Source organism: Dendrobium catenatum, unplaced genomic scaffold (genome assembly GCF_001605985.2).
Source record: "Dendrobium catenatum unplaced genomic scaffold, ASM160598v2 fragScaff_scaffold_1414, whole genome shotgun sequence".
NCBI classification, from domain to species: Eukaryota; Viridiplantae; Streptophyta; class Magnoliopsida; order Asparagales; family Orchidaceae; genus Dendrobium; species Dendrobium catenatum.
In genome coordinates, this window is record NW_021319876.1 from 366,366 (window position 1) to 438,454 (window position 72,089).

At 35.9% G+C, this 72,089-nt stretch overlaps 3 protein-coding genes across 9 annotated transcripts; 2 read left to right on the forward strand and 1 right to left on the reverse strand.

Moving 5' to 3' along the window:
- The first annotated feature begins 16,246 nt into the window (after positions 1–16,246).
- LOC110111421 (mediator of RNA polymerase II transcription subunit 33A) lies at positions 16,247–40,818 on the forward strand. Of its 4 annotated transcripts, none has more exons than XM_028699917.1 (12): positions 16,247–16,652; positions 16,719–16,829; positions 17,917–18,270; positions 18,647–18,963; positions 19,102–19,232; positions 19,305–19,659; positions 25,949–26,156; positions 26,294–26,408; positions 30,454–30,621; positions 31,252–31,924; positions 39,169–39,375; positions 39,505–40,818. In XM_028699917.1, the coding sequence occupies exons 1-12, from the start codon at positions 16,378–16,380 to the stop codon at positions 40,590–40,592; spliced, it is 4,002 nt and encodes a 1,333-aa protein (XP_028555750.1). In that variant the 5' UTR covers positions 16,247–16,377; the 3' UTR covers positions 40,593–40,818. The 4 variants fall into 4 exon arrangements, with proteins under 4 accessions (XP_028555750.1, XP_020698954.1, XP_028555751.1 ...); XM_020843295.2 differs by having other exon boundaries at positions 19,102–19,193; XM_028699918.1 differs by lacking the exon at positions 17,917–18,270.
- Positions 40,819–41,779: 961 nt separating this feature from the next.
- On the forward strand, positions 41,780–48,495 carry LOC110111422 (cation/H(+) antiporter 15). Of its 2 annotated transcripts, XM_028699920.1 has the most exons (4): positions 41,780–42,154; positions 42,548–43,552; positions 46,633–47,912; positions 48,370–48,495. In XM_028699920.1, exons 1-3 carry the CDS (start codon positions 41,906–41,908, stop codon positions 47,884–47,886), a joined length of 2,508 nt encoding a protein of 835 aa, XP_028555753.1. In that variant the 5' UTR covers positions 41,780–41,905; the 3' UTR covers positions 47,887–47,912; positions 48,370–48,495. The 2 variants fall into 2 exon arrangements, with proteins under 2 accessions (XP_028555753.1, XP_020698957.1); XM_020843298.2 differs by lacking the exon at positions 48,370–48,495 and having other exon boundaries at positions 46,633–47,996.
- A 5,559-nt stretch (positions 48,496–54,054) lies between these two features.
- Positions 54,055–57,442, reverse strand: LOC110111423 (zinc finger CCCH domain-containing protein 22). Of its 3 annotated transcripts, none has more exons than XM_020843301.2 (9): positions 56,451–57,441; positions 56,183–56,371; positions 55,926–56,105; positions 55,734–55,822; positions 55,456–55,638; positions 55,282–55,366; positions 54,912–55,154; positions 54,754–54,818; positions 54,055–54,657 (listed from the first exon to the last, which is right to left on the reverse strand). In XM_020843301.2, exons 1-8 carry the CDS (start codon positions 57,005–57,007, stop codon positions 54,785–54,787), a joined length of 1,560 nt encoding a protein of 519 aa, XP_020698960.2. In that variant the 5' UTR covers positions 57,008–57,441; the 3' UTR covers positions 54,055–54,657; positions 54,754–54,784. The 3 variants fall into 3 exon arrangements, with proteins under 3 accessions (XP_020698960.2, XP_020698959.2, XP_028555754.1); XM_020843300.2 differs by having other exon boundaries at positions 55,920–56,105; XM_028699921.1 differs by lacking the exon at positions 54,055–54,657 and having other exon boundaries at positions 54,753–54,818; positions 55,920–56,105; positions 56,451–57,442.
- Between the last annotated feature and the right edge of the window lie 14,647 nt (positions 57,443–72,089).

A 72,089-nucleotide genomic window follows, 5' to 3' on the forward strand; every position in this document is an offset into this window, starting at 1 on the left:
ATAGCTGGCAGGTCGGGCAGTTGCGGGCAATTACAGTTAAACGGGTTGGCGGATTGACCTTACAACCCGTCGGGTCCAACTTGGATTTTCCAGGGTCGGGTTTTTATGTCGTGTCAAATATTGACACCCCTAATGCGGGCTCATCATCATTATTATATACGGATGTCAAACGCCGTTCGGAGACCAATCAAAATGTGCCACGTCACCCCGAAGCGGGTCGGGTTCGGGTCTAGGATTTCGACCCGTTTGCCTATCCGGGTCGGGTTAGGGTCGACCCAATTGAACCCGAGTCAGTTCCGGGTTCGACCCGAACCCGACCCGTGACCCGAAATTGACACCCCTACTCGGTACCATGGCTCAGTACTGTTGACATGACACATTCTGATTGGTCTCCGTATAACGTTCTGCATCCAGTATCCGCACAAAATAATTTCTCCATCATATGAGTCTAAGAGGATAAATGAGCAGACATTATCTCCACCCATTCAAAAGTTCTTGGAAGGGCTCATTGATGGGTAAAACTAAAAAATATTTTACATTGAATAGAGTTCACATTAGTGTTATTGTTCAAATGTCAAAATTGTAAGCCTCTAACCTTTTATCGAAAGAAAGCTGCTAATCCAATAACAATCCTTCTTAAAGATCAACAAGTAGCTTCGCAAGAATAATTTTTGGAGAAATTATTTTTTGCGGACATCGGACTGTCCAGAGGTGAATTAGAGCGAGCCACATCACCTGATACCACATTCGATCTTTCAAGCAAATGAAGATTACTATCCTCCGACAAATGTTATAGTTAAATTGAACATTTCAATAAGACGGATTTTATGACACCAAAAAGTGATTTGATTTGTGCTTGAATTAACTAAGATCAAGCTCTTAAAGCGTAATTGAAAATTTTGAGACATTAATTTGGATGATAAAATTTTATAATTTTATTTTGATAAAAAATTCTGATTTATATTTATTTAATCTTAATATTTTAATGTGCTTTTATATTGTAAAATAAATATTTTAATTCATGAGAATTTTCTTAAGATCTGATTAAAGAACTATATGTCATTACTTTTATTTTAGTTCTTTTTAAATTTGAAAATTTTGAGATGATTCGTTTTATTTTAAAAAATAATAATTATATGTGTTTTTTTACACTCATATAAATAGTTCAAAATATTTTAAATATATTACTTTTCTTTTATATTGCATGCTATTTTACTAAATATTATTTTTTCAATATGCCAAATATTCATTTTTAACATAATCATGATTTTTTTTTTCAGAAAAAATTTATATCTACAAAACGTATGCTTCATTTGAAATAAAAAATAAGGCAAAATAAGTAATTATTTTCAAATTGAATATTTTTTTTATATATGAATTAAACACAATTGACTTTTTTTGCTCACCTTGTTCATCAAATTTGACCTTTTTAACATATTAATCTATCATTATGATATAATCTATTTAGATTAAAATGTTAGTATCACATGTCACCATATCTTGGTTTGTTGGAATATATTTTGTTCGTCAAATGATATGATCATCATCGTTCATATTCGATGACTATAAAGAATATTATCACATCTAAGAGTTAGTTTCAGACGGTTTTCTTATTATTTTTTAAAGTAAAATTTTAGTACAATATTTTTAAATTCAAAACTTTTTTATACTAAAAAGCTCTTTTATAAAACGGTAAGAAAACTGTTTCGAATGAAGCCTAAATTAGTTGGTTGGGTCAGCCTAAGAGAAACATGATTGAAATATAAGCCTAAATAGATTTGTTACTAATGTCAGAATTGAGCAATGTTTTAGTATAATTTTTTTTTTAAAACTTTGCACGAGAAGCTTTACTTTTCTCAAGCAAAACTAAAATTTATTTTTATTATACAGAACTAAATGAATGAAGTGAATTGAGTGATGTGTCCCACATAACAATTCATTCAATTTTGATAAAAGGAGCTTATTTTTTTAAGTAATTTAGATATGGGCTTGTTGGATTCAAATTATTCATGGATGACATCTTGATCTTACAATCTTACTAGTAATTCTAATCAAACATATAGAGCAAAAGAAGAGGAGAATGAAACTAACTACTTTTAGTGAATAGTGAAATAATATCATATTCAAAAGATATTTTTCAACCACTTATTTATAGGGATGAGAGGGTTACAAGAGATGCTATACTTAGATATATAATAAATAATACACAATTGGATGATTACATAGTGTTAGATACACCTGAAATAGTCCATAACGTGTGCACATTGATACTCATGTATAAATCAGTGCCACATTGTCTGTCCTTGATTATATTGATGCTGCCACCTTCAATGATAATACCTTTCTTCTCCAACATCCAGGAAGCAATACAATCATTTATCAACAAAACAACAAAAAGCTCAGTTTGAGTAACATCCCAATGCAAAACCTCTTTCATGTCGTAAACAATAACATCTCTTTATGGTCTCTAAAAGCCACCCCAACACTAGCACAACAAGAGGGACAAAGAGCTGCATCCATATACCTTAACTTAGATGATTGCCTTTGGTGAGTCCATTTGTGTTGGGGACTCTAGCATGATTAATGACGTCGTTATTGTAGTAACCTTTAAATTTTGAAAAAGCTGTTTTGACCTATAATAGTTAAAAATTATTTTACGAGTCATTATAAATTCAAATCACGAATCATCTTCATCATAACATATATATTATTGTTTTTTAATTACACTAATTTTTCTCTAATTTTTTTGTTACTGGTACAATTTCTTAAGAAATTGATATTTGTCAGTATATGTGGGATTTTGGGACCGTGAGATATCCGTTTTGCAATTCAATTTCACCATAATGTTCTAAACATGTTTAACTAATTTATAAATATTTTTTCATAACTTTTGAATCACCAAATTTGAAGATATAAAAGGATTTTGGACAAAAGTTGAACAATTATCATAATTATATAAATTTCCTTTGAATATTTTATTATAAAATATTATTTCCACTTAAAAAAAAACATTTTGAAAACCCATTCCCTTTTTGGATTTCGGTTAACAGAGGCCAATAGAGAAAAAGAGGAAAGATAAAAAAGTTAGATTTTGGAGATCTTAATTAGAGTTGTTTTTGTCAATCGTCACAATTGAGAAATTTGTTCTTCATGAGATATGCCACACTATTTCTTTCTTAATTATTAAAAAAATATGAAGTTTTTAGCAAATTTTTTGATTAAATTTCTATTTTTGTTATAGAAAAATAAGGATAACTTTGTACTAAAAAAACTTATACTGTGTACTTTTTTATATGTTATAGGGATTAAGATTATAAATATTTTAAGTATTTTATAAAAATTTTATATCTTATATTTTGAAATTTGTGCTGCTTTTATCATATATGAAATAATATGGATAGTGAAAAATAGTATTATAGTACAATTAAAGGCTTAAAAAATATTTTACACAATCATTTGTAATTTTTTTATGTTTTAAAACTGTACAATTTTACTTAGTAGGAATTTTTGTTGTCTGCCGTTATAAAAAAATATACAATTATAATATGGGCTCAATTATACTTTAACTGCTACAATGTGATGCATTATTTTCTTATAAAATTGAAAATATTTTTTGTAAGGTATAAGGGGTCAAAATTATTTGAAATTTTATTTGTGTTAGAGTGTGTTTTGGTGTCTATAAAACATTTTGTAGTGGATATAAATTATTTCTGGCACCTACGAATATGCTCTAATGCTATAAACATAAAAAAAGAGTTATAAGAAGTCATAATCCTTTGAATTTTTTTTTTTGGTTCAAGAAAAGAAGAGAACTAATATCAAATTGATATAAATTATTCTGTGATATGAATTTCAGTTTACTATTTTATGATATAAATTTTAGTTTATTTAATTGCTCAAATTTATTATTTTAATATTTGGATAACTACTAAATTTTTATTATTGCATAGTACTTTATTAAATTACATTTAACTACTTTTAAATGTTCATAAAATTTTTAATAAAAGAATTTTGAAATTTAAATTGATATGTGTAATTTTTTTAGGTGTTGTAGCTCACCATAGTTTTATTTCTAGCTTTTAGGAACTGAAAAATGATTGGAGACGGATGATTAGCAGTTTAGGATTTGATCGGAGTTGATAAATATTTCATTTATTGATTTTTGTACAATAATGATTAATTTATTATTCAGTTCTGTAGCTTCTATTTATATCCATGAAATATAGTATGGTTATATTTTGATGAAATAAAAGAAATCTTATGGATTAATTTATTTTCAATACTTGGATATTTTAGTAGCCATGTAGTCAATTATTTATTTAAATAAAATATTAAAAGATAATCTGAAATATTTCTGATGTGAAACAATATCGGAATTGCACAGAGACATAATAAGACAACGGAGTAAGCAAGTCGATATAAAGATTAATGAGTCACAATTAATGATTTAATGAAATCTCAGTTGCAAAATTGCTTAGGCATTGTTACAAACTCATTAGGCACAACAATTTAAAACAATAACAAACAAGCGAGTAATGACGAATGCACTTTAACAATAATCCACGGGTTAATATTTAGAAAAGTCACATTGAGTTTCCCTCACTCAAGCTCTCTTGCGGTTAACAAAAGAAAGATATTAGCAACACTAATGTGATCACCACGAGGAAGAGGGAGCTTACAATACTGTCCACGGGAAAGCTATTCGGAGTGGGAGGAGTTGATGAACAGTGCAAGCGTGGCCACTCGGATGGACGGTAGTATTCGTCGATGGCTCTTGATGAAGTAGCCTGTACTTGTGGGCAGCAGGTCAGCGGTGGGAGAGCTCCCCAAGACGGCTGGTCAGCAATTTTAATGCTTGAGAAGATCTTGGACAGCACTATAAAACAATCAGGAAAGCTTGGACCTGCTGCTGTTTGACATTGGAAGCTATGGACCTCAATTTGGGCATGTGCTGGGTACCAAACAACAATGTACAATTGCTGGAACAGAGTTGCAGTCAACACGAAATCAGCAGTTTTGAAGATACCCGGGAAAGGGAATTAAAGAGGGGAAGAGGCCGGTTAGAGCAAGGGGCACGGGAATATCCAATTTCAGATTTCCGGATGAGAGGAGTTAATGTGGCTAATCTGGAATTCTGCTACAGGTGTGCGGGATTGAGGAATTTTGGGAGGGAATCTGAAATTTTGATATTCAAAATAATTCCAAATATAGTGTGGAGGGGGACGGCTGCTAGGGAAATTAGTGGAGACATTAATTAAGGATTAATGGCTAGATTGGAGAGATAAAAACCCAATGAATGGGGGCCGGCCAAATAGAGAGAGGGAAGAGGGAAATTATGATTAATTAAGTGGGGCCCACACATTATTTAAAGCATTAAAGAAAATCTGAATTAAAATTCAGATTTTATTTCAAAGAGGGGTTTCCAAAATTAAGTTATAGTATTGGGAAAGCTTTTTGAATGTCAAATTTGAATTGAAATTCATTTAAGGAACTTTCCTAATTTCTTGGACTTAATTTAAGAAAGCAATTAATGCCTCTTTGAAATTTGAATTTCAAATGCTTTGGCTTGGGGGAAAGATGAGCCGGCAGGTGGAGGGTTGGAGGCCGGCGGCTAGATGGCCGGCCGGCGGGACTAGGGTGGTCGGCGGGTAGGGGCTCCAATGATGGCGAAGCTAGTGAGAGGTTTGGCTCTTTTCAACTATTGGTCGTTGCTTGCGGGAGATTGTGGTGGAGAAGAAGAATGTTGCATGAAGAGGGGAGAAAGGGGATGAACAAGAATATACGAGAAAGATAGAGATAACTAACGAACTCATAAAGAGATCGTAAGAACCGCGAACCTTGGACTCTTCCAAAGATTGACGGGTATTGCAAGTTACCCTCCTCGGGCTTCTCCTCTCATGAACTCACTAAGAGGTCAACATGAACTCACTAAGAGATCAACAAGAACATAAAATTTCATTATCAATAATTCATCATCCTCCTACATAAGAAAATGACCATATATATAGGCCTCAAAATGACAAAGAAAAATAAAAGACTAAAATGCCCGTTGAGCTACAATAGCGACCAAATACCCATAAGGGCAAAAATGGAAAAATTAAAAAATAAAATAAACTATTACATAAAAAGACTCAAAATAAAACTCCTGATCGTGGCCGTCGATCTTCGACGTCTCCGATGGTACATGTGTCGAAATCGCTGACGATGTCCTCATCATTCTCCCTAGGTGGGAGAAAACTCGACCCCGTCGAGTAATCATCTGTAGAGCTCTCGTACCACTCTAGTAAGCCGGGGTCCACTCATCTGCAGCTCCTCCGGATCAAACCACATGTCCTCCGTCTCCGATTTCCCTTTCCAATGAACTATGTACCTTTGGCACCCACCTTCTTTAGTGGATATGATCAAGTATTGCTTCAATCTTTCTGTATGGGGTAAATATGGCAAATTGGGGAGTGGGGGTAGGCTGGGGTTCTCACTGGGAAGGTTCACACAAGGCTCATTATATAGTGGATTGGTAGGGCTAAACTCTGGTACCTCGAAGGCTTCAAGATCTTCAATATTAAACGTAGGATTAATGTTGAAACCCTCAGAAAGGTCTAGCACATAGGCATTACTGTTTATCTTTGAAATTATTTTAAAAGGTTCTGCACTTCGAGCATGTAACTTAATGGTTCCTTGAGGAAACCGTTCTGGACGAATCCACGCCATTACAAAATCACCAACTTTGAATTCTTTAAATATTTTATCATGACCAACATTAAGCTTATAATTAACATTTCTTAACTCAATTTTCTTATTAATCTCATTGTGCAATTCCTGAAGGAGAGATGCAAATGCTGATGCGACAAACCTAATGTGCATGATGAATGACAAGACTTGGGGCTTACACCAAAGCTTTAAACAGAGACAAACTCGACGGGAAACGAACATGCAAACACACAGACTCACAAGCACATATAGATAAGCATAACGATGGGTTAAACATAAAATGTGGGGACTTAAAGTTTTCAAATTTAAGGGAATTGGTTTAGGGGGAGCAATAAAGACATCCCTAGCTACTAAGGCACATCCAGAAAATGTTTCAGATAGGGTCGAAGTTAGTCTCCTAGGGGTAGCGGTGTAATCTATCAAATTCATCCAACGAGGAGAGGGGCGGTCCTTAATAGGGGAGGACAAGACTATAGAGGACATGATGGGGGAGTCATGGATATGATAAAAAGATGGGTCCTGACTCACTACTATAAGGGGATAGTCCAAAGAGTCATCAACAGGTATGAGACTCAAGAAATGGGGTAAGGTATTCCTATCAGAAGTGGGCACAACAGTTAGAGTGGTGACATTAAAGCATGGCCTAAGATTCTCTCTAATGTTGTTGTCGGTACGAGGAATGGAGAGATAAGTCCAATCAAGAAAGACACACTTGTTAAAATATAACTCTAGATGAGTCACTCCTAAACTAGACTCCAATAAAACAAAAGGTGATTCATTACTCAAATTCAGCTCAAAAACTTTCAGACCCAAATCAGTATCATCCGAACTCATAGTGCTATGCTCAATAGAATCAGGATAAATGGGTTTAGGGTCAATTAAATCGGGAATTAAATCAGGTAGTAAGTGTCGTTGAACCACTTCTGACTCGAGACTATTACCATCAAGATTCTCCAAAGTCAACTCAGTAGGTAATACGACTAAATCAGGATCTTCCGAATTTAAATACAATGTGTCCAAGGCCAGATTGGCTTCTTCCAAGATCATATTCCTATCGTCCCGGCATACTTTGTCCAAAGACTTATCCTCGAGGAAACTAGGATCGGGGTGGGTGAAGGTGTCGACGTTTACAGGTTCTAACTTTCCTAGCTCAGGGTTTAAGTCATTCAGGGAGTCTGATTCAATTTCTTTTGCTCCATCCTCAAAGAAGTTTTTGTTATCCTTAATATCATTAGCATCCACGAAATGGATGCACTCAGTTTTAGGTTTAGGGGACCTTTCCTTTTTAAAGCATTTCTCTATTAAAATTATGCTTGCAGGGTCAAGGATTGGGGAGGCTAAAGGTTGATTGGGATGGCTAGTAGTAGGTCCAAGTGGGGAGTCATAAGTGATTGGTCCAACAGAAAACCCAGTAGAGGGTCGGCCATTAAGGTTAGGTGAAAACCTATAGGGTGGGGCAGCGACCCGAATGTTACTAATGGGTGGGTTGTCTTGACAAAAGAGGTAGGGTGACGCCCTAGATGACGATCACTAGTAGAGGGTCGGTATTTCATATTAAGTTCTCGTCTCATGTCTTTCCAAGTAAGGTACTCACCGCGAGACTCTCTATGATCTTCCAATTTTATCTAAAATTGAAGAGCTTGACCTTTAAGGTGAGACTTAGCGATGCTAATCTGGTGGGACTCAGGGACATGACATGATTCAAAATATTTCTCTAGTTGTCTAACCCATTCCCTAAGGTAGTGAGGGTCCGAAGAACCATCAAAGCTAGGCAGACGATATGGTGACTTTAAGTGAGGTCGAGGAGGCCTAGGCTCAGGTCTCGGGTGATAAGCTGAGCGGGGCATGTAATTGGAGTGGGGATAGTCAATGGGTTTCTCCTTCATAATTCTAGTTATATTGCCCACTAGGTTAACGATGTCATCTAAACTCTTTTGGAGTCTTATCGGGTCCATTGAGAAGCGTCAAGTGACACTCAAAGATGATTGGGATTGAGGGACGTCATTTGGACACTAAGTTAGGCTCACTACAAGGTGCAGAAAATGTTCGGACAGCAACCTACACTAGTGGGTTAAGTAACCTAGGCACCTAGGGAGGTTGTTAGGTTGAGGACAACAACTACACACTTGTTTAGAGGCACCTTAAGGCTAGTAAAGGGTGCAGGAATTTTCTGGACAGCAAGGTTCAGTCATTGCCTAAGTTGTCTAGGTGTTTGGAAGGTTCCGAGGGAGTGGACAGCACCCAAACAAAGACTAAAAGTTCACTAAACGAAGGCTAAAAGCTGCTGGAACAGTGAGGACAGCAGTCAAACTCAAGGGTGTGGTTGCCCTAAGCAAATAGAAACAAAGTAAGTCAAAAGGCTGCACTCACACTCTAGCTAGGATGACTTAAATTCCAATGAATGAGTGCAGGAAATGCAATTACAGCAGGGAAGACAGTGAGTAAATTGAACTACGCAATGATATGCATGCAATTTTAAAGCTAGAATGAGCGGTTAGACCCTATGATGTTTTTCTAACATGCCCTGCATGCCTACCATTCTCTGATACCAAATATGATGTGAAACAATATCAGAATTGCACGGAGACATAATAAGACAACGGAGTAAGCAAGTCGATATAAAGATTAACGAGTCACAATTAACGATTTAATGAAATCTCAGTTGCAAAATTGCTTAGGCATTGTTACAATCTCATTAGGCACAACAATTAAAAACAATAACAAACATGCGAATAATGACGAATGCACTTTAAGAATAATCCGCGGGTTAATATTTAGAAAAGTCACCTTGAGTTTCCCTCACTCAAGCTCTCTTGCGGTTAACAAAAGAAAGATATTAGCAACACTAATGTGATCACCACGAGGAAGAGGGAGCTTACAATACTGTCCACGGGAAAGCTATTCGGAGTGGGAGGAGTTGATGAACAGTGCAAGCGTGGCCACTCGGATGGACGGTAGTATTCGTCGATGGCTCTTGATGAAGCAACCTGGACTTGTGGGCAGCAGGTCAGCGGTGGGAGAGCTCCCCAAGACGGCTGGTCAGAAGTTTTAATGCTTGAGAAGATCTTGGACAGCACTATAAAACAATCAGGAAAGCTTAGACCTGCTGTTGTTTGACGTTGGAAGCTATGGACCTCAATTTGGGCATGTGCTGGGTACCAAACATCAATGTACAATTGCTGGAACAGAGTTGCAGTCAACACGAAATCAGCAATTTTGAAGATACACGGGAAAGGGAATTAAAGAGGGGAAGAGGCCGGTTAGAGCAAGGGGCACGAGAATATCCAATTTCAGATTTCCGGATGAGAGGAGTTAATGTGGCTAATCTGGAATTCTGCTACAAGTGTGCGGGATTGAGGAATTTTGGGAACGAATCTGAAATTTTGATATTCAAAATAATTCCAAATATAGTGTGGAGGGGGACGGCTGCTAGGGAAATTAGTGGAGACATTAATTAAGAATTAATGGCTAGATTGGAGAGAGAAATACCCAATGAATGGGGGCCGGCCAAATAGAGAGAGGGAAGAGGGAAATTATGATTAATTAAGTGGGGCCCACACATTATTTAAAGCATTAAAGAAAATCTGAATTAAAATTCAGATTTTATTTCAAAGAGGGGTTTCCAAAATTAAGTTATAGTGTTGGGAAAGCTTTTTGAATTTCAAATTTGAATTGAAATTCATTTAAGGAACTTTCCTAATTTATTGGACTTAATTTAAGAAAGCAATTAATGCCTCTTTGAAATTTGAATTTCAAATGCTTTGGTTTGGGGGAAAGATGAGCCGGCGGGTGGAGGGTTGGAGGCCGACGGCTAGATGGCCGGCCGGCGGGACTAGGGTGGTTAACGGGTAGGGGCTCCAATGATGGCGAAGCTAGTGAGAGGTTTGACTCCTTTCAACTATTGGTCGTTGCTTGCGGGAGATTGTGGTGGAGAAGAAGAATGTTGCATGAAGAGGGGAGAAAGGAGATGAACAAGAATATACGAGAAAGATAGAGATAACTAACGAACTCACAAAGAGATCGTAAGAACCGCGAACCTCGGACTCTTCCAAAGATTGACGGGTATTGCAAGTTACCCTCCTCGAGCTTCTCCTCTCATGAACTCACTAAGAGATCAACATGAACTCATTAAGAGATCAACAAGAACATAAAATTTCATTATCAATAATTCATCATCCTCCTACATAAGAAAATGACCATATATATAGGCCTCAAAATGACAAAGAAAAATAAAAGACTAAAATGCCCCTTTGGCTACAATAGCGACCAAATACCCATAAGGGCAAAAATGGAAAAATTGAAAAAAAAATAAACTATTACATAAAAAGACTCAAAATAAAACTCCTGATCGTGGCCGTCGATCTCCGGCGTCTCCGATGGTACACGTGTCGAAATCGCTGACGATGTCCTCATCAATTTCAAAATTAAATTTTAGGATTTGACTATCGCTGCCCAATAATATATGAGCTATCTTGGTCGAATTGGGTTGTGACGAACTTTCGTGGTATCAGAGCAATACTTTAGATATGGATCATAAAATATAGCTATAGGAAATTAATTTGTTATTTAAGTGGGATAGTTTTGAGTTTGTCTGGATGTTCATTCTTATTTTTTTATGTACATATATTTGCAGTTGTGTGTTTTATGTGATATGAATCTATCGTACCATATATGATAGGCATGTAGAGTGTCAATTAGGTTACTCATGTATATAGTATGGCTCTAATAGTTAATTATGATACAATTTCACAATTTACTAGTTTGATAACCCATATGATGGGTAAGGCACAATGCTAAGTCCTCATATTAGATATGATGAGATAGATCAACATTTATAAATATTTATGAGATTGAAGCCTCCAAGATTCGAGGGTGATGTTAAGCCCAAGGAAGCAGAGGATTCGTTAAGCAATTTGGTGAAGACATTTGACGATCTGTAGTGTCCTCTTGATAGGAAAGTATCACTAGCTATTTTATGTTAGATATAGAGGCAAAGTGCTAGTGGATGGTCTAGTAGGAGGAAGCATTTTAGAGGATTGAATTCCCTGATTAGTTGGTAGGAGTTCTCATGTGTAGTTATATCACTTTCTGCAAAACATTAGATGTAGGAGACTTTTTTGAGATTAGTTCAGATGACTAGAACAATTATATAGTATGAGATAGAGTTTACTGCTTTAGCTAGATGTGCTCTGTAATTGGTTAGCACTTCTGCCGAGAAGTGCTACATATTTTTGAGAGGACTTCAAGATAGTATTAGATAGCCTATGGTACCATTTCACATTTCTGATTTCTCTGAACTTATGGAGAGAGCTCATCGATAGAGAACGATCTGATAGTTACTCAACAATGGTGGACTGCTAGTAGGAAAATGTTCAATGGTGAGGCATCCAACAATAAATTTTCTATGAAGAAGAGCAAATTTATACTTGGAGATTCTAGTAAAGGTGGGTAGTCAGTATCTACAGAGTCAATGGTAGTGACAGTGTAGCTAATTCTAGTTATGTTAATGGGGAACCTGTGTGCCAGAGTTATGATAGACGTTATTTTGGTCAATGCTATAGGATGATTAACAGTGCTTCAGATGCGATTAGATAGGGCACCAGGTAGCAGTGTCCATAAGTAGTATTCGTCTGACGTTCTGAGCCTAGATCCGAGAGCATTGTTAGATCAATAGGGAGATCGAGGGAAATTATGCTCCATACATTTTTTGAGGAACCATGTGGTAGAGCTGGTGGTTTTGATTATGTGGCAAGGAGGTCATCTAATAGTAGTTGAAGAGAAAGCCTAGTAGTTTCGTTGCTCTAGCTCCAGTTCAACCACATATATATAATTTGACTCAATAAGAGGCTTGAGATGCCCTAGATGTTGTGACGGGTACACCTTACATTTCTGATCCATTATGTCATATTTATTAGATTATGGAACTAGTCATTTATTTATTTTTGTGTATCTTTTTGATTTATAACACTTGCCTTTAATTTTACTATATGTTTCTCTTTCTATTATTTTATTGAAGGGAGATGGTATAATAGCCATTAAGGTTAACTTTTATGATATTAAGATTTTTTATATGAAGTTGAGGTCTAGTTTGATTTTATTACAACTTTTTTGCATTGGATATTATTTTGGGTATGAACTAATTGAGTTGATATGAGGCTCAAATTGATTACTTAGAAAAATGAGTTAATTATTTTTGGGCAATGTGTGAAGTTCTAATTCTGCTCCAGGATCGACCAGGACGATCTGAGATCGTCCAGGACGATCAGTTGAAATTTGCTCCAGAAATTGCCCAAATTGCTCCAGGTGATTTTTCTCCCAGGATCGGCCAGGCCGATAGGGCCATCGTCCCAGGCCGATCAGTTCAGTGCAAAAGACAGAGAGCAGGACTTTTTCAGAATTAATTATTGTCCTGAGGATCGTCCAGGGAATCGGCCAGGACGATGGGTTTTTGGTCTGATCGTCCAGGACGATCGAGGCATCGTCCCGGGACGATCAGTGGATGGCACAAGTCAGAGAGCAAGGGGTTTTTGAAAATTAATTATCGTCCTGCGAAATCATCCCAAGACGATGTGAAATTGGTCTGATCGTCTCGGTTTTCAGGTTCTGGGAAAGGGAAGAAGGTCTTGGACTAGAGTTCAGAGTCTGATCAGTTATAGGTATTTTGTACTTTTTGATTTTTGTACAGTCATGGCTTTTCTTCTTTGTTCTTTCTGTCAGCCATGTACTGTATTTGTAGATGATTGTTTTGAGGAAAAGGAAAAGAAAAATATAGATGATTTGTTCCGTTGCATTTGATGTTTCATAGTAGCTATGTGCATCTGTTTTGAGTTGAAAGATTTGGAAGAATCAGTTCCGAAGCAAATTCCAAAGCCAGATCCTGGTCTGTTCGTTAAGCTGGTCGCGGCCCGGTGCGGGCGGGATCCTTCCCGGTCGGGTCGGGTCGTGACACAATGTGAGTTATGCATTTCATGGGTTAGAGATATCCTAGCTTGTTTGATTTCTGCTGTGGAAGCAAATAGATTGTGGAATAAGGGGTGCATGATATTTCTAACATTAGTTTGGGATTGGAGTATAGATTATGGTCTTCTTTTTAATGTCCTGATAGTACAATAAAATTTTAATGTATTTTTTGAGGAGTTAAACAGTTTGCCTCCGAATAGAGATATAAAGTTTTGCATTGAGGTAATTTTGGGTATAACCCCAATATCTAAAGCTACGTATAAAATGACAACAAAGGAGTTTCAAGAGTTGAAGATTTAACTTCATGAGTTGGTTAACATGAGATTTGTTCATCTTAATGTGTTTGCGTGGGGCGCACATATTTTATTTGTGAAGAAAAAGGATGATAGATGCGCATGTGTATTGACTACAAGGAGTAAGTTACTATCAAGAATAAGTATTCTTTACCACAAATTGAAGATATATTTGATTAGCTTGCTGGATCTTCTGTAATTTTAAAAATTGATCTGTAATCTGTATACTATCAAGTGAAGGTGAGAGAGACTGATGTGATGACTTTATTCAATACGAGGTACAAACATTATTCTTATTCATGCCCTTTTTTAGGTGACGAATGCACCTGCCTTCTTTATGGATTTGATGAACAAAGTGTTTAAGTATTATATGGATCAATTTCACTAGAGGAAAATCATCTATCACTGGCCGCATTTTTCGGTGGCAATTGATCATTTTTCGGCAGCTTTTCGGCGAAAAATTTTTCGCTGGTAAAACGCGGCAGAAAGTTTTTTCAAGGGGCTAACCGACAGTATTAGGCCGCCAGGAAATAAAAAAAAAGTAATTAAAAGAATGAAACAACTGACTGCCCGAACACTGCCCTCCCACTGCCCTACGGGGGCTGCCTCGAGCGATGCCCACCCACGCAGCCCCATTGCCTGCCCGGCTGCCTTGCCCCGCTGCGCGCCGCCCTCCAGCGTTGATCGTTGCCCGCGCGCGCTAACTGTTGCCTGTGCGCGCTGCCTGCTTAGCTGCCTGCTACCCGCCCGCTCTGCTTGCTGTGGGATTCGAACTGGGTTTGGAAATTTTTTTCAAAGTCTCAACCTGTTTGTTGAAGAGGCAAATGTTTAAAGATGTTATTTTTTTCTAAATTATAATTAAATGAAAATCAACATTAAAAATTAATTTAAATAAAATATTAAAGTTAATAAATAAAATTAAATAAATTAACAATTACGTGAACTAAGTTATTAAATTAATAAGTAATTAAAATAAGTTATTAAATTATTAATTAATAAATGTCAAATTTATGATTTTTCAAAAATTATTAAAATCTGTTAGAAAATGCCGCTGTAAATTTTGCAATCGGAAATATTTCACCCTGATCCGCAGAAAAACAGCCAGAAAATAGGCCACCGAGATAAGCTGCTGATAATGAGCGATTTTCCTGCAGTGTTTGTAATTATTTTCATGAAAGATATTTTGATTTATTCTGTTTTTGAGAAAGATCATATGAGACATCTGAATAATATTTTGAATACTTTGAGGCAACATTAACTATATGTCAAATTATCCAAATGCGAGTTCTTATTGAGGAATATTTTACACATGGTGAGTAGTACAGGTATTTCAGTTGATCCCCGAAAAATTCAGACAATTACTTATTAATTGAGGCCTACTATTGTGTTTGAGTTATGCTTTTTTTGGGTATGATTTTATATTACTGGAAGTTTATGAATGCATTTTCTCAGATTTCTGCATCTCTAATGAGACTGACTTAGAAGTCTGTAGTTTTTGTCTGAATATCAGAGTGTGAAGCTAGTTTTTAGAAACAAAATAATTGTTTAACTTCTGCTCTAATTTTAGCTCTTCGCATCTCTAATGAGACTGACTTAGAAGTTTGTAGTTTTTGTCTGAATATCAGAGTGTGAAGCTAGTTTTTAGAAACAAAATAATTGTTTAACTTCTGCTCTAATTTTAGCTCTTCATTCTAATATAGAAGGATTTCAAATATTCAGAGATGTTTTACTAAAAGGTTTAGAGTATGTTCTGATGTAGCGTAATAGAGTTATAACTTATGATTTCAGATAGTTGAAGCAATATTAGAGAAACTATTCGTCACATTATCTAAAATTTGTTCATGTGATTTTTGCTTTAAAGATTTGGAGACACTATTTATATGGTGTTAGATGTAAAATTTTCAACAGTCACCAGTGTTTAAAATTTATATTCATTTAGAAGGATCTGAACTAGAGGCTAAGGATATGACTTGTGCTGATCAAAAACTATGATCTAACCATTCTTATGTTATGGTGTTAGACGAATGCATCTATCGACTTATCTTATTTGAAGTGAGCTTGACTAGTCTTATTGTGCACACAAATTAGGATTTATAGGAATATTATTAATAATTATAATAATATCAAATAGATGAACTTAATTATTTTAATTAAATCTTAAAAAAAAAATAAAATTTTAGTAAAAATTGTAGCTATGCTGTAATTAACCTAAATATTTTTCCTCAACCACACGGCCACCCTAATCAATTACAAAATAAGATTCCGGCCGGCCGGCCCCCACCAAAGCACAATTTCTGCTGCCAGGAAAATCAAACACTTCTAAGCATTCGCCCGCTCATATTCTCCTCTTTCTGATAGCCTTGTCGGTCATCTTGGTCTGCAGAAGAATAACATCGAATATCTCGCCGACGCTTCCATGGACCCCGCCGGTGCCACGTCCGGCGACCTCGAAAGTCGCTTCATGGCGGCTTTCAAGGCGTCAGAGGAGCGAGGTGACGTACCCCTTGCTCGCGCGATGGAGGTCGCGCGCTGTGTTGGCGCCGGCGAGGGACCGAACTCTGAGCTAGGGCAGATCATTGTATCCGCCCTTTGCTTCGAGAACAACACGCCGTCGCTCTGGAAACTTCTCGACCAGGCCATCGCCGTTCGGCTTCTGTCGCCTCTCCACATCATCGCGCTCCTCACGGCCAGGTGCGGACGCGAATCTACTGCTTTAATATGTTTCGTCCAATTGCAGTGATTGTGTTGTTGATGTAGGGTTATTCCGCACCGTCGGGCGCAGCCGGAGGCGTACAGGCTTTACTTGGAACTCCTTAGTCGTTATGGCGTGGCGTTGTCGTTGCGGGACTTCGGGTCTTCGAGGGATAAGTGCGTGTTTTGCTCCTTTGTTTAATCTATTTTACATTTTGTTTGAAGGATTTAGGGGGATTCGGAGCGACTTCTTTCTTCTTCAGTAAAAGGACTGGTAGTCACCATGGCCTTAGAGGTAGGTTTGAATGATGATTCTGCTAGTGATCAGGAAACCAGTTGGGGGTTAGAGATACGTTTTTTATTTGTTTGGAAAGTTGTGTGCCGAAGCACAAACAAACACACGCTTGTAGCCGTATAGGCCAAAGCCTTCAACCAACTAGGCTAGAGGCGGGTGGCGGAGTTTTTTTAATGGCTTGGTTTTGTTAGAGGCGGATTCTATGTACTTAATTAGCCTCCTGACGGGGCTCGAATTTGGAGAGTCAAATAAGAGAGCTCAAAATGAGAAGAAAATAAAGAAAACGGGGGAAAATTTCCTTTGTAAAGAGAACTTGGTTGAAACTGGAAAGAAAAGAATTCATGTTAATAATTTTTTTTAATAAAATTATTACCTCTGAGCCGCTTTTTTCCTTTTGCTTCCTCTTTTCTGTAGTTCATTGTTTTCATTATTCTCTTTGTTGTAGGGCTTGTCTGAGTCCAAAACCGAATACTCCCTGTGAAATGTTCTCTCACTCTGCCAACATTATAAAAACCAACTTCCCATTTTGATATAAATAAACGTGAGTAAGAACTTGTCCATAGAGTCATCTGATTACCTCATGACTATTTCTAGCATGTTTTTATGTATTATGTTCAGTTTCAGTTTCTATTAGGCATACTCTTTTAGAAGATTACTTAAATTCCTATATTAGTCAACCATTCTGATCGGTGGGCTCCTCATAGATTAGAAAACACAAAATGGAGCCAATTGTTGCTACAAGTCCAATGACGATCTTGCTGGAGCATATTGAATTTCATTGTTTCATCTAGCTTTTTTTTTGGGTTATCTTGAAGTTCGACAATCTATGTTCAACTTATCTACTGTATCAATGTGAGGTTTCCATAACTAATTGGAATCCGTTTTCTGAACCTTACTTTTCCACTGACCATTCATTCCTCTTTGGATCTGCAACTAACTTTAAGTTGGTTTTTTTTTTTTGGTTTGCAGGATAACAAAATCCATTGATGATGCCCTGCAACTTTCACATGCATATGGGATTGAAAAAATAGATTTTAGCTATATGATAGTGTTCTGTGTTTTAACCATAATCATTCGTTTGATGGATGGCATTCTAGAAGACTTTGGCATGCAGTTTGCATTTTCTGACAAAGATGCAAATAAAAGTGGTACTGAAACCTTCCAAGATATGGATATAGATCCTGTAGGAAATTCGATTGACAAGAGAAAAGGGCACCGTGAACAACTTCATAGATGTAATATACTTATGACGTTAGAAGTGGTGGAGAAAATTACTGCCGACAAGAAGAACAAAGCTTTCCTTCGTCATATTTATCTTAACATGTATGTTCTGTCAAATTTTTTTCAACTGATTTATTAGCAACTCCAATAAGGGTGGTCATTGGTAATTTTGCTTCTTTCATCTTATGTATGTTTAATCTTTCAGTTTTTGGTTTAAGTTACACAACATGGTGACATGAATTTTCCCTTTGTGTGTATTTATGCTCTATGTCTCCTATTTAAACAAGGTGATGTTATGCTCTACTGCATTAGTTATTGCCTTCTTGAGCATTATGTTAATGCTGAACTGCGAAAGTGAGGGTATAGGATCTAGTTGTAACTGTTTGAATGGATACATCTAGCATTTACATGTTGCTTTTGTGTTCCAATTGTTCAGATTTCCGTACTGTGTATGTTAATGTAAAATTATTGTGTTTAGGCCTGAGAAGTTCAACAGCCTCCTGGAAAGACTACAGCTGATTGAAGTTCACAAATCTACATTACAGTCCTTGATATCAGGGAACTATATTTGGGCTAAGTTGTTTGCAAATGTACATGAAGTATTGGATGGCGAATACAAATCAAATAGGTTTGGACTTCTTGGCGTACTAGTTGATGCTGGATTGAGTGGCCCCACTTTTAACTACTGTTTGGGAAATGATAGATCAGCTTGTTGGATCCCTTTTGATATTATTATGGAAAATGCAATGGATGGAAGCCATCTTTATGCTATTTCTTCTGTTGAGATTCTTACAGGTGCTTTCTATTCAAAAGATGCTTACTCTCACAATATTAGATTTACTTTCCATCACTTTTTTTTTTCTCTTGTACATGCTAATTACTTAACATCAAAGGCATCCTTTTTTTTACTTTACTTTGTATTATATGATGCAGAGTTAACCAATACACTGCAAGTATTTAATCAAGCAAGTTGGCAAGAAACTTTCATGGCTCTCTTTGTGTCTGCTCTGCGGCTTGTACAACGAGTTGAGATTATCTTTTGCTGCTTTTTTTTGGCGAAGCTTGTAGGAACTTGTTGACATTTTCCATTCAATACTCCCTGCATTTATATTTATTGTCAATACATATAATTCCAGGACCGTGAACCTTGGGAAGGGCCGATACCCCACCTTGACGCTCGATTATGCATGCTCTTATCCATTGTTCCCCTAACAATTGTTGCGGTTGTGAAAGAAGAAGTTCACAACCCTTATCCTAGGAGCAGTTATGAGTATGACTTGGGGACTAATAAGCTAACTCCTAGAAGGGATGGACTAATTTCTTCCCTTCAATTATTGGAGAGTTATACGGCACTTCTAACTCCACCTCCATCAGTTATCAATGCTGCAAACAACGCTGCTTCAAAAGCAGCAACATTCATTACAAATTTCAGGAATGGAAGTAGTAGTCTTGGCATCTCCGGACAAAAAAAGGCATCTTCTGTTAAAGCAGGTGACCATGCCTATAATTGATTTTGTTTCTATCTCAATGTTGTTAGTCTGTTCTTTGAATATCTACTTTGTATTGTTTATTCATGCAACACTGCCTTAAAAATTCGGCATGCACTTGGAGCCTTTTACATAGACATGCAATTATGATTTTTGAGATGATTTTGACTGAATAGAACTCTTAACAATATTATGTTTAGATCAAAAAAATATTTATAAGAACAATTTGCAAGTAAAAACATATTGAGTTCTGTTTTTCTGCATTTTGTAAAAGGTCCCCATTTCATTGTTCATGATCATGTGGCACATGCTTGACCTATTGAACTAGATTTTCTAGTTTCTTTAGAAGGTACTGGTGTGTTTCTTCATTTAGTTGAATTATAATTGCACACATGAAGGTAGATATTATAATGACCCAAATTTTAATTGATTAATGAATTGCTAAATACTTGATTTAAAATTGATTAGAACTTTGTATATAAATATGCCTAGGAGCGTTGTGGCACTATGGTGGCAAGCGCAGCGGCGCTTTCCTTTATTGACCTTTATGTGCAAATGTAGCAGTGTTGGAGATCTGGTCGTAACAACACTGGATGCTCGAGCGTTGTGGAGCTAGATCAGTGAAATTATTTTTTAAAAATATCTTAAACTACTATTGCATTTAAGTACCCAATACCATCCCTTAACCCATTCACCTCATCTATATAGTGTCCTTGGTTGGGGAAAAGGAGAGAAGGGAGAGAGAGAAGAGAGAAAAAGTCTATCTAAGGGACTGTCCTCCCAGTTAACAAAGTTGTTCTGATTGTGATAAGTAACCTTAACCTTGCTTCTGTTTTCGATAAGTTTGATTTCTAGGTTTTTCTTTCTCCATTCTAGCAAGCTTTGATATCATATTGAGATTTTACTGTTTAGTTTTGTGTATATAACATTTTATCAGAAATGATCTGAATAAGTGCACACCAGAGATGATTTAGGGCTCTTACATTTATTCTATTTGGCTTGATATGTCATGAATCTAATATAGTTCATCTAACATGACATCTAATATGACATGCATTCCAACATAAGTACACTAATAGGACATGCATACTAAATATATATGTTATAGTTCAAAGTACCAATATGATTTGCATATATTTTACATGATAAGTGCATAATATGTCATATGTGTATCAAAGAAAGGTTGGCTAGAGATATGCTGATTTCAGTTGGTCGGAGACTTGTTATCCTATACAGGTGGGTGGGCTGATGGGCTTTCTTTTAAATAAAAGTTTGTGGTGTAATTGTAAAAGATATGAAAATGGAGGCATAAAGAGATTAATTGATATATGAAACAATTGATGGGAAGTGATAACTTCTACGTGAGGCCTTTTGACTTATTGACTTATGATTGATGAGATTGATACATGATATGATTTATTCGTGTAAGTTCGTCCTACATCACATGATATGACTGATGCAGGGAAAACACCATATGAGCTAGATGTCTTGACTTGCATGAATATGATATGATTTCATATGATTAAACATAACATGACATGATATTCAAATAAGGTATCTGATAAAATTGATACAAGTACATGATATTGATACAAGAACTTGATGCATGGTACTCATACATAATGTGCATTACATGGTGTATATATGTATTGCATAACATACATGCACTGATATGATATGGCATGCATAGTAACAGATATATTGATGGATGATGTTACTTAATAGGCGTAGTGATATACATGACATTACATAAATAACATTTATGATATAAACGCATATTGACAACCGATTGTACATATGTATGACTATATTGATTCACATGACAACCCTTCTTTTAGAATTTTACATGACACTATAATAGGATTGAGTTAGAGATTGCTGATTCACCACATGGTTAATGTTCATATTACTTGTCACAAATCAGAGGTTTGAGAGGAAAAACTTAAACTTTATTATGCAATCTCCTCCCTATTTATAGATCTATACAAGATGTATTGATAAAGAAACAAATACCTCTAAATAATTACAGAATAATGAGTAATACAATCATTCCTAAATTAATAATCTAACTATGGAAGGAATTAATGTGATCCAGGCGGTCTTCCCACGGATTACTGTTCATAGCCGTGGGATCCTCTTTGGAATGTGAGGTTGAGATTTAACACTCCCCCTCAAGCTGGGGAATAGGGATCTGTAATTCCCACCTTGTCAATCATTCTGATAAAGGCAGAGTTGTCCAGTCCTTTGGTAAGGATGTCTGCAAGTTGATCCTTTGATGACACATAATCGATACATACTAGACCACTGTCTAGTTTTTCTTTAATAAAATGTTTGTCCACTTCTATGTGTTTGGTCCTATCATGCTGGACTGGATTGTGGGCTATACTGATTGCTGATTTATTGTCACAATGTATCTTCATGGGGTCATCCAACTTGATATTTAAATCTTCCAGAATTATTTTGATCCATAGTAACTCACATATTCCCAAGACCATAGATCTATATTCTGCTTCCGCACTAGATCTTGCCACCACATTTTATTTCTTGCTTCTCCATGTAACTAGGTTCCCTCCAAGAAATGTGCAGTATCCAGAGGTAGATCTTCTATCTACTGGTGATCCCGCATAGTCAGCATCCGTGTATACTTCTAGGGTTATTCAACGATCTCTCTTAAAGAGAATTCCTTTTCCTGGGTTTCCTTTAAGGTAGTGTAATATCCTGTCCACCGCTTGCATGTGAACCTGTTTTGGATTCTGCATAAACTGATTGACCATGCTTACGACAAATGTTATATCGGGTCTAGTGTGAGAAAGGTAGATCAGTTTCCCTACAAGTCTCTGGTAGGCTCCTTTATCTACATCTGGATCTTCTCTAGCTTCCCCAAATTTGAGATTAGGTTCTGCTGGTGTCGGTGCTGGTTTACAAGCTAGTTTACATGTTTCTTTTAGAAGATCTTTAATGTATTTTTATTGTGAGATGAAGATTCCTTTGCTGGAGTGAGCTACTTCAATTCCAAGAAAGTATTTTAGTCTACTAAGTTTTTTGATGTCAAATTCCTTAGTAAGACTTTTCCTCAACCTAACTTTCTCCTATTCGTTTTTTCCAGTTAAGATAATATTGTCCACATATACTAATAATATTGTGACTCCCCCTGATTCTGAGTGTTTAAAGAATAATGTATGATTCCCTTCACTTTGTTTATACCCATTAAGAAGCATGAATTTTGAGAATCTTCCAAACCAGGCCCTTGGTGATTGTTTGAGCCCATATAGAGCATTTTTTAATCTGCACACCTTGTTACATTCAGATTTTTTCTTAAACCATGGTGGTTTTTCCATAAATATCTCTTCCTCCAAATCCCCATGTAAGAATGCGTTTTTCACATCCAATTGTTCCAGATGCCAGTTGTACTTGGCTGCTAGTGAGAGTAGTATTCTGATGGTGTTCATCTTAGCTACAGGTGCAAATGTTTCTTGATAGTTAATGCCATATGTTTGAGTGTATCCTTTTGCCACTAGTCTTGCCTTATATCTTTCTAGTGTGCCATTAGCTTTGTACTTTACGGAGAATACCCATTTGCATCCAACTGGTTTTTTTCCCGTCGGTAAATTGGTGATCTCTCATGTATTGTTCTTCTCTAGAGCCTGCATTTCATCTATCATGGCATTTTTCCAAGTTTTATCAAATAAGGCCTCAGAAATATCTTTAGGAATTTTGATATCTTCTAGTGTAACCAAGAAATTTTTGTGTGAGGATGAGATGTTATTTAAGGATATAGAGTTGGTTATAGGGTATAAAGGAGGTGGTGAGCTTACCTTATTTCCAGGAGATGGTTCAGATTCTTGGATCTGCTTCGGAGTATAACCTGAACTTGTACGCCTGGAGTATACATTTCCAAATCTAATGATAGCTTTGTCTTCTATTTCCCTATCCTGATTTTCAGGTGGATTGGTTTGAGGTGGTGGAGGAAGGTCAAGAGGTGTTAGTTCATGTTCCTCGTCTTCCTCAATTTCAGTCTCCCCCTAAAGATGAGGCTTGAAAAAATAGAAATTTTGTTCATCAAAGGTAACGTCAACTGAGACGAGGGTTTTTCTTGTAGGAGGGTGATAATACTTGTAACCTTTTTGGGTAGCTGAATAGCCAATAAAGACGCATTTGAGTGCTTTTGAATCTAATTTTCCTCTATTTTGGCTATGAATATGGACGTAGGCGGTGCACCCAAAAATTCTTGGTGTAAAGTTATGATGGGTTCGAAATTCGGGGTAAAATGAGAACAAAATTTTCATTGGAGTTTTGAGCCCAAGGGCTGTTAAAGGTAGTCGGTTTATGAGATAAGTTGCAGTTAGGAGAGCTTCCCCCCAATAGGATTTGGATATGTTATAGTGGAATAGGAAAGCTCGAGTGGAGGCTAGAAGGTGACCATTTTTTTTTGCAACCCCATTTTGTTGTGGGGTGTGGACGCAGGAGAACTCGTGGATGATCCCTTCATTTTGGAAGTAGTAGGAAAGTGTTTGGTTGAAATAGTCTTTTTCATTATCGGAGCGAAATCTTCCTTCTTATTTTCACCCCGAATTGATTTTAATCATGATATGAAAAAAGGGAAGAATTGTGCTAACATCAAATTTATTTTTAAGGAGATAGTTCCAAGAGACTATAGTGCAATCATCAATGAATGATACAAACCATCGAGCACCAGATATATTGGGGATTTTTGAGGGTCCCCATATATCACTGTGAATAAGATAAAAATGAGTGTCACATCTCTCATTTTTGTTTGGGAAGGAAGTTCTTTTATGTTTGACTAACTCACAAGTTTCACAATGAAAATGTTTATTTTCTAATTTCGAAAAAATTTGTGGATACATATGTTTTAGGACATCGAAAGATGAGTGTCTTAACCTATAATGATGAAGACAAATAGTAGAATTTTTATCAACTAGGAATAATATAGAGCAACAATTTTTAGATTGGTTTAGTTCTTCCAAGTAGTACAATCCAGCTTTCTCCTTAGCAAGTTCAATCTTCTTCCCCGATCTCTGATCCTGAAATAAGCAATAGGTAGGATTAAATAAAGCTTGACAATTATGATCATTAGTAAGTTTTTTGTATTAAAATTAGATTTGTGAATAGTTGAGGTACGTGGAGCACATTTTTTAGGGTGAGGGAGGGAGATAATGTTATGTCTCCTTGGCCTGCTACCGTGGTAAGAGAACCATCAGCAGTGATGATTTTCTTGTTGCTTGGGCAAGGAGTATAGTTGATGAAGTGGTTATGTGAGTAGGTCATATGGTCTGTGGCTCTTGAGTCAATGATCCATAATTCCTTTAAATGATTTTTAGAGGCACTTAAACTAATAGAAATCAGAAACTTACCTGAGAGTGCAAGTGATGAAGATGCATTTAATTTTTCAAGGGATACTAGAAGTCGTTTCAGTTTATCAATATCTTCTTTATTAAGCTCTCCAAGGCCGAACTGTGTTTCTGGGTTGGGCTGACTTGCAATGTTGTTAGCATGCGATGTGCCTCTTGTTTCGGTTCTTTGATTCCACTCCTTATTGAGGAGTTTTTCATGTATTTTCCAGCACGTTTCCTTTGTGTGTCTTGATTTTTTTGCAATAACTGCACCAAAGAGAGTCCTTATCTTTGAATTTTGAAGAATCTTTACCCTTCTCCTTCCATGAAGATTCTTTGTTCATCACCATTGCTGAGCTCTCAACGACTTTTGGTTCTAGCATCACTCCTCGTCGGCTTTCTTCCGCGCGGATGAGAGAAATGGTTTCATTGAGTGATGATGTCTCATCTTTGCCAAGGATTTGGACTCTAACCTGGTCAAATTCTGTATTCAGCCATGCAATAAAATCATAAACTCTATCTTTTTCAATAAAGTTATTTAGGATTGCAGCATCTTCCGAACATATTATGCATCTATAGTGATCAAGTTCTTGCCACAGATTTTGTAGAATGGTGGCATATTCCTTCACTGTCTTACTCCCTTGTTTTGTGCTTCCAATTTTGACTTTAATTTCAAAGATTTGAGCCACATCACGAGCTTTAGAGAAGGTCTGTCTAGCAGCATCTCATATGTCTTTTGCAGTGGAAAGGAACATAAATGTATACAATATGCGTAAAAAAAATTGAACATTTAAATCTTAAATATTTATTTTTCTTACGAGGCACCTTTCTATGTTGTTGAAGAAGTTATTAATGCAGCTTTCCTCTTGATTTCATAATTCCCATCACAACTATTCTTGTATATTGATATTTTTTTTATGCGCTGAAATCTATTTTTGGCAGTTGGGAACATGCTTCACCTTATTGTTGAAGCATGTATTGCGAGGAAGTTGATTGATACGTCAGCTTACTTTTGGCCTGGGTATGTAGTTCCATATGCAACATCAAAAGATTCCATGCTAATTCAGGAATCTTCTTGGTCTACCTTCATGGAAGGTGGCCAACTGAATGGTTCGCTGGAAAAAATTCTTATCACGGTGCCTGCTTCAAGGTATTCAAATAACTTAAACTGTTTCCTGCTAGCTTAATAGTTAGAAGATTTAATTGTCATTGCATTAGTAGGGCCTTGAATTGCGTTAATTTTATTCTTCTAATCACGGGATTTATTAGTTTTTTGGTTGGATTTAGTGTTGCAGAGCTTGAGAAATTATATGATAAAGCACTAAATGGTTCTGAAGAAGAGCAGCGATCTGCTGCTAAGATTTTATGCGGCGCATCCCTCCTTCGAGGGTGGAATATTCAGGTAGTTGATTCATCTTGCAGATTTTTTGAACAAGTAGTGATCCTACTGGTCACTTTGTTACGTCATTTCACTGACTTTTCCATAGTCATACCTTCTGTTTCTTCACAAAGATGCCATTGAACCTCCTTGTGTGTACTTCCTTGACCTTGTGATTTGTGCATGCAACAATTGCAGGACTAAAGGTATATTACACATGGGTCTTCATATTTTGCATGTCCAAACGAGTACTTTTATATGTTTTGTCAACTAGTGACCGGTTAGCAAATTTAAGTATGTGGACCAACTATGAGTTCATTCGGCTGGACAAAGTACCATGCTGTACTCTACAACATGTGTTAACTCTGAGCACAAATGTCACGCCTGCCATTGGGCTTGGAACGTATTATAGATATTCAGTCGAAGGGCGCAAGTTGAACATCAATAAATAATTCTCAAAGATGAAAATATAAGATTTCAATAATATTTATCAACCAATATGATTATTAAAGCATCTAAATCCAGTAACACCTAATTTATCTGCAAAATATAAATAAAATTTAGCTACACTATTGATTATTGAATAAATTAGATAATTCTAACTTTAATCACCTCCAATGACATAACTGAACATAACCCTAGCAAGACGATGTACCTTGGTGTATGCTTTTTGCTGATGATATTCTTGTTGTTGATAAGACTAGAGAGGGGGTTGAAGATAAACTTGAATTATGGAGGTCAACCTTAGAGTCTAAAGGTTTTCGTTTGAGTAGATCTAAAATTGAATATATGGAGTCTAATTTTAGTAGCAATATACCTAGTGAAGGGATTGTGACTTTGGGCGATCAGGTCATTAATAAGAGTACACGTTTTAGATATCTTGGATCTATTTTTTAGAGTGATGGTGAAATAAATGGGGATATTATCAGTAGAATTTAAGTTGGATGGTTGAAGTAGAGGAATGCATCTGGCTTGTTGTACGATAGAAAAGTCCCCCTCAAACTTTAGGGAAAATTCTATAAGATTATGATGAAACCTGCGATGCTTTATGGTGTCGAATGTTGGCCGTTAAAAGGGAAGCATAGTACTAAGTTAAGTGTTGCAGAGATGATGATGCTTAGGTGGGTAAGTGGCTTTACCCTTAGAGATAGGATACGAAATGAGCATATACGTGAAAAGGTTGGAGTAGCTCCAGTGGAAGATAAGATTAGAGAGTCTCCTTAGATGGCTTGGTCACATTAAACGGAGGCCTTCCGATGACCAGGTTAGGAAAGTTGAGGTATTAGATTTGACTTATGTTAAGAAAAGGTAGAGGTAGGCCTAAAAAGGCTTGGTTAGAAAATATTAGAAATGATATTTCTTTATTAGATTTAAATGAGAATTTGATTTTTAACAGGACAATGGCGAAGAAGGATTCATGTAGCTGACCCCACTTAGTGGGACAAAGGCTTGATGTTGTTGTTGTTGAAAAATAGTGTAGTACAATAAAAACCTTAAAATATTATTTTACACAATCCTTGGTAATTTGGTTATTTTTTTGAAAATTCGCTTTTTTTGCCTAATAGGATTTTCTGCTGCATGCCATTAGAGAAAACTGTGTAATTTTGACACATGCTCAATTACGCTTTAACTGCTATAATATGATGAGAAATATGCATATGTGATTAACTAATATATGTTGGGAATCATAAGGGTCAGAATTCTTTGAGATTATGTCTGGGTTCAGGGAACATTCAGGTGTCTATGAGACATGTTCTAATGGTTGTAAGTCATATTCTGATGCCTACGAGCATGTGCTGGTACTATAAGCAAAAAAGAGAGTCATAAGTGGCTAAAATCCTTTTAGATTTTGTCTGGGTCTGAGAAATGTTATATGAACTGCTCTACAATATGCATTGCAATTTATTTATCTATTTAGTAATATTATTTAAATAATTGAATGACTGATATACTCTTATTATATGATATTTCTCACTAGTAGATTGTATTTAACTGTTTTTAAATATACAACAAAATTTAATAAAAGAATTTGAAAATTTAAATTTGTTTGTGTGGCCTGCTGAACTGTTGTAGCTCAATGTGGTTTGCTTGTTATTTTGATGATCTAGGAAAGGGAAGGAGACTATCGATTAGAACTTCAGGATTAGATATGAGGTTATATATTTTTCGTAGTTTTGATTTTATTTATGGTTATGGCTAGTTTATTATTCAGTCATGTAGCTTCTGCATGTAGCAATGTACTGTAGTGTAGATATATTTTGGTGAAATGAAAGAAATCTTGTGGATGAGTTTATTTTTAATATTTGGATGTTTTGGTAGCTTTGTAGTATGTAGTTTATTTAAAATGAATATTTGAAGAGAATTTGGGAACATTCTAAAATTAGATCTTAGGATTAGTTTATCACAGCTCAACATGATAGGACCTATCTTGGTCGGGTTGGGTTGTGACAAGATATAGTATCTTGGCAGAACTGAAAGGGCATTTGTTAAGAGCTCAATAAATAATGAAGAGGCAAGCAGAATAGCAGATGCACAAAGGAGAGACATTCAGTTTGAAGCAGGGGAAAGAACTTAAATATTCGACCCTACATACATAAAACATTGGCACAGAGAAGGAATGATAAGTGAACCCCCCGTTTTTTTGGTCCTCACGAGATAATGGAGCACATTAGTCTCATGGCATATCAATTACAGTTACCACCGTCGTCAGCCATCTAGCCGGTGTTTCATGTGTCCCAGTTGCAATGGATGATAGGAGAGCACAATACGTCTTCTTCACTTCCTCGACCTTGATGGACGACATGGAGGTGCTGTTGGAACCATTGGAGGTTGAAGGAGTGCGCCCAGGAGTAATTAGATGTTTCATGTGTCCGATTGGAGGTTGCCAGCCATCTTCCTGAGTACGAGACCACATGGATGTCTTATCGTATTATTCAACAACAATTCCCTTCATTTCATATTGAGGATAAGATGATACTTTGGGTGGGGGTATTGTTAAGCCGGTCCAGAAAGGTCCAGAAAGGACCGGCCATGGTTTTTTCCATGCCGAAATATGGTCTGGCCCAGGTAGATTCCTGATACATCAGGGTGAGGCCTAGGGTTTAATGCGAGGAGGTTGTGGCTAGGAGGGGGATTAATTAGGTGATGTTTCCTAATTGAAGAGGGCAGATTTGAGGTCTGATTAGTTAAGAAATGTTTCCTAATTGAAGAGGGCAGATTTGAGGTCTGATTAATTAAGAAATGTTTCATATTTGAAGAAGGCAGATGTGGGGGTTGATTTGAGAGGGAAATAATTAAGGAATAGGGTAGATTTGGGGGCTGATTTGTTAGGGAATTAGGGGATGGCTGTTTTTTATTGTTTGCTTTAAATAGCTGATTTATCCTAGGTTTTGGGTCATGTTTTTGTATGCAGAATTTTGTGAGTGTTTGCTGTTCACTGTTTTTGTGATAGATTCTAGTGGCGTGTAGGATTTTGGAGATAAGGTCCTCTTGAAAGAGGACCATTGTATCTTGATGTTTCATATTTATTTTCTTATCAATAAAATATGTTGGTTTGTTGAATTTTACGTTTATTTGCTGATTTTTGATGCTCAAATCCTATCAAAACCATCAATAGGTTGAAACTAACTAGTTTTACTTTCTTGAGATCAATTGATTAGCACATGTCCTTGGATTGTTAGTTGGCTGCCGAACTGGAACCTCACCTTCAACTCTAGTGAAGTCAAATTTTTTGACCAAAGTGCCATTTTTTCGTCTAAGAGCAGGACTAGAAATGAAATCATTAATAACTCATCCATGCAGTCCAGAAAAAAAATATTTTGCATTTAGTGCTAACAAAAGATTTTAAATATTTCGCACACCTATATTTCACCAGCCAAAATTTTCCTTAAGTTGTACTCACTAATCCATATAGGGTAAGCCTAAATGAACTGCTTGTAATTTACCGAAAGTTGTTTGTTTTCCTATGGTCTCTGCACTGTATTAATTCAGCAACTAAGATAATTTATATGTTGCATTTATGTGGTAATCCCATGGTGCATGTCCATCTAATTCCCTTTTGACTTTTCAGGAGCATGCGGTACGCCTGGTAGTGAAGCTGCTATCCCCTCCTATTCCTGCAGAATTTTCAGGATCCGGAAACAGCAGTCATTTGATAGGTTACATGCCCATGATAAGTGCCGTTCTTTTTGGAGTTTGCTCTGTTGAGGCAGTCCATATCATATCTTTGTATGGGATGGTAAGCATATGATGTTCTAGACACCTGTTTTTACTGCTATTTTCAGGTGTGATACTAAGCGCTACTATTGTTATAGCTGTAGTCCATGAACCGTGTACACTGTACGGCAACAACAACAACATCAAGCCTTTGTCCCACTACGTGGGGTCGGCTACATGAATCCTTTCTCCATTGTGTCTTGTTAAAAGTCAAATTCTTGTTTAAATCTAATAAGGAAAGATCATTTGTAATATTCTCTAAACAAGTCTTTTTAGGTCTACCTCTTCTTATCTTAACATAAGTCAAATTTAACACCTCTACTTTCCTAAGCGGGTCATCGGAAGGCCGCTGTTTTATGTGACCAAATCATTTAAGATGACTCTCTCTAATCTATCTTCCACTGGAGCTACACGATCCGTGTACACTGTATTGAGTAAAATTTACCTTCTCCTGGTACAAAGCAACGTGCATTGCCTAGATAATAAATAAATATATATATATACCCATTACTTTTGAACTCTAAATCTTGGATCCACTGTCTGCAATATGTGTAATGGTTGTAATCCTTGTTTCATGATTTTTTTGGTTGTTAGCGTCCTTTCTTTTTTTGACTTGCTGGTGCCTTTCACTGATTTCATGATGTTTTTTCAGGTTCCTGAAGTAGCTGCAGCTTTAATGCCCCTTTGTGAGGCATTTGGGACATTTCCACCACAATCCATTCACAGAACAAGCCATGTAGATGAGACATCAATCGATTCAGTATTTTCATGTGCCTTTCTCTTTCTTCTTCGCCTTTGGAAATTTTATAAACCTCCTCAGGAGCATTGTATAGCAGTTCGTGGTGGGACCATCAGGGTTGAGTCAACTTTAGACAGTCTCTTATTGATGCATAATCACCGAATTGCATTTCAAGACTCTGGTAGTATAGTTAAGTCCAATAGCTCAACTGATTCACCCAAAACATTATCAGGTGAACCTGTTTATGTTGACTCATTTCCGAAGTTACGAGCTTGGTACTTCCAAAACCAAGCATGTGTTGCATCAACTCTTTCTGGTTTGTGTAGTAAAAATCCAGTCCATCAAGTAGCAAACAAGATTTTAGATATGATATGTCGGAAAATGACTAAAGGTGGACCAGTTTCTGGTAATCTGTCATCAACTTCTAGTAGCAACATAAGTGAATCACCTGTAAATTGCGCGGAAGATGCTTGCCAGAGAATCTTTCTTCCTGCATGGGAGGTTCTAGAAGCTGTTCCTTTTGTTCTTGAGGCTTTTCTGACAGCATGTGCCTATGGCAGGCTTTCTTCTCGGGATCTAACTACAGGTTTGAGGCATTGACATCTTGTTTCACGGTGTTCTTATTTTTCTGTCCACTTATTGGTTTATAATTGACTTTGGCCATCTTAATTCAATTGTCGGCATCTCTTGGCAATGAGATTTCGGCACCTCTAATATACAAGAATATCAGAGAAAATACATATAATATTCTGTTTTATCTTGCAATTTCGTTGTTTTCCTTAACATCTGTTTTATTAAGGTTGGTCATTATGAAAATTGATGGTGAGTGTAGATTATGCTTGACATTCAAGCGTTTGATAGCCTTGTCTTTTAGAAAGAATGTGTTTCTTTGTTTTGGCCATCTGTGTTTACTTTTGATGCGTCCTAACTTGTGCATGTTGTAGGAACATAAGACACGTTTATGTGCCATTTAGGGAGTGAGGGTAGAGGCAGGAGAATTGTGTTGGTTTTGACTATTTGATTGTGCACGACAGTGGGTCACAGGTGCACAAGACACTCTTATGGGCCATTTAGGGCGTGAGGATAGGAGTAGGAAAATGGTATTTGTTTTGGCTATTTGATTGCACTGCATGGTAGATCACATTTGCAGTAGTTTGATTTGTCAGCTACTAAATATTGAAAGCCAAAGTGTCATTTGTTGGGACTATTTCAAATAACATTAGAGTATTAATAGAGATCTCCAAGATTTATATTTGTCAGAAACATTGATCAAATAAATTATTTGAGCAATCTTAGTTTTATTATACGGTGGGTTTTATTTTATAGTTTATTATTTTGGTTTATTTGAAGCATGCATTTGATGTGGTGGCCTATGCGAATGGGATATGTTATTTGTTTTTGAGTCCTTGGTTTGATTTGGTTTGATTGAATTGGTTGATCTATTGACGTTTTCCTTGTTCAATCCTTTGCTCTTGGGCTTGGTTATTTTATTGGTTAATCATTGATTTATTGTTTATATGGAAAAGTGGATTTTATTTTGTATGGCTAATGTGATATGATGTATGCCATCCTTCGATATATTTTGTTATAGTTTTGTTTTGGATGGCTTATGTGATATCCTATATCCCATTCTTCGAGATATCGCTCTTCGAAATCCCATAACAATTTTATTTCGGATAGCTCGCGTGATATGCTGTCACACTTGTGTTTCTAAAGAACCATAGGTTGCAGAGGAAAATAAAAGCTGGAAGAAGAAAGTTGCTACTGGGAAACATTGTTTAAAATTGCGTAATATGAGGCTCGTCTTGAGGCCCACCTCAGCGCAATTCTAGTGACCCGAGGCTTACGCCTCTAGTTTTTTTATGAGGCTTGTGCCTCAGCTTGGCTGATGCCTGCCTTGATGCACACCTCGTCTCGCTAACGGGAGGCTTACTCCTCATCCTATTTATATATATATATATATATATATTTAAAACTAACATAAATCACGCCTTCATGCACATTTGAGCGCAACAACTTCATGTTGATTGCCTTTACCTCCATCCCGCGGCGAAGGCCACAGCTGTCACCATCGTAGTCGTCATCGACAATCACTTGAAATCTGCACACTAGCACCCTAAAATTTTTGGAGCATTAATCTCATATTTATGTTGATGAAAATATTTCTAAAAGATGAATATGATTGAAATAAATTAAAAAGAAGTATATTGGGAGGCATTCAACTCTATCGAATGAGATAGGGGATAGACCAATTTGTTATGGTGACAACTCAGATAAAGACCACCTTAGGGATGACAGTCCAGATGATTCCTAAATTGTTTCTAACTATTTCAGCTTTCATTAGGAATTAATAAATGTCAATGAGTAGAGAATTGAGAAAGAAGAGATTTGATATTGTTTTGCTCTTTTAATATTTGGATTTTAATTCTATTTCACACAATTTATCAGTTTTCACTTTATATATTGTGCAATTTTTTATTTCATATGTATGCCAATTTGTTAATTCATAATTCAATAAAAAGTTAATATGTCATAATTTAACATATTATTTAGGTATTATATAAAAAATCACTTTTGACATTTATTATCACTTTATGAAATTTTTTTATTTTGAGGTTTACGCCTCGCGTCATTAATAAAAAATGTCTCAATACCCCATTTTGCAATTTTAAACATTGCTGGGAAGAAGAGAAAGTAAAAGCCACCAATTCACATTTTCATTAAAGTTTATGGTATTGTATATGTGATGTCTTCTTACAGCTTGCTATTATATAGAGAATACAAGTTGTTTCTCTGTGTGAGTTCGCAGGAGTGGAGTGCTTTACACGTATAAGGTATTGATGGTTTGAGCTTTTAGAGATTAATGGTATTTGATTACTCTTGCTCTAAAGATGGCTGCTCCATTTTTGCTGCTCTGTTAGGTGCCGTTAAGACCCCCTCACAAACTAACGGATTTGGTTAAATAGTCAGTTTGAGGCGTAGATGCTGGAAGTGCGTTGTGGAGAGTGGTTTGATGAGGATGTTAGCTACCTGATCTTGAGAGCTGATGGGTAAAACACATTGTTTTTGGATGTAATGTGGTCGCTGATGAAATGGTGATCAATTTCGATATGTTTGGTTCTGGCGTGAAACACTGGGTTGTTAGCTAATGCTATGGTCGAGATGTTGTCACTATGTTTGTATGTGGGAGACAAGGTCTGAACCTGAAAGTCTTTGAGTAGTTGGCGAAGCCAGTTGACATTTGCGGTAGTTGCTGCGAGGGACTTGTGCTCGACTTCGGTGAAGGATCAGGAAGTCGTTTGTTGCTTTTTAACTTGCCAGGGTATCAAATTTGGGCCCATATAGGTGTAGTTGTGGAAAATGGAGCGATCTGCAACTCCGTCTGCATTGCAATAGGTCGTGAGATGGAGAGGTTCATCTGTGATATGTAAACCGAAATGAGTTCCATTGATGTACCAAAGTAAGAGCTTGAGAATTGGTGATGTTCCTGTTGTGGATTGTGCTTGTACTGGCTTAATTGATTTATAGAGAATATGTCTGGTATTGTAATGGTTAGGTATTATAGTGATCCAATTAAGTGGCGGTATAGGGAGGAGTCTATGTGAAATGTATTGATGGAGATTGGTGAATGTTTGGTTGGTGAAGGGTTGGAGAGAGCTTTGCATTGGGACATTCTTGCCTTGGCAGGGATGGATGTTGCATAAGTTGTTTGTGATAGGAATATGGTGGTGGATTTTGTTGTGATTTGTATGCCAAGGAAGTTTGAGGGGGACCTAAATTTTTGATTGAAAATTTGGTGCTTAATTTATGAAGTAGATGGTATGTGGCGTTGTTATTGTTACTTGTTATAAGTATGTGGTCCACGTAGATGAGAAGGTAGATTTGAACCTTGTTTTGATTGAAGATTAATAGGGAGGGGTTAGCTTTGCTTTGGTAAAATCCAGATGAGATCAGGTGGTTGGAAAATGTGGTGAAAATTGGCAGGGATATTGTTTGAGAACGTACATAGGTTTTTTGAGGAGACAAATATAATTTGGGAATTGGGTGTCATGAAAGCCGTGTGGTTGTTCCATGTAGATAATTTCTTGTAGAGATCCATGGAGTAATGCATTCGCAACATCAAGTTGCTGGATTGACCATTATTTATGGAGGGCTATTGTAAGCAGAATTCGAATGATTGGTAATTTGGCCATTGGGCTAAAGGTTTCAAGGTAGTCTAGGCCATATTCTTAACGGTTTCTTGAGCCACTAGCCTTGCTTTGTATCTAGCTATGGTGTCGTCAACACGGAGTTTGGTTTGGTATGTCCATCGATAACCCAAGATTATATGATTGTGAGGGGTAGGGACAAGTTGTCATGAGCTTTGTTGTTGTAAGGCTAGGAATTCTTCAGTCACGGCTTTTCGCTAGTGGCTATGTTTTTTTGGCTTCTGAATAGGATGTTGGATCTTTTGTTTGGGATGTTTGATGAAGGTGGTTTAGAATTTGTTTTGGTTTGAGTGATTCGTTTTGTGATCGAGTGGTCATGGGATGGCGATGTGGAATGAAGATGTGGGGATCTAGTATTGCATTTGATATATGTGAAGTTTCGGTTGTGTTGAGTGGAGGTAAGGTATTTGGGCTTGAAGAGGGGTTGGAGTCGGTTGGATTGGAAGGGGAAGGTAGTGATTCGGTGGACTGAATGTGGGATGTTGGAAGTAATAATGATGGTTGATGGGTTATGTTTGTGGATGTAAGTTGAGTGAGATTTATGAGGGAAGTGTATGGAAAATTGGATTCATCGAAACGAACATGTCTTGAGATTATGATTTTGCTTTTCGATGGATTGAGACATTTGTAGCCTTTGCATTTGTACTACAATGATTTGTAGGAGTGCCAATGAATATGCAAAGGGGAGCTCGTGGGGCTAATTTGTGTCTTTGTTGTGGGGGTAGCCATGGGTAGCATGTACACCTGAATGTTTTGAGATGAGAGTATGTGGGTTTTTGTTTGAATAGGGATTGAAGTGGTGATTTGTTGTGGGTTCTATTGAAGGGCATGCGGTTGATGAGATATGTGGATGTTAGAAGTGCTTCTGTCCAGAATTGAAATGGAAGATATGCTAAATGGAGGACGGTTCTTGTGATTTCAATTAAATGTCTATGCTTGCATTCAGCGAGGCCGTTTTGTTCTATGGTGTAGGGGCAGCTTATTTGCTGATGGATGCCGTGGGTCTTTAGGAAGTTTTGAAAGTTATGGTTTGTGTATTCAGTCCCTCCGTCTGTTCGAATGCACTTTATTTTGAATGGAAGTTGATTTTCTATTAAGGTTTTAAAATTGGTGAAGTGCATTAGAACTTCAATTTTAGAGTGCATTGGAAATATCCATGTGAATCTAGAATGACCATCCACAAAAATAGTATAATAGAGATAACCCTATACGGAGGGTACTGGTGAAGGACCACATACATCATAATGTATTAGTTCTAAGGGTTGATACACATGATTTTTGGAAGCAGTAAAAGGTAATTTGAGCTCTTAGAGGCTATAAATGAGGAACATAAAGATGAATAACTAAAATTTTTTAGTTGTTTGTTTTGTTTTGAAATGGCACTTGTAGTATGCTGATGTGGATGATCGAGTCAGTGATGCCATAGAAGATCAGATGATGTGAAAGCAACCATGGCCTTTGGGGCTGTGGATGACGAATGAATTAGATAGAGATCGTTATGACATGGTCCTTGGAGGAAAAGACGATTTTTATTCATATCCTTGAATTCAAAATCGGAAGGAGTGAATGCAATGGAGAGATTATTATCAGTGGTGAAGTTAGATGTTGAGAGTAGATTATGAGATAAAGAGGGGACATGTAGGACAGATGGTAAAAGAATCTTACGTGTAGGAGTTGTTAGGATCCCTCGACTTGAGTGTGATATTGGCTGAGAAGTGCCATGACCCACTATAATTCTATCTACATTGTTGTAAGGTTTTGGGGTCGAGAAGGTTGTCAATGTTGGGAGTAAGATGTGATGGTGCTCTGGAGTCGAGGTACCAATCTGTCGATTGTTATGGAGAGGCTATAAGCACTGTAGTATTTGATGGAGTATAGTTCGGGTTCATTCTATGCCAGCAAGCAGAGGCTAAATGACCATGCTTATTGCATATTTGGCAGGTTGTTGTAGATGCTAGTGGATGTTTGGTCGGTTGAGAGGTGTTGACGCGATTTGCATTCGTTTGGTGTCATCCTCTGCCGCGGAATACATGTTTTCTAGACTTGTAGAGAGCTTAATGAGGATCTAGTGGTGGGTTGTATCTGGCTGATTTAGTTGTTAGGTTGATTTCCTCATTGATTAATAGTGAGTAAAGGTCTTCTAGGATGATGGGGGTGAGTTTAGTTCTAATGGAGGTTTTGAAAGCTTGATATTGTGGAGGTAAGCCATTTAGGGCATAGTGGATAATGTTTTTAGGGTCTATGGATGAGTTGGCAGCAGAGATGTTGTCTATCAATGTTTTGATGTCTGTGAGGTATTGAGATATTGATGGGGTATCCATCGAGATATTGTGCAATTGGTTTTTGAGCTATATCACTCGAGATCTGTGGGATGCTTACAATCGATGTTCTATTGTGAGCCATATTTCACAGTTGGAGTCGAGATGGATAACGTAGGGTAGGATGGCAGGTGTGATGGTTGAGCAGAGGGCAGCGGCGAGGTTCTGGTTTATGAGTAATCATTGATTGTATGCGGGATTGCTTTCAAATAGGCTGGTTTCGCCAATGTGTAAATGGGCAGGGGGAGATAACGTACCGCCCATGTATTGGAGAAAGCCATTTGCACAAAATAGTTGAGTATTTGAGACTGTTATGTGGCGTAGTTGTCGTTGGAGAGTTGAGTTGGAATTATATGTTTGTAATTTGAAATGACAATTTTGAGTGAAGTTGTATGCACTGTTCGAGTTTTGGGTTTTCTGTCTCTAGGTTGCTTGTTTGAGATGTTTTGGAGTGGGCCATTGCTGCCGCTGGTTGCCGTTAGGCGTGAGCTGTCTCCGATACCATAAAGAACCACAGGTTGCAGACGAAAATAAAAGCTGGAAGAATAGTTTCTACTGGGAAGTAGAGAAAGTAAATGCCAGCAATTCACATTTTCATTAAAGCTTGTAGTACTGTATATGCGATGTCTTCTTATCGCTTGCTATAATTTAGAGAATAAAAGCTGTTTCTCTGTGTGAGTTTGTAGGAGTGGAGTGCTTTACACGTGTAAGGTGTTGATGGTTTGAGCTTTCAGAGATTAATGTTATTTGATTACTCTTGCTCTGAAGATGGCTCCTCCATTTCTGCTGCTCTGTCAGGTGCCGTTAAGAGTTTCCTTCTGCGATTCTTTTATAACTCAGGTGCCATTTTGACATTAATCAAGAACTTTTTTGTTGCAATGAATATTACTAGTATTTAAAATGGGGAAGTGGATTGAATTGGGTTGGATTTCGTTGATTATTTTGGAAAAATTAAGTAGATTTGCCAAGCTAGAGATACGATGTTCATATAATAGAAAATCTTAGGCATGTCGAGGAAATTAACTCTTTGCTTATTTCCCCACCCCACCCCTACTTTTTTTATTTTTAGAGAAAGTTTGTTCCGAATTTGTTGAGAAATTCTCCTCTCTCATTGTTAGTTTATTCTTTGAGAATAAGATTTTGATCTATTTTGTTACTCCTCTCTTTTTGTACTCCATATATTTGATGACTAAATTATTTGTGCCTAGTCTTCCTGGACATGTTATCGTTGATTGATTCACCTAAATTTTGGTTTGTCTCTATATTATTTTAGCTTATATTCAAAAACCTGAAAATCATTCTAGGTCTACGAGATCTTGTGGATTTTCTCCCGGCTTCACTTGCTGTAATCATCAGTTATTTCTCCGCTGAAATTACACGAGGCATTTGGAAACCTGTTGCTATGAATGGAATTGATTGGCCGAGTCCTGCTGCAAATCTTCTATCAGTTCAATTAGAGATGAAGGAAATCCTTGCTTCTGCTGGAGTCACCCTTCCAAATGTTTATGCGTGTGAGTTTTTCAAACAAATATAAATTTCATTTTTCCTTATCTATCAATCTGTCGGTAATGAACCATTTTAATATAGTACAAATGCTTTTAGCAAATATTGACCGTTGTCTTTTCCTTTTCTACTTTCAGGTGGCCCTGTACCGATGCTTCCTTTACCAATGGCAGCACTCGTAAGCCTAACCATAACATTTAAGCTGGACAAAAACATGGAGTACGCTCATGCCGTAATCGGTCAGGCACTTGAGAACTGCTCCGCCGGGAGCCCATGGCCAAGCATGCCCATAATTGGAGCTCTTTGGACGCAGAAGGTTCGTCGTTGGCATGACTTCATTGTCCTCTCCAGCTCTCTCTCCCCCTTCACCTGCGACAAGGAAACTATTGCCCAGCTAATCAGATGCTGTTTCTCCTCCTTTCTTAGTGGCTCCAATTACCACGGTGTGAGTAGCCTCCTCGGCCACTCAATCTCTACTGGCAAGAATTTTCCCTTCACAATCGGTCCAGGCTACCTCTACGTCCGCTCATGCCGGTCCTTCCACGACACCCACTTCGTTAATAACATGATCCTCAATCTTGTCGTGGAATGGACCCATGAGCTTGCGGTCGGACGAGCATGTAACAGCTCGACCGCCGCCCGGCTATTGTCGAGCCGATCATCGCTTGCTTCAGCAGCTTCTGCTGTCAGAAAGGCAGCCACCTTAGGTGCAACCCTGCTGTGCATTGCTGGAGGGCCTCTACTCTTACAGGTTTTATATGAGGAGACTTTGCCTGCAATGCTGTTATCGACCGGGGACTCCGGTGGCGGCGCAACTGGTCCTGCCACAGCAGCTGCAAGGTTGTTGGAGGGTTATGCAATGGCTTACATGCTAGTTCTGTCAGGTTCATTCATCTGGGGCACCGGCAAAACTTCTCCGGCGTACACATCTTTGTTCACAACGAGGCGTGCGAGGTCGGTGGGGATGCATTTGGAGTTTGTCGCCGGCGGGGTGGAGGGGAAAATATCAGTAGGGCGTGACCCGGTTACATGGAGAGCCTATGTGACGTCTCTTGTGGGGCTGTTGGTGAGGTATGTGCCGGCATGGATTTTGGAAGTAAGGCAGCAAACGCTTAGGAAGCTGGCCGGTGGGCTGAGGGCCTGGGGAGAGAGTGAGCTTGCTGTGGCGATTCTGCAGCGAGGGGGGACTGAATCTTTGGGCCTGTTGGTTGAATTTTTGATGTAATGGGAGGCTGGAGTGCTAGATTATTAGATTTATGAAGGTTTTGATAGGCTGTTGTACAGAAAGAGTTTTGTTTTAGTTGGAGGTTTTGGGTAGTGTTACTGTTAGGCAAGTTATTTGGAACATTTAGGTCAATTAAGATAAATTAACATATACAAGATTCAAACTGAAGACTTCTTGATTAGTAGTAAAAGTTCCCAATTAATAAAGATGATCTGTGTTAAGGCAAGCTATTTGGCTGACATTTGTTTTTTGGAACGGGGGTATCTACTTGCTGCTACTCCAAAGGAGCGCTTGGCGGCGTAATTAATTCATCGGCAGAACCTAGCGAGGTCACCCAGTGGTATCAGGCCCACATTTGCTTTGACCTACGGAAGAGGAGAGATTGTAGGAGATGGGATTCGAATCGAGGATAACATTTTTGCATGAGGTAAAACTCTTTCAAGTGAAGAACTTAAGTAATAAATTTTAAATGAAATTTTGATAAAATTATGATTAATAATTTTAATTTTATTAGAATTTATTTTTTTTTTTTTGAAATTTAAATATTACTTGGATATCTTTTGTTCATATGTGAAGCATGCATGTTGTAATATTTTATGATTACAAAGTCATTGCATTAATAATTATTATTTAATGTTAATAAAAGGTGTGAATATGTAGGGTATAATTAAATCAAGATTGCAGTATAACCTAATCAAGATGATTTGAGTCAGCATGGGCTTGGTTTAATGAATGGTTTGTGAGTTTATGGTTAATGAGCTAATAAGTTGAGCTTTAGAGTTTGTTCTGGCTTGATTTATTTGCTTGTGAAATTATTTGCTTAAAAATATTAATATAAATCACCATTAAGATATATTAGCTTTTATAATTTAAAAAAAATTATTTAAAATTAACTTATTTTATTATATGAAATAATTAATTAATATTATTATTCTAGTTATTAATTGTTTTAATCATCTTATTTTATTAATTATTTAAATTAAAATAATATTCTTCTCTTTCATAAGCATAAGAAATAAGTTGGATGCAAATTTTGGAGTTTTGATGGTTTCAATCGAATAATGTCTCAAAAGTCATAAAAATTATACAGTTAAAATCCCAGCGCTCGTTCTCCTATTCTCTCTCACTTTCTCTGTCTCTTTCTCTCGTAACCACCATTCCTCCTCTTCGCCAGCTTTCCAAATTCTCCCACCCTTCAATTCCCTCTCTCTTCTCCATCAACCCCCTCACCTGTACCAGCTCAGAATCACGAATTGCACGCTCGCTAATCCGGCCATCGAAGAACAAGGTCGGAGGGGTTTGCGACGGCGGAAATGGCGTCGGGCAATTCCTCCGGTATTCAATACCTGGTGGACTCCAGGCGCAACTCTTCCATTCTCTCTCCAGTCGTCTGCTTCAACCCAAAGAGCACCTCCAACGGCGGCATATGGCAAGGCGAGAATCTCATCGAATACTCCTTCAACCGCTTCATCATCCAGCTCCTCCTCATCGTCATCATCACACGCCTCGTCGCCCTCCTCCTCCGTCCCCTTCACCAACCCCGCTACCTCGCCAACATCATCGTATTCTCTCTCCTCCTCTCATAGGATTAGGGTTTGCTTCTCATTTTCTGCGACATCGAATTGTCTAACAGTGTTGTTCGATTGAATGCAATTTTTTTTTAATTATATATTATTAAAATCCCTTCAAATGCATATTTTTTATATAAAAAAAGAGTAAAGATATTATTATTCTTTAAAATATTTTTTTTCTATAATTTCAACGAAATGAATAAAAAGTAAGTATTTATACTTTCTCTTGATTGAAAATACTATCATATTTTAAAAATATGCACATAAAAATGTATATTTTATTTAAAAAAATTAAAAATACTATTATTTTATTTAATTTATAATTTTAAATGCTATAAAAGTTAGAATATTAGAATTTATTCTTACTAAAATGTGATTGGCAAGGGCGGGATCATGGTGGGCCCCACATGCCTTGGTCGCATCCCGTGGGTCGCCAGAAAGCTATTCCCTCTGCCGAGCGTGATCGTCCTGGAGAACACGGCCTACCTAGGCCTGATCTACTTCACCTTCATCACCGGAGTCGAGATCGACCTCATTGCCGTCCGACGCACTGGCCAGTCCGTCTCCTTAGCCCTCGCCTGCACCATCGTCCCCTTCGGCATAGGTGCCGTCGCCGCAGCCGCCCTCCAATCCACGCTCAACAGCGACGTTCAAGCCAACCTGGCGTCATTCGTCGTCTTCCTCGGCGTCGCCCTCTCCGTCTCCTCATTCTCCGTCCTCGTACGCACCCTCGCCGAACTTAAACTCCTCAACTCCACTGTCGGCACCACGTCCCTCTCCGCCTCCATTCTCGTCGATAGCTTTGTCTGGGTTCTCCTCGCCCTCGCCGTAACCCTAGCCCAGAACAACGGCGAGCCGTTCGTTACTCTCTGGACTATGATGTCAGGCATCGGTTTCTACGGCGCGGCCCGCTTCTTGGTCCGCCCAGCGGCCAATTGGATCTCGTCTCGAACTCCGGAGGGCGGCGTCGTCAACGATTTCAGCGCCGGCGCGATGCTTGTTGGAGTCATGGTGGCTGCGCTCATTGCCGATGCGATTGGGATTCATGCTGTTCTCGGGGCCTTCGTGTACGGGTTTGTGATCCCAAGTGATAGTCCTGTAGGCACGGCTCTGATTGAGAGGCTTGAAGATTTTGTTGAGGGTTTGCTTCTGCCTCTGTTTTTCGGGATTAGTGGGATCAAAACTAACCTTGGTGCTGTTAACGACATTGTCGCGGCTGTGTTTTTGATTCTGATTGTGGTCGCCTCTGCTGTTTTGAAGATTGTTGGGTGCTTAGTGGTTTCCAATATCTACCAAATTCCACTTCGTGATGGAATGGCCATTGGACTCCTGATGAACACCAAGGGCGTCATCGAGCTGGTCTTGCTCAACATTGGCCGCGGTCAGCAGGTAAGAAACAGAACTGATCTGATCATGATTGTGTAAAAATGGCGGATTACATACATGATACATACCATATTATTCATTTATATTTACATATTTAATAACTATTTTCTTATATTTAACGTTTTATCGCCTTGATCACATCAAATATTTGCATAAAAATTTAAGTTTAATTATTTTTGTAGTGATTTAAAGGCTAAGATACTATACAATTAAATCTAAAAATTTAGATATTATGTATATAAATTTTTTCTGAAACTCAATCATAAATTTCTCATATAATTTTGTTTTAGAGAAAAGTTTTAGGGAAAAGCTGAGTAGAATGTTCGATCACGCATGCTACTTAGCTTCTTTGGTGTGTTATGACTTTATTTTAATGCTTACGACTTACTAATTTTGGTTCATAATTTTGCTATGTGTTGATTAACTCTACAATGGCGACATTAGTGTAACTTTTATTTTAATAATTGAATAACGTAAAAAAAATGTAAATAAAGAAATAAACTTTGTTAGCATATATATGATTTTTTTTTTTGAAAAAAAATTAGAGAAAATTATGTATTAGCATTTTGATTCTTGCAACCTTTATTCATTTGTTGAATTTATCAAAAATTTGTTATTAATGTTGAATGTTCCACGTTAAACAAATCATCATATATCTTCTATCTTCCAATATATTTAAACTTAATCAATTAGAAAGTTGTCAAAATGCATTGGGCTCATCCTCTAAACTCCTATTTATAGATTTAGGTTGTTGCTAAGTGGTATAAAAATGTCTAAATTTATGTAGTAACAATTCTTAACAAGTGCTTGCTATAAAATGAATTAGTTAATTTATAGCTATTTAGGTACAAGAGATTTGTTGTTGATTTTCAAATGGAGAACATTATGTTTGATAATTAAGCTTTTTTTGGATAAAATCTCTAATGACTTTAGTCTAAGCTAGCTAATGGTTTTAGACACCTTGTTGACTTCAATAATGTAGTTCTAAGAAGTTGGCCTCTTTTTTATGGCAGCTTCAATACATGAGGGGCTGAAGAAAGATCGAGTTTTGATGAGTTGACCTCTTATGTCACTCACTCAATATATTAGGGCTTAAGTTGAATGATGAGTTTTGGCGAGTTAAACTCTTATTTAGGCAACTTCATTATACCATGAACTTAAAGATTGATTGACTTTTAAAGAGTTTATCTCTTCTCTAGACAATTTATTTTTAGTAGAATGATCTAGTACATGTGGTAGGTAGCTGCATTGGTGAATTATGGCTTAATTCAAGGCACTTGACTTATTGAGCTTGTTTCATGATAATTATAAGACTTACTATGTCAAATGGGATGATATTGGATGTATAATTTTATTTTCTAATTAAATAAGGTTAAAATAAATTTTATTTAATTTAAGAAATATACTTTGCTATGATAAAGTTCCAAAAGAAGTGCTATATATGGACAATTCTAGAAAAAAAAGGGTTTATAATCCTTGTATTCAAGTCACTAAGGATATGTATGGATGAGTTACTTGTATTCAATGTTTGGAATTTCCTTTATGAGATTATGAAGTTGTTTGGTTTTGATTCAAATTTTATCCACCTCATTAAGCTTTGCATAGCAATCCCCTATTTTTCTATCACTGTTATCGGTAAAGCCAATGGTTTTTTTTAAGGCTTCTCACGGATTGAGATTGGGTGATCCTATTTCTCCGGCCCTCTTTATTATTGCGGCTGGGTATCTTTCTAGAGTTATTGCTGATCTTTTTGAGAAGTATCCTAGCCTTTAATTTAGAACTTTATATGGATTTCATATATCTCACTTATGTTTTATTGATGATTTTATTATTTTTATGAAGGTGGTTTGACCAACTATTTTCCCATTTCTGTTGGATTACACCAAGGATCAGCCTTACACCCATATAATTTTTTTTTAGTCATGAATGTTCTCACTAGACATTTGCAGGATGTTGTACCATGGTGTATTATTTTGCTGATGATATTCTTCTTGTTAATTAGACTATAGAAGGAGTTGAAGGTAAACTTAAATTATGGAGGTCAATCTTAGAGTATCAAGATTTTTGTTTGAGTAGATCTAAAATCGAATATATGAAGTGTAATTTTAATAGTAATAGGCCTAGTGGGTGGATTGTGATTTTGGACAATCAAGTCATTAATAAGAGTTCATTCTTTAGATATCTTAGATCTATTATTCAAAGTGATGGTTAAATATATCAGGATATTGTTAGTAAAGTTTAAGTTGGATAGTTGAAGTAGAGGAATGCATCGGACTTGTTGTGTGATAGAGAAGTCCCCTCAAACTTTAAGTGAAAATTTTATAAGATGGTGATGAGAGGTGCAATGCTTTATGATGCAGAATGCTGGCCATTAAAAGAGAAGCATATTATTAAGTTGTGTTGAAGAGATGAGGAGCCTTAGGTGGATGAGCGGCTTTACAAATGAGCATATACATGAAGAGATTGGAGTAGCTCCAATGTAAGATAAGTTTAGAGAGAGTCGTCTTAGATGGTTTGGTCATATAAAATGACAACCTTCTGATGACCTGATTAGGAAAATATATGTGTTTTATTTGGCTTATGTTAAGAATAGTATAGGTAGATCTAAAAAGTTTTGATTAGAAAATATTAAAAATAATCTTTCTTTATTAGATTTAAATGAGAATTTGGCTATTAACATAATATAATAGGAAAAATATTTGATGTTGTTGTTATTTTTATAAGAAATATACTTTGCTAACATATGTCTATGAATTTTCTTTGAAAACAATTTGAGTAAATAACTCAGTGGCATCATGATTCATGCAAACTTTATTCATTTGCTAAATCAATCAAGTATCTTCAACTAATGTTTGAAGGTTCCAAGTTAAATAGAATACCATATTTATTCTATATTCTAGCATATTTAATTATTTTTTTTGTAAGTAATTGAGTTTATGCGAATGATTTGCTCAATTGCTTTGAACAAGTTTTATCAGCGATCAAATATAAAGAATGTTATTATAGCTTAATTTGGTGTTTATCTTGTTGAATTGATCTATGAAAACTTGCAGAGAGATAAATTTTTTTTTTCTGCTGAGCAGCTACTTAGCGAGGCTTCATTCTCTGTTCTGGTGTGCACATCGGCAATCGTAACAGCATTTGTGAGCCCTCTCCTATCCGTAACTTTCCGCTCCCCTCGTCGCCTAGCCTCTTTCAAGCGTCGCTCCGTTCAGTCCGGTCGGCCGGAATCTGAACTCCGCATCGTATTCTGCGTCCACGCCACCCGCCACGTCCCTGCCATGCTCGGTCTTCTCGACGCTGTCAACCCCATCAAACGCCAACCCGTCTCAGTCATCGCCCTCCACCTCATCGAACTCTCCTCCCGACCCTCCTCCATGCTTATCATCCACTCCACCACCACCACCACCACTAAGGACGGCGTCGGCCGTAATGGTGGCCAACCTTCCTCCTCCGCTGCCGCCGCCGCCACGGCCGCAATCGCCCGCGCTTTTAGGTCTTACGAGGAACAATCCGCCGGCGTTTTCGTCCGAACCCTCACCGCAGTCTCCCCTTACCCCACCATGCAACAGGACATCTCCGCTATCGCCGAAGACTTCCGCGCCGCTCTTATCATCATCCCCTTTCACAAACACCGCACGGTCGACGGCGGCATGGAGACAACTAACCCTTCACTTCGCTCCCTCAACCAATCCGTCCTCGCCGCCGCCCCCTGCTCCGTCGCCATCCTCATTGACCGCGGCCTTCCCGCTCCTTCCCGCCATGGCGTAACCCGAAAGGCCGCCCTCTTCTTCCTCGGTGGCCCCGACGACCGCGAAGCTCTCGCCTTTGCCTCCCGCATCGCTGGCCACAGCCAATTCTCCCTCACCGTTCTCCGCCTCATCAACCAAATCCGCTCCGACGAATCCGTCCTCGACGATGAGTACATCACCGAGTTCCGCATCCAGTACGTCGGCGACAACTCCGTTGCCTACACCGAGATCGAGGCGGAGTCCGCAGAGGACACTGTTGCGGCACTGAGATCCCTTGTGGACGGACGGCATGATTTGTATATTGTTGGAAAGGAATGTGGAGTTGGATCGCCTTTAACCGCTGGGCTGACGGACTGGAGCGAGTGCCCGGAGCTAGGGCCCATTGGGGACCTGCTTGCTTCGCCGGACTTCGGCGTGCCGGTGACTTCGGTGTTGGTGATGCAGCAGTGTTTGCAGATGGAAACAGGGGAATCAGAAGCGGCGCCGGGTAAGACGACGATGGGCTCGTCGAGGGGCAGGCTTGCGATGATGTCGGCTGAGAAGGCGACGTACAGGACCGGAAGCATGGCCTCCCGAACAACCTGAGAAGAACAGCAAAAGCAGGATCTTTGGTAAATTTATACTGTACAGGAACGAAGAATTTTTTTTTGGGGGGAAAGGAAAGAAGAAATTTTATTAGGATTTTTTATTTTTAATCAATTAAAGTCAAACTAAAGCTCCATATCAAAATGAGCTGTGTGTATTAGGATATTGTTAAATTCAATAAGCTTCAAACCATGAAGTCTTTACTAGTTTTAAATTTTAGGTCTTGAATGAACATTTTATTATGTAATATTTCAATTTTATTTTATTTTTTTATTCATATTAATTTACATTAGAAATTTTGGGATGAGAAATTGGCTATTTTATCTAAGGGAATTTAATGTTGTTACTGTCTAAATATTTAATTTTAGAGGGGAATATATATATATAAATTTTAGGTGTTAGATATATAAATAGGATGTTATAAAATGGTATGTATGTAAATTTCCCTTAAAGTTATCGTATAAGCTTCGTTCCATTGTGCAGGTTTTGTAAGCTCAAAGAAAGCCCAAAAGAAACAACTATAAAGCCCAGAATGCACTGATTTTGGATCTTCAAAGCCCAAAATTATTAAATCCAAGCGAGTCATTGGGCCGAACTGATGTAATGAAAGTATTTTTCCTAGTTCACAATAAAAAGAGAACAGTTGTGTTAGAGGAAAAAAAACTAGTATGGATGATTTGCTCAATCTAATCAAACTAGAGTTCACATATGATTGGAATTGGAGCATGGAGCTTATTTTACAAAAAGACCCAAAATGAGCATCTCAAAAGCTAAGAATAGGCTGATTGCGTGCTCGTTTGGTTCCCCGTTTCTCCTCCGTTTTTCGTTTTGAAACGGAAAACTCAGTTGACGGAACATGTTTGAATGTGAGGCATACTTTTTCAAAAACTCCATTTCTCTAATGTTTTAAGAAGTGTTATGTATTAGCTTCTCCGTTTAAAAAACTCCATTTCTCAAATTGATGTTTTTGAAACCGCAATGGCAAATAAACCAAACGTAACCTACATGTGAGCTGGTCAAGATTGATTATGTTGAATATAGCTAAGATAAATTATAGCATGGGATGCCCTAAAATGTGACTAATTGTTTGCAACTATTTGGGTATCTTTTAGTATATGTATTAATTTCTTGTTGACTAAGATACTTTAAATGTAAAAAAATGTGATATTTTTGCTTGATAGCCATCCAAAATAAGGATAATAGATATCAAGATGCATATAGTAGATATCAACAATCATTGATCAAGCGTAAAAACGAATTAGGATTAGGATTTAGCTAAAGGTTGAGAAAATGCTAAAGTTTTCATCACAAATGAAGGAACATTTTTTTTCTTAAGGTAATGTATTCGACTTCAAAAAGATAGGAGCTATATGTTAGCGATTGATGGATAGGATTTTCATAACCCAAATAGATCAAAATAGCATTCTGGCCACATTACTAACCACATAAAAATATTTACTTCACTAAATATGCACATAATGAAGCTTAATCCGATCCTACTAATTGTTTACTTAATGCTTGGCCAGTGAAGTTTTTGAGCTATTTGATGTCAATAGATAGAATCATAGCGAACCCTAATAAAATTAAAGACATTATAGGGGCAAATTTATTAGAACTCAACCAAGACTAGATTGATTTGATTTATCTTTCGGAGTGGGGAGAGGAATGTTCAAATATTCAACACTATTTGCAAGTCAAAGTACTTAGTCTCGAATGATTACGATGATAACTATTATCAAAACAAAAGACATACCTTAAAACTACTCTAATTGTTAGTTGCCTGAGGTCGGGAAAGGATATACTCTTGTACTTAGAAAGAAATTTTATTACATTTATTTTAATCTTGGTACGAGAAGGCGGCAAAAACTAATTCTTACTATGCAGTTCTTGTAAGATCATCAATGGAGCTAAGTAGGGGTGGAACTAGCTTTATGTTTGAGGGTAGGCAAAGCTGGTGGCAGGCATCAAGAAAGCACTGGTGGCGGGGACTTTTAGTAGGTCGCAGGGGCTTAGCACCAGTCTGACAAATATGAATAAGATAGGAGAAATAGTGCACATGATAAATAACGAGTGATTGGGCTTGCATGAATTGGATCGAGACTGGATGGGAGCAAAACTCATTAAGAGAGGGCAAACTAATTTTTTACAGGGGCAAATTATTTTTAAAATTGCCATCCCTTATAAGCAAAACTCAATTTTTAGTGTCGGCAATCGAACTTAGAAGTCCATAGGGCTTAATATTATTATGTTCCATTTAAATTGCACCCTCTACAATCATTGCTGGGGTTCTATTTTCATTGTTGGCATTCATACAGGAAGTCTTAGTTCCATCAAAGATCTTATTTTCCAGCAGCAAGAACCAGATTAAGAGAGTTTCAGAATGTATTATAAATAATTAGTTGTTGTAAAAAAATAATTTAGAATTGTTCAAAGAGATCAGAGTTGTAAAAAAAAAAAAAGAGTTTTTTTTTCCTTAACTTAATCATTGGAAGATCAAGAAAATAGCTTATAAGCATAGCAGGAAAGTTTCTTTATCTGAACCATTGAGAAAGTAGTCTAATTTTGACGCTTAATTGATTATTAACCGAATAATGCAGTGTACAACAACTAGAAGATCAAGCCTTTATCCCGCTATATGGGGTCAGCTACATAAATCATTTTTCTTCATTATGTCCTATTAAGTCTCAAACGCTCATTTAAATGTAATAAAAAAAAGGTCATCTCTAATATTTTCTAACCAAGTCTTTTTCGATCTATCACTACTTTTTTCTTGATATAAGTCAAATCTAATATATCTACTCTCTTAATCGGACTATTAGAAGGCTGACGTCTTATCTGACTAAATCATATAAGGCGACTCTCTCTAATCTTATCTGCCACTGGAGCTACTCCAACCTTTTCACGTATATACCTGTTTCACATTCTGTTTACAAAATTTTAACAAGCCATTAAATACACTTAGGCAATGTTTGAGCTAGCTTTTTTATTGCTCCATTTTTTAGACCGCAACTATAGTTTTTTTTTCACTATTTTTTTTTTTTTGGTTTTTAAAAAGGTTTTTTTTTTTTACTAAAAACTTGCTTTCTACAACGACTTTAAAAATTTACTTTTTCTAAAGCAACTTAAAGGAGTAAGAAAACCGTCTCAAACTAAATCTTAAACTTGCTCAATCTTAGCTCCATTTAGCATGAATTCTCTTAAAATTTTCTACAATAAAGAATAATTTTAAATTTTATTTTCCATGTTTCTATTCTCTTTGGCTTATTATCAAAATAAAGATGAAATAGAAATAAGCTTTACTAATGCTTGAGAATTGCATATGTCATATTCTTCAACTAAGGCTTCATTTGGGACATTGTTTTTATTTTTTTTAACTTTTAGGGTTTGGAAACAGCTCATCTTGGCCTACTGGTTGAGAGCTTATGCTTCCAACTAAGAGGTCTTGGGTTCGAGTCTTTGTGTATGCGTTGTGTGTGTGAGTTTGCTTTAAATGTCCTAAAAAAAAAAAAAACTTTTAGGGTTTGGGACCTCACAACGACAATATTAAAATGAGTTAACGAGTCAAACTCGAGTCATTCGTGTTTCTAGTGGCAAGTTTGGGTTGATATTTTTTATCCATTTATTAAACATGTTGGGTTTGGATTGACTCGATTCGAGTTTGGTCGATTTAAGGGGGAATTCAACCCACCAACCTATTTTGACACCACTAACTTGCTACATGAGGGATAGCCTTTGCTTGAGGTTCAAAAGAGCTTAGAAAAAGATTTTTGTAGCTTCACCAGACCACTACACGATCGATGATCATTAGACCATTGCAAGATGGACGACTGTTGTCAGAACACTACAAGATCAATGGCCATCAGACCATGCACCACCTAACCATCGTTCGACCATATCTTTGAATCACTACGCAATTGTCGCTATCATATTGATACCCACCATCATCATCTAAAAATTATTTGTCCACCGTTTAACCACTATGATTCACCATAATTGTTGATATCATCAAACTATAGTCATTAGACCACCATCACTATCAAACCCTAGCCGCTCAACAATTGACATCAGATTGTTATTGCTCAACCTTCATTGTCGAGCCGCCATCACCCAAAAGCCACAGTTGCAACGCGATCATTCAACCACAAATGATCGGGCGCTTTGCACTCCTCACAACCCCAACAAAAGTTTCACTACTCTAGCAAGAGGACAAGCCAACAACACACTCTTGTAAATCACAACTTCTCCAATTTAGGGAATGAGCAAATTGAAATAAACTCTTATTTCAATTAAATCAAATCCCATGAATTTTCTTTTTCCTATATTTTTAATGTAAAAAATTTTAATATCTCCTATATTCTCATATTTTACATTTGTATGCAAAATTTTCATAAAACTCTAAAATATTTTATTCTTTCTACAAAAGCCTCTTATTCATAAAAAGTAAATATGATTGAAACTTATTTGAAACAAAACAGTATATTGTTCAATTCACTTAGAAAAATTTGAAATTATTCTTTGTACTTAAAAAAAATAGTAATTGATAAAACAACAAAGCCCTACATGGAGTCCTGATTGGGTACCCATGATTTGCTCGGACGGGCTTCACCCACCCACACCCACCCATGGTGACTTTTGGGATGCCATACCCACCTATACTCACCCACTTTCCATGCTCTTTTATTGCAGTTTGCCACAGATTGATGACCTTGAGGCTTCTTTCACTTTTGCTATGATTGTAAACATTTAAGAAGCATATCAGAATTTATTGTAGTCACAGCGTGGTTAAGTGTTGCACATTACGTAATGATGATTGCACTAATATAAGATATACGATGATTAGAAATGCAAATTGATTTATCCCCTTATGTTGAGTACCCACCCATACCCACCCATAAGACAACCCCAACAAAAGTTTTCACTACTAAAGCAAGAGGACAAGCTAACAACACATACTATTGTAAATCCCGACTTCTCCAATTTAGGGATTGAGCATATTGAAATAAACTCTTATTTCAATTAAATCAAATCCCATGATTTTTCTTTTTCCTATATTTTTTATGTAGAAATTTTAATATCTCCTATATTCTCATATTTTATATTTGCGTATGCAAATTTTTCATAAAAAACTAAAATATTTAACACCTTATGTGGGAAATTAACATACATACCACTTTATTTTATGTTATTTATTTATATATCTAACACCCAAAATATTAATATTATATGCCTACCACCCATATACAACTTCAATATCAAATATATCACTCCTATAATTCATTTATATCATTCATACAATCCTATAAACTTTAATATTTCATTCCATGCACTCAAATTTGTTCTATGGGTGACAGTCATGTAATATTAATGTTTTGACTGTTAAATATGTAAATAACATAAAATAAAGTGGTATGTATATAAAACCCCCTTTATTCTTTCTACAAAAGCCTCTTATTCATAAAAAGTAAATATTATTGAACTTATTTGAAACAAAACAGTATATGGTTCAATTCACTTAGAAAATCTTGAAATTATTCTTTGTACTTCGAACAAACTGTAATTAATAAAACAACCAAAGAGATTTTTATTTAATATAAAATTATATTATAATATTAGTATCATATCATATAAATAAATTAGCTTAAAGTAAACCTCAGCTTTGTTTCAAACTTGCAACAACAACAATATCAAGTCTTTATCCTACTATGTGGGGTCAACTACATGTTAAAAGTAAAATTTTCATTTAAATCTAATAAAGAAAGATCATTTCTGATATTCTGAACAAAATCTTTTTAGGTCTATCTCTACCTTTCTTAACATAAGTTGAATATAATACCTCTGCTTTTCTAATCAGGTCATCAGAAAGCCGCCGTTTTATGTGACCAAACCTTCTAAGACGACTCTATCTAATTTTATCTTCCAATCGAGCTACTCCAACTTTTTCACGTAAAAAGCTTAAAAAAACCTTAAGAAACTCAGACCAAAAATAGATTCTAACGATGAGCACAGTTGCATGAAAGTTCTCTTTCTATAGTAAAACCTGAAATAAGACTTCAAAGACCACTTCAGTCAAACCAAACCACTAGTTCTAATGAAAATAGTATTATATTTTATAAATTATTTTTTAATTCTAATTCACAAACAAGATATATGGCATATAAGATTGCCTAATTTATCATAAAAGAGCTTCATTTGTTATATCTCTTCTTTAAATTTTGATTAGTTACAGTAAGAGCAGTTCTTCCACTTCCTGATTTCTTATGACTCCTTTCTTCTAAGTATTTTATGGATTTCAATTCCTACAGAGGAAATACAAACATAAAAAGAGACTAAAGGTTAAATAAACGAGTAAGAAGGAAGAGAGGAGAGAAGCTGTTCTACGTTAGTTCTTCTGCAACTCTGATCTTATCCATTCTTAGCCTCAGGCCCTCAGCTTAAATCTTTCTCTCTCTCTCTCTCTCTGTCTTGTTTCTTCTTCTGTGTGGATTTCTGTACTCACTATTCAGCTGTACTGATCTACTTCTAATGGCATTCACAGCCGTATGATTCATTGGAGAAGCCTCTGATTGATTGATCAATGTCTTCGTCACTGATATTTTTAGTTTTTCTTATCCTTTTCCACCATCTTTATCTTCCATTTCTCCTTCCTCCATCATTCTCTGTTATGGCTTTTTCACTCCAAAGTAAAATGCTATAAAAATTAAAACTTTGAAAAGAAATAAAGGAAACAGCTTGCTAACTATTCTCTTTTCCTAGATGTGCCAGTTTTTTTCCCTGCGAGTAAAATAAGAAGAACCAGATATCAGAAGCAATGGCCTGGAAGAATTTGCGATTAAATTCTGATTTGAAACTTAGTGGAAAGCTCCTCACTTTGATTGGGAGAAGAACTAGCTTCCATGCGTTAGAGGCCAACTGCTCCAGGGCCGGAGGAGAGCCTGAAAGCAAGAAATCCTCTAAAGATGAGATTTTTAAACTTTTGAAAAGAACATATTTTTACAGGATTAATTAAACCTAAATACAGTCACAACCTCGGCATCTGGAAAAAACAAGATTTGAAAGAAGCCATGCTCTCCAAAGTAGAAGTTGCAGGCAGTAAAGTGGAGGCAAACAGAGAAGACGAGGAAGCAGAAGAGGAAGCAGAAGAGGAAGCAGTCGCACCACCGGCGTCTGCTTCTGAGACCAAAGAAGAGTAGTCGCCGGCGGCGGCGGCGGCGGCCAAGGCCAACTTTGTCGGCGATGCGAATGGATTGTCAGGGAGATTATGCTCCGCTCTGTTAAATAACTCATTAGCCTTCTCGAAAAAGAAAAAAAAATAAAATAAAAGCTGAAACTTTTGAGCATTAGTGCAGCAGAATTTGGATTCAAACAATTAATGAATTAATGTAACAAAAAAATAACCTTTCTTGGAAATCTCCATCTTCTTTGGGACTCGCCTCCTCTTTGTCTGCACGAGCAGCAACAACCCCAAGCACCGAGCTTTTATCTATTTACAGTAAAACAGAATCCACATTAACTCCTCTTCTGGCTCATTAATTACTTCCACTACAGAACAAAACAACAACTAATCACTACCATCTTCTAAAGTGGTTTTGATCGTAAACGTTGAAGTCATATTGTTCCGCTTGAGATCAAGAAGCTGGAGACCCATGAACCGCCTGTGCTGAAGCTCGATAGCTTGCTGAAGCTCTCTCTGTTCTTCAAGCTTCCTACGAAGAAGAATATCCTGGTTGCCGCTCGAGTAAAGCATTCTTGCCCCTTAAATCAAACAAGGAAATCAATGTGAGAAAGTGCAGAAACGTAGGAGGCAGAGTAAAGTTGGTAATTAAATTATACTCATTGCGATAACTAACCGAGTTGCTGAAGGTCAAATGGGTCTCTGGAATCCAGCCCAGTTGGAGTTGTGCAACCAGAAAAATCTCCCCTATCCCCGTGCTGCTTCCTACTCAAGGTGAAATGAGAAGTTTTGATTAGTTGAAATAATAAATCATTAGCTTGCTTTAATGGTAGAGGAGGAAGAGAGACGTCAGAGAGAGTGCCTGTACTTGTCTGGGACTTTTCCCTTCTCTTTATAGGGTTTGACAAGAACTCGAGCGTCGCAGACGAAGTGAGGATTGCCCTTTGAGAGGATTAGTTTCACGGTCTCAGGGTAAAGGAAGGTGACGAACCCAAACATTCTCTTCTGCTGATATGGGATCCTCACATCCTGCACTGGTCCAAAGATGCTGCGAATTCGAACTAGGATCAGATTTATAGAGCAGCAACAAGAGAAAGATTGGATTTTTTATATGAAAAAACCAACCTGAAGTAGTTGGAGACGTCTTCCTCCCGGAAAGTGCTGTCCGCCGGGAAGGTTAAGTAAATCTGTCTTGAGACAGGGTTTACGATGCCGGAAAAATCATTCCCTTCTATTCTCGGCCGGCCTATGAACTTCTGTGGGTCTTCTCCTCCGAGCATCAGCGCTGCCGCTGCGGCGGCGGCAGCCGCCGCCCTGTAAAATTGGTCAAAACGCCAGCTTTAACATCTAGAAGAAGACGGTGAACCGGTTTTGTTTATAAAAAAGGAGTTACCTTTGGCTCTCGCTCCGCTGCTGCTGAAGCAGGAAGTTTATATTCATGCATTTCGGCGACGGCGGCAAAGGCCCAGTCGGCGAGTAAGGAAAGGCGGTCGAACCAGAGTTCATAAACCGCAAGCTCTTCGACCGGTCAACCACGGCGGCAGCTGGCTCGTCATGAAGAAAGCGACAGCTAGTGCCGTTCTTGCAGTATCCTCTCGCGAAGTAGAGACAGGGCTTCCACGGGTCAGCGGCAAAGCAGCGCTGGGCCCACCCCATGTCTTCGCCTGCTTGGAGCTGGAGCTCGTCGATTAGTTCATCGCCGGCTGAGGGCGTCGACCACAAGGAAGGGGAAGGGATGGCGAGCGGCTGCGGCCGAGCTAGTAGGCCGAGGTCTTTGTGTGCTTTGAAAACGAGGGACTGGAGAAGAGATTCCGGACCGAAAGCTAAGCGGATCATCTCCTTCTCTCCATGGTCTTGGATTAACAGAAGTCCCATGATCTTGGCGGCGTTCTCTGGATCCAAGTTCTGTATTCTGGAAAAAACGATTTTGGTTGCTTCGTATGCATCCATGGCCAAAAGAGAAGCTAAAGGTTGCTCCTTTATCGTTCCTCTTGCTTTTATCTATAAGAGCAGAGAGAAAGAAAGCCCTGCGAAGACGATAAAGAAAAAGAGCTGCCTAGTTTAATTAAACAGCTGCGTCTATCTACTCATCCGCTCACTGAAAGTCCATCTAAACTGACAAGCCTTCTTCATTCCTCTGCATCGATTCTTACTCTCTCTATTCTCCTCCGGCGGAGAAGCAGAGCGAAGAAGGAGAGAGAGAGAGAGTGGGAGAGTGTAGCTAGATCTGGATCTCTTCAAATAGGTCACGTTCCTCTCTACCTGAACCCTCGCCTCGCTTCTTGTTTCTCTCTCCTTTCACTCTCTCTCCCTCGAGTCAATGCCAAGCTTTACCGCTCTCTCTCTCTCTCTCTCTCTCTAGTGCTGCATTCCTTTTAGCTTAAACATGATTAGGCCAGAAGAGCTTTGTCGTCTTTACTCCTACTGTTTGTGTGGAGATGTTTCTGCTGTTCAAAATCGTGGCAGCGATTTCTGTAGCCGTTTATGTAGCCATTTCCATTTCCCAATTAATGCTACACAGACCACTTAAAGCTAAGCTCAAATTTCTTAAATATATTTATATTTGCATTGCCGCTCTAAATAAGCAGCACAACATTTCTTATTTATGAATATTTAAATATATATTTTTGTAAATTGTGTCATTGCATTCATTATTGGGAATCTTTTATAACTTATTAACTCTTTCCAAAGATTTTACTAAAAAAATATTATAATTAATTGTCCCAAATAAAACTTAAATTTTGTGCTATATAAATTTAATTGTTTTAGTATCAAATTATAATTATTTAGTATGACTCTAATTAACAATCTTAACAACATGATAGAAAATTTTTTAAGTTAATTCACTTAAACCTTTTTAGTTATGTACTAATTAATAATTAATCCACTTAATTTATAATATCAAAGAAACTTTTTTTTTTTTTGCAAATGAAGCATATAATGAGAATGATTATTTAGATGAGTTAGCAAATTTAAAAACTTACCTGCCTAACATTTTCAAAAAAATTAAAAGACTAATAAAAGTTTACAAAATTCAAGAAATGTGATAACTTCTTATCAACGTCTATAATCTAGAAGTTTAAGATTTCATTTGGAACAGCTTTCTTACTGTTTTGCTTCTTAAAACAGTTTTATAGTAAAAAATCAGTAAGAAAACGGACCCAAAGGGAAGCCTAAATTGCATACACTTTAGCTTTTCACCAATTTCTTAAAAAAATGAATGTTATCTCTCACATTTCAATATATTATCCGAATATTATTTTTTAGAATGTAGAATAGACCATCACTTACACTTACATTTGGCCGGCTTTTTCATCTATCAATTGGCACATATACCTTCCATCGCTTCATTATCGACATCATTTCTTGCAACAATATGTACGATTTTGACATCAACTGAACAATCACCATGGTATATTATCTGCATAATCAACAAAATGTCTACGTATGTTGCGCTAGTAAAGACATTAGATTTTGATTATAAGAAGAACAACGAATTTGAGGAAAAGATATGATTCATAGCTCCGAGGGAGAGTTCATGTTAACTTCTTCGGTCCAATATGCCTAAATTTATTCTTTCGTGTTTTGAATTTGAATAATTTTGAACTTCCGACCCAATATGTTACCTTTAAAAAAATAATTTAGAGGTGAACAAAGCTCCAAATGATAATAAAATGCATCAAAAGTTTAGCTCACCATAGTAAAATAATCATCCACAAAATCATCCAATTTTGACATCTAAAAAGTTTCAAGCAAATGTGCCCTAAGGTAAAATGCGACTTCGACTTTATTTATGACAACTTTCTTATTGTTTTATGAAGCAGCTTTATAATACAAAAATTACTAATTAAAAGAAGTAAGAAAACTATCTCAAACGAAACTTTCATTAGAATAGAAAACTATTTTCATAAATTGACCAATCAATTCATTAAGGTTGGATAAAAAAAATTTGATTGAACATATTATGCTAATTACTGAGCGCATGCTAAGAAAATTTATGATGATGAACATCAAGTTATGGTCCTAGGAATTTGGCTAGCCAATCATCACGAGATTATTAGAATCAAGAAGCAGCTCAATGGGCAAAAATAAAATATTTTTAATGACTCTATTCTTAGCAATAATTTCTATTTATTTATTAGTACTTTTGTGTAGAGATTTGGTCAGATGTAATTGACCTAATCTTGCCCATTGCCGGCCAAATTTAATTAAAAAAAATTAAAGATGGATTTTTTTTATTATTTTCTTTTTCTATAAACATTTTGGTGCCAGGAAAGTTAAGAAGATGGATTTTATATGCAAAGAAATGACCATAGATGTCCAAAAGTTAACCAAGAGACTAAGGCTTCGTTTGGGACGGCTCTCTTCCTGCTTCTTAAAACGGCTTTTTAGTTAAAAAGTTAACATTTTGGTACTAGAAAGTCTCTTTAAGAAGCATTAAGAAAGCCATCCCAAATGAAGTCTAAATCAATGATAGAGAGAGAGGATGTGAGAGAGAGGGTGTGAGAGAAAGAGAGAGAGAGAAACAATTCTCCTCTAGGGCATCATTCTCAATTTTATTTTATTTTTATTTTTTTTTTAATTCTCAATTTTATTTTATTTATATCATTCAAAAAATTTAAAAAAAAAAATTATTTCTAAAGCATCTTTCGAGTACTAAAAAAATAAAATTTTTGTATTAAAAAGATGCTTTAAGAAGCAGTAAGAAAACCGTCCCAAACGAAGCCTAAATCGAAATATTTTGTACTTTGAAATCACAATTAGCTTCTATTGTAATTAGGGCCATTCATTGCAAACATTTTGATGCCTTAGATTAATTATCAAATGGTCATAAGAATTTGTGAAATTGTAGACATTATTTGCTTAATAATTTTGATAAGATGCATACTTAATTTTGCGGAGAGTGAATGACAGAGAGAAATGGTACTAAAAGATAGCTATGATTAAAGATGTCATGATTTGTGCTCAAGTGATCTTTGTGTAAGTAGCCTAAAAAAAGATGATAATCCTTCTAACTTTTCATACCATTTTGATTACAAAAAGATTTATGTTCATATACTAATCAAATTTGATTAAGCATAACTTGCCTAATAAGTGTTCTTTGTAACTCATTAATTGTAGCGAGCAAGGTAATTTATGTTGATATACTAATCGAAGAAAAGATCCTTATAACTCATATCTATCATTAGGGAAAGTTATTTCAACTTCATAGAATTCTGTCATTTTTTTCGTAACTTTTTATGCGAAAAATTCTTATATCCCAAATATGCTTTACATATTTAATAACATATAGAATATCATTTAAGATTTTAACATATATATATATATATATATATATATATATATATCATCAAACAAACAAACCATAAATATATTTTATTTGAATTAACAATTGAATCTCAAGTTAATCAAATATCCAAAACTCTAAAAATAAAATATTAAATGATTGTGAGCACAACCTTAAATTATTAAAAATGTAATAATATCTTATATGGTACATACTAGGAATAAATAAAAGATGACATTTCTTCATGTCCATCATGAATATATAATTTGAATAAACCAAGTGATTATTATGATAATGATGTTAATGGGTGCACCTATAGTTGGTTTAGGTTTTAGATTAGGGAAGTAATCATAATTACACACTAACTAAATTGTATACAGTGTTAACTATAATTATAAAGAGATTAAAATAGTAATCCTATATTTATTGAAATGAGCCTAGAGGCCACACATTAACAAATCTACATATAATTATCTCAAGGAGGACCACCTAATGAACCCTAGGTATGCACATGTATAAAAAATTTAGGCTTTATTTGGAATAGCTTTCTTATTGCTTCATAAAACCGTTTTTTAGTACAAATTTTTTATTTTTTGAACTAAAAAGCTACTTTAAGAAGCAGTAAGAAAGCTGCCCCAAATGAAACCTTAGCCGTTTTAAAAGCTTTCATCATAACCAGAGAATCTCTCCTTCTCCAATGTTATTTATGTGGAATTCAATCTCATTTAATTGGGAGAAATTTTGTATCATATTATCTTAATTAAAACTTGATCATGATAATTTTTTATGAACTTTATTTTAAAATTATTATAATATATGACTAATTAATTACCTCCCATGTTATATTGAATTTAAAATACATTTAATAGATTGAACTTTTATTTTAATTATTTTTTAGTTAAAATATCCTCCTATAAATTTTCTCAATTGAATAGGTCTCAAGTGGAGCACATTATTTACAAGATTGCCATTTTGATGAATTTGGTAAAATCAATAAATTTCATTTTCCCTTTTCCCCTTTGTTTAGTTGAAGGGAAAAAGTAATAAATTAAAAAAATACTTTAGTTTGCAATCATATGAAGACCTTAAATTACTTTTTAAATAGTTGTTTTAGTAGGAAGAAAACCTTCAGAATTATAATTTAATCATTAAAATTAATTATTTTGTATTTTACTACTTTAGTCATAAATATTTGTTTTAATTTTTTTTGTTATTTTTGAAATTAGAATCCTTTAATTTTCTCACATTTGAACAGCTTTTGACCCAAATTAAATATCATTAATCTTATAATAAAAGTGAAAATGGCTTATTTATTTTTTTAATACAGTTTTACAAACCAAAAAATTACAAAAAATGACTTCCAATTTCAGTTCTTCCAAAGTTTAGACAACCATTATTATTATTTTTTAATTAAGTTTTATTTATATTAAATTTAAAATTTTACAGTCAAGTTTAAAATAAATAAATAAATATAGATTTCAACATATGGAGCTTACATGCAAAAAGTTCACATGGGATCCATTAGTCAAAGAAAGCAGCATTGCGGTGGCAAAACTCTGAACATGATTCTTTTTTCATTCATTAAACAATTATTTTCTGTGTTCAGAACATTTTTTTATAAGTTTTATTTGCCAAATATTTTAAAAAAAAATCATTTCTGTTTTTTTGGAACGGGATATCCATCCGCTGTTACCTCCTAAAGGACGCTTGGCAGCGTGACTAATCCTTGACTAACATAGAAGATGCACCCATCTCGGAAACCTCCTGGCCCGTATTTGATTGGGCCCCACTTAAGAGGTGCTGCCACTCGAGGGGAATCGAACACCAACCAAGCTAGGTATCGTTGGGTAAAAATCCATAATTTGCATGAGCAAGTTTTGTATTATTTATGTGAAATGACTGGCCTATGAAATAGTTTGCAATTTTAATTGATAAAATATGATTTTATTTAATATAATTTATCAAAATTTTAATTTCTAATTGATGTTTGTGGGGTGTTAGAATATAAGTGATGGTAGAGAGTTAAGTTCTTTGTTGCGGAGTATTGAGATTTGTAGCGCACACATATATAAAAGAGGAGTGGAAGAACTGTAAGAGATACTATAGCGAAGTGCGAGAGTTGTTAGGTGATATTGGTTGAGAAATCATATTCGAGCGAAGATGAGTGTTCGAGTGATCATTATCGGGCGACGAATGTCAAAGGATCATAGTCGGGCAAAGATTGTCAAATGATCATAGTTGGGTAATGCTAATCAAGGGACCATAGTCAAGCGTTGGTAGTCCGAAGATTGTTGTTGAGTGGCACCGGAGTTCGGAGGATTGTAGTCATGCAATAATTGTTGTCGAAGGATTGTAGTCGGGTAATAGTAGGCTCAACAACAATTGGAAGTTATAGAAACATTGTTCGGTGATGGTGGTCAGAGGACCTTAATCAGACAATAATGATTGATTGATCATAGTTAAGCTATGCTAGTCCAATGATGACTGTCGAGCAATTTCCGAGTAGTGACAATTGGGTGGTGGTCCATTGATGGTTGTGTTCTGATAACAACAGTTAGGTGATGGGTCGGTGATAGTCAGATAGTGCTCCGACATTCAAATAGTTTTGAATTTATTTCCAAAACTTTCTAATTCAAATATGCATTATTGATATACATGTTCCATCAAGGTAATTTTAAATGATGTATCAATATTCATAAAAAAAATATAAATTTAATCAAATGATGATATATTTTAGGTGCTTTGGTTTTCAATAAAATCAAGATTTATCATCAATAAAAAAAATTTAAATTTTTCTAGCTTACCTTTTTCTCAATCAAATAAAAGAATTATAAAACTAAATTAAATTAAATTAACAAAAAATAATTAAATTAATTTGATTCAAGATTTTTTATTATAAATAGTACTATTTTTTATGAATATAATGCCTTCTATAGATAATCAAATTTCAATCCACATGAAAGCAAACAAAGCAAAAGGAAGGCATGATACAAAAAAAGGAACTTTAGAATGATCACCTCATATAAAGGTAAATTATAGCATTTCCTTTTGTTTATTTATTGGAAAATAATCATAGCTTTTTTTGCTTTAGCTAAAATGCCTTTTTTCCTTTTTTTAAAAGATTTTTTTTTTTTCATTTTCACCCTTTCTTTGCTATGAGAAACTATGCAAAAAATGGGGTAATGTTTGTTGCTTAGGAGATTTATATACATAACAATTATATTTATTAATTTATAAAATATTTAACATTTAAAATTTATTACTTAGTGGCACTACACCTAAAATTTTTTTCATAACAATAAAAATATTACTTACCACCATCAAAGTTTTGCACGTCATCATTATGTCGATACTATCACAATATCTCATTGCAACTTCTTCATCGTTGTGTTTTGCACGCCATTGGTCCAATCACCACCTTGACATGCTCATTTGCATGTTTTCGTTCATTCAACCACTCTCGCTCTCCACCGATTCAATTAATGTCGTTCCCATCAAAATCTTGATGCTCTATCACGGCGGTGGAGGAAGCTTCGTCTCAACAAGAAAACAAGGGGAGGGTGGCCAAAATATCTTTATAGCCAGATCTTCCTTGCTCTCTTCTATCAAGTAAGGTTCATCATGACTTTCTTTTTAGCTCGAAGATTTCAAATTCTCTTAGAACATATTGTATTTTGTAAATAATAAAATTTTGGATCTAAAATATACATAGAGGATAAATTTAAGTACTATGGATGTAAATTCCCTTTTCTTTTTAATAGTGAACCCTAATAAAAAAAATATTATATCTTTTAATAACCATCAAGCCAGCAACCTACCCACATAAAATATATCTCATATGTAGTACTCTCTAATATAATTATTTTATAAATCAAATTATTAATCCTATTCAACTCTAACTCCCATGCTTATTTATTTTTTATTTAAAAAAAAAATACTTATCATATATATATACTACAAGTATCAAAGTACTGGACAAATATAAATGCATCCTATGACCAATTAAATTTCATTTAAATAATATATATTTATATTGAATAAGAATATTCCAAATAAAATTTTCTTAGAATATTTTTTTAATTTCTAAATTACTTGAAATTAAATATAATTTAACATACTTTTAAAATAAATCTGACAAAAATTTCATTTTTTAATTAGTAAATTAATATTCCGACTAAATTTAATTTTTGATATATATATATATATATATATGTCAGCCAGATCACAAGCTCTCATGACTGCTGAGTGGGCCCCATCACATTTGCCAGGATTAATAGCTGGCATATTAATGTTACATTTTCTTAGGTATGGGCCCCACATAAGACCTTAGTTTATGTCAAGATGATTGCATTCAGATCAGAGGTAATATATATTTTTTGTTAATTAAAATAGATTTTCATGTCGGATTCAGGTGATCCAAATTATCAGTGAGTGGATTTGGGTATATCATTTAACCCGTTATTAAACATGTTAGGTTCAAGTCAAATGCATTCAGATCTGAATCAAACTCAACCTGTTAACTCATTTTGACTCCCCTGCTTCAGCATATATATATGTGATTTATTATTATTCATATATTTTAATTTAAGATATTTTTATTAAGATATAATAAGAAATAGGATGCAATAACATATATTTGGCAAACCTAACTTATTTAGTAAAATATCATTTTAATTTTATTTAAATTATTTTTGCCTTAGAGATTATAATTGCTTTAGTAATATATTCTACAAATTAAGATGCTTTTTGTTTGGGCATGAAATCCATTCAATTAATTAATGGTAAATGAGTTGGTGCCAAGTCACTAATTTTTTTTTTCTTACATGAAATCTCTTGTTCCCCTAATTAATGTGCATGAATGATTATTTTAAATTTTTTATTTTTTTATTGGAGTGATAGGACACCTAAATAAAAAATTTATTTCTCTATCAATCAAGAGGGACAATCACCAAACACAAGAAAAAAAATAAATAAATACATAATCACATATCTAATTAATCTATTAATTAAGCCTAATAAAGAAAGCCAAATTGAATTCAACAATATTAATAATGATAACTTACACCCTTAATTTTGGATTAAATAGATAATTAAAGATTGAAATAGGTCAAGCTTGCATCATATGACCAATCCCAAATGGATATCCCCCATGTTTAAAAAGTTATTTAAATCTTAATTGCATGCATGAGAATCATCTTGTAAGATTGAAAGCCCTAAATTAATATATTTGCTTTGTGTCACCTCAAGATGAATAAGAGGTCAGCATGGATGCCCTAAATAATTAAATATTTGGTTTATTTGTTTTAATTAAATCTATAATTACTCTATGAATTGATTAGCTCCACATGATTGTCATTTTCTTTTGGGGTGGGAAAAATTGAAACCTAAAGTAAAGGTAAGACAATTATGTGTGATAAGAAAGGAATTAAAGAAACAAAAAATCTAGATTCTAAATTATAGAAAGTTGTGTGTCTATTCAGCATCTTAAAAAAAAGATCTGAAAAGTCAAGCAAAAATTATCCAAAAAGTCAAGCAAGATTAGTGAAATAATACAGATGTCTCATAAGAGGATGAAGTAGTTAGAGACAGAGAGAAGGCCAGCTAAGACCAATCAAAAATGAGCGGGAGCACATTCATGTGATCAAAATACTAATATGCCGACTATTTATCCTTGGCCAAATCCAACAAAAACGACAGCTACAGTGATAGCTACGTGAGAAAGGATGCGAATATTATAAAAATAGCCAAACAAAAATTAAGGAAACAAAATTACCACAAAAGCTATGATTTAAAAAAAAAGAATTTTAAAATAGTATAAAAGAGGTATCCAAATAATAGCAACAAATCTCCACATGTAAAATAAATAAGTTGCAATCATAATGAGTAAATAGAAGTAGAGACCACTGTTGGAATAATTCCCCGCCAATTACCTAGATAGGGTGACCACCATCCAAAAAGAGTTGTAGAACGGAAACCAACTAAGAACATAATAAGGCCAAATTATAGCAATTTATCTCAGAAATTTGCTTATGATGTTATATATAAATTTATCTAAAGAAAATACTATGAGGTTATTAAAAAGAATAAATAAACAATAAAGAGAAAGAAAATCTATAGCGAAACACTCTAAGATTTGATTAGATTGCAAAATGTATAACATTTAAGTACAAATGAATTGATGTCTAAAGCGCTAGCTCTCTCTCTCTCTCTGACCCTCTATTAACTTAGGTTAATGTACAATGCTACAAAGAATGTTATATTTAAACTTTACTTAAAATATAAATATCCATTACTTGTTATAAAATACAAGATGCATATTACCTGAAAAGTATTCAATAAATTTATATTGATTCATTAATATGAGTTGAATCCATATGATGTTGCCTACTAACTTTAATTGAATCTATCAACTGATGGTGAGCAGTTTTCCTGCTTGACTTAATTTTCTTCGTGGGCTGGATTCAACTGATATATGAGCATACATACTGAAAAAAAATTCAAATAATCCAAAATAAACCAAACAATCAAGCAACATTTTAACTTTTGTTAAAGCCATATAGCACATTCAAAGCATTACAATATCTAAATTTGCAACTCCATAGAATTTTGACTAAAAGTTGGATTCATCATATTATTATTATAATACATAACATCATCATTCAAACATATGCTAATTTTCCTTATAATCCAAAAGATGATACTAAAAAATAAATAAAATGGTAGTTGATAGCCCAATTTACATGGACTTTCTATCCAATACCATTTGTCATCATCATCATCATCAATGCCAGCATTGAGTACTTGTCACTTGACTTTATGATTGTCATCCCACTTCTCCCACCTTAACATTTTAACTGCACACCTTTTAAAGTTAGACCAATATGTTCCAATCATGTTTTGCTGATCATGTAATTAAGCTCATGCATTTTGATTTTAAAAAATTAAAATAATGCTCATAAATTTCAAAATATTTAAATTTAAATTTGTATCAGCCTATTTGTTAGTGTGAAATTAATAAAAATTTTAAATTAAAAAATTCATCATGTTATTTGTTATTGTGAAATTAATAACTTTAAATAGAAGATAATTAATAAAGAGCCACTTAACAAAGAAAATGAGATATGACTTCTAAATATTTTAAATATCTTAATTCTTAAACCATTATATTACTCCTTAATTCTAGACTCCCCCCCTAAATGTTCTAAAATTCTATGGTTTTTAGGCAATTGCCCCTGACATATTTAAACACATTTTATAAAGGTGTCACTGTTAGAGAACGATGAGCAAAATATAAAAATAAATAGTAAAGAGAATTCAAAAATATCCTTACAACCAAAATTTATTTCCCAACATATCCAAAAATATCCTCCAAAAAATACAAAGGTTGAACCCCGCCAGGCGGCGCTACCCCTTTGACCCCCGACATATCTGCAAAGCGTACACCAATCAAGGATATGAACAAATAGAAGTCGAGCCAAATTCTACACTTTTACTTATAAGTTTGCGCCTCCATGAAAATTAAGCCTGATTCAGCCCCTACAACTCCCGAATCGACTTGACTCAATTATATATCTCTATTAGATATGATATATTTTAATAATAATAACTCCAAATAAAAAATTATGATGATAAATATAAAGGCATCTCAGTCCAGCATGCATGTGAAGGTGCCTCCACAAAAACAAGAAAAAAAGAAGTTTAAATTTCTATCATTGAATGTTGGTGGGGCACACCAAACATCATATCATAAATTAAGAAAGAATTTGATGTGTATATTAAAAAAAATAAAGATGCTTTACTCCAAATATATTTATGATTTAATTAAAATATTTTATTTGCCAAACTTAACCCCACAAGACCTACCCAATGATCCACCACCCATGTGTTAATGTCAGTTCATGTCCTCATTCCTCACTCTCAATCATCATAGTAACTATTGCAGAACAGTAGTAAGTGAAAAGAGATGTAAGACCCACCGCTGCTTGTTCGGGTGGTGAAGAGCTGACTGGGCAAAGTCCAGATCCCTGATTCGAATCTCATGGTAAACAGTGAAAGCCTTAAGTGTGGGTCCATATAAATTGGTCTGGGTTGCATGCTAGGTCGACTGAGATTTTCACTGGCTTAAGGATAGTACTTCCTCGTCATAAAAAAAAGAGATGTAAGAGCTTTGGCTATCAGCTAAGGAGAAATTATTCTGTGTCAAAGTCGGATGTATTTCTACGTCCAGAGAAAAGTCAGTTGCAAGCATGTCAGCGGTACCAAACAGTATCGAACGGTAATACCGAACTAAGAGGTGACGTGGGTAATAAATATATTATGATAATTTTTGAAGCCTCTCTTCAAAATTATGTCATCAATAGTTACAATTACATGCAAATTACAAAAAAAAAAAAAGTGTCTGTTTTTTTACAGCTAAAGCAATTAGAGGATTGTGATAGTCCATCAGTGAAGAGAGGACAGAATTGATGAATGATTCTCCCCTTTCTGCCACCAATATTGGAATAATTCAAATCAACTTTTCAATCTGTGGTGTGCATATTATTAAAGATGGGAACAGTGGTGGTAATAACAAGACAAGAGAAGCACAGTAACCACAGCCCAATCCTTCCATGTGACCTTCACCTTCAATGCTTGACTCTTACCCTCACTTTTATCTATCTTTTATTCTAACTTTTGAAGATAATTTTTTTTTTATTGTTTTGTAAAGCTACTTTATATAAAGTGATTTTTGAAAGTTTTTACATAAACAGTTTTCTAGCCCAAAATTAATAAGAAATAGGGGTGTCAAAAATTGACATATCTTGAAACCCAACTCGGACCCAATTCATAAAATTTGGGTTTGGGTCAACCCGTTTGTGAAACGGGTTGGATTCAGGTTGACCTAGAAACCTGCGGGTCGACCTGAATTGACCTGTTTGTAATCTCGCATGGCTCGATCGAATCGCTCTATCGGTTGCTCAGCCGCTCAAGGTCACGCCAATGGCATTACTTAGTCATCAGGGTCCCGTTGCGTCGCTCGAGCCTCAGGGTCCTGTCACAGTCCCGCTTGAGCTGCCGGCCTGCCAGCCTGATGCCGTCCCGGACTCGCATGAGATGCCGCTTCCGGCCTACTAGACGCCTGATTTCTACTGTCGTCCCGAACTCACCTGAGATGTCGTCGTCCAGCCTAAGAGCCAAAGACTGCCCCCGTCCCTCCCTCGCGGGTCGGGTCAAGTCCACCAAATAACCCGCATGGGTCTACCCGATAACCCACACGGCATAGGTGCGGGTTGACTATCCTGATCCATTTGTAAAACATGATCGGGTTAATGTCGACCCGTTTTTAATTCAACCTGTTTAAAGCCGGGTCAAATTGAATTCAACTCGTACCCGACCCGTTGACCCGAATTGACATCTCTAATAAGAAAACTGTACTAAATGAAGATTTTACTCCAGGGTTTAGTTCTAAATTATGTTTATTTACTATTTGATGTATAGGTTGAAACTAACCTACCATTTTTTCGAAAGGAGTTTTTGGGTTTATTCGGGCTCTCATTTTTGTATATTTTTTTGGTTTATTTGTATATCTCATCATTTAAAAAAAAAAGTGCTTATGACAGCTTATCATATCATAAAAGCAATTTGACAAAGCTTAGCTTTTTATATTTATCAATTAATTAATTTAATGATACTATAATTATAATAAGACAATTAGTAAAAATGATAATTAATGATAAACATGTTGAATTTCTCTATTATCAAGAGAAATTAAGGCCCCACTTACAAGGCCACAGGGTATACAGATATGCTACTTATGATAAATTATAGTATACAAAATTTCATTAAGTGATTAATAAAAAACTAATAAAACTTATAATGAAGTTTAAATTCAAGTTTAATAAACTAGAAAAAATTTATTTTTAGATAAGCAATAAAAAATTAGTTTTTTTTATTAATTAATCTAAAGTTATTGGTTGATAAGTAATAATGTTTTAAATTAAATTATCGGGTTAGGTTCGGATCATCCGATGTGTTCGATGTTTATTTTATTAGAAGAAGTAATGCAATGCAAAATTTTCTTGAATTACAAATTAATTCCATTGTTCATTTCTTTATGAATTGAAAACTCATACATTTTTTTTCCTAGTTTTCAAAATACATCGCAAACTAACTCCGCTGTAATCTCCGGCCATCATCCACCGCCAGCTTCCACCAGTCGCCCCTCGGCCACCACCACCACATATGAGCTTTATATGTCATTCATTTTACTTCAAACAAAAATAAAATTATTATTATTATTATTATACGCATTATTTTATTTTCATCCAAACAACTTCATATATTTTAAATATATTTGATTACTTTTATATTTCATTTTTCTTTAATCTACATTTTGTTTTTAAGTAGCAAAACAAAGAGCGGCAAATTATTACATACGGTGTCCGGATTCGTTCGGACACCAATCCAGACGCGCCACGTCATCAAAATGCACCGGATCCCGATGTATTTGATTGACATAGCGTGTCCGAATTGGATGTCTGGACGTCCAATGGACGTAATAATTCACCCCAATGAGCGCCTAATTATTTTTGTATGAGGAGAAATTATTAGGTGCGGAGTGCAGACGGGAGAACCGTCTGCACACTAGTATAAAACAGTGTTCGGTACCGTTCGGTACCACTCGGTACCGCTGGGTACCGCTCGGTACTCTGTATATGTGCAGATGGTTCTCACCCCGTCTGCACTCCGCACCTAATAATTTTTCATGAGGATGAGCCTTTTGAATGGTAAAAGCCTGTAGAACTGCAGACAACTGGTTCTCACCTAATAGTGGCCTTCAGCTAGTTGCTTTCAGTCTATTTGACTTTGCTCTCTCTATCTCTCTCTCTCTCTCTCTCTCTCTCTCTCTCTGTGTATATATATTATAATCTTCTTCACATCTGGTGCCATGCTCAGAGATAAAAATTGCAGTATTAAATACTGGAAATCAAATCAGAATAAATAAATGAGAGGAGGCCATATGCTTACAGTTGCCATCCATTGCCCAGCTGATCAGTCCTTCCACTGCTGATCTTATAATAATCTAAGCAAAGAGCTGCTATCGATCTCCTCCAATGATCTTCAACAAAAGAATTTAATAAAAGAAAGATAACCACTAATGATGGTTTAGGCTTTGTATATTAAGAAGCTTTATTCCATTCAACACCAAAAGCAAAAAAAGTGATGAAGTCTACAGGTCATTAAACTTTATATTTCAGCTGCAGGCATTCAGACAACTTTCCCAGTGATGATTTCATTGCACCATTGACTAAATATAATGAAAAATCAGAGATATTGCAGTGATTGAATTAAAATTGGCCTCACTTAGATCATCTCCAACTGAACTTCATACCATCATATGTCGTCTCCCGTTTGTTCAATTCGAACTCCAAATCGCACGCCAAATTCCCGTAGATGAACAATGCGACGGCAATATTGGCGTCGGACTGTTCACCTACGTAAAAAAATTTGCTACAGGATTTGATGAAGAAGCACGCCAAATATGATTACCTTCGTAGGAAGCCCGCAAAAGAAGAAAAAAAGATGATTGGAGATGAATGACTTCATTTTTGGAGTTGTACCGCATTTTGGAGTAGAAAATGAGTTTTTTGATTGGAGATGCTCTTAACCACGAGAGGACTAAGACAAAAAATAGTATAAGATCTGAAGAACAAGAATCACAGCAGGTAGAGTTCCATTTTAATCACCATTCTAATAATGCGCACA

Excerpts from the sequence above, each read along its gene's own strand:
- LOC110111421 (XM_028699917.1), top strand. The coding sequence starts at position 16,378 with ATGGACCCCGCCGGTGCCACGTCCGGCGACCTCGAAAGTCGCTTCATG. Across the intron at positions 16,830-17,916 it reads TTCGGGTCTTCGAGGGATAA|GATAACAAAATCCATTGATG; the intron begins GTGCGTGTTTTG and ends TTTGGTTTGCAG. Across the intron at positions 26,409-30,453 it reads TTCGAGGGTGGAATATTCAG|GAGCATGCGGTACGCCTGGT; the intron begins GTAGTTGATTCA and ends TTGACTTTTCAG.
- LOC110111422 (XM_028699920.1), top strand. The coding sequence starts at position 41,906 with ATGGCGTCGGGCAATTCCTCCGGTATTCAATACCTGGTGGACTCCAGG. Across the intron at positions 42,155-42,547 it reads GCTACCTCGCCAACATCATC|GGCGGGATCATGGTGGGCCC; the intron begins GTATTCTCTCTC and ends GTGATTGGCAAG. Across the intron at positions 43,553-46,632 it reads ACATTGGCCGCGGTCAGCAG|CTACTTAGCGAGGCTTCATT; the intron begins GTAAGAAACAGA and ends TCTGCTGAGCAG.
- LOC110111423 (XM_020843300.2), bottom strand. The coding sequence starts at position 57,007 with ATGGATGCATACGAAGCAACCAAAATCGTTTTTTCCAGAATACAGAAC. Across the intron at positions 56,372-56,450 it reads CAGCGGAGCGAGAGCCAAAG|GGCGGCGGCTGCCGCCGCCG; the intron begins GTAACTCCTTTT and ends CCAATTTTACAG. Across the intron at positions 55,823-55,919 it reads AAAGTCCCAGACAAGTACAG|GAAGCAGCACGGGGATAGGG; the intron begins GCACTCTCTCTG and ends CACCTTGAGTAG.